Consider the following 72,089-nt stretch of genomic DNA (forward strand, 5'->3'; position numbering starts at 1 on the left):
GATAGTGCAACTTATTTGTGGCACTGCCGTTTAGGTCATATCGGTGTAAAACGCATGAAGAAACTCCATACTGATGGACTTCTGGAATCACTTGATTATGAATCACTTGGTACTTGCGAACCGTGCCTCATGGGCAAGATGGCTAAAACACCGTTCTCCGGAACTATGGAGAGAGCAACAAATTTGTTGGAAATCATAATACAGATGTATGTGGTCCGATGAATGTTGAGGCTCATGTCGGATATCGTTATTTTCTCACCTTCACAGATGATTTGAGCAGATATGGGTATATCTACTTAATGAAGCACAAGTCTAAAACATTTGAAAAGTTCAAAGAATTTCAGAGTGAAGTGGAAAATCATCATAACAAGAAAATAAAGTTTCTACGATCTGATCGTGGAGGAGAATATTTGAGTTACGAGTTTGGTTTACATTTGAAACAATGCAGAATAGTTTCGCAACTCACGCCACCCGGAACACCACAACGAAATGGTGTGTCCGAATGTCGTAATCGTACTTTACTTGATATGGTGCGACCTATGATGTCTCTTACCAATTTACCGCTATTGTTTTGGGGTTATGCTTTAGAGACGGCCGCATTCACGTTAAATAGCGCACCATCAAAATCCGTTGAGACGACGCCTTATGAACTGTGGTTTGGCAAGAAACCAAAGTTGTCGTTTCTTAAAGTTTGGGGCTGCGATGCTTATGTGAAGAAACTTCAACCAGATAAGCTCGAACCCAAATCGGAGAAATGTGTCTTCATAGGATATCCAAAAGAGACTGTTGGATACACCTTCTATCACAGATCCGAAGGCAAAACATACGTTGCTAAGAATGGATCCTTTCTAGAGAAGGAGTTTCTCTCGAAAGAAGTGAGTGGGAGGAAAGTAGAACTTGATGAGATAACTATATCTACTCCCTTATTGGAAAGTAGTTCATCACGAGAACCGGTTCCTGTGACGACTACACCAATTAGTGAGGAAACTAATGATATTGATCATGAAACTTCAGATCAAGTTTCTGCTAAACCTCGTAGGTCTACCAGAGTGAGATCCGCACCAGAGTGGTACGGTAATCCTATTCTGGAAGTCATGTTACTTGACCATGATGAACCTACGAACTATGAGGAAGCGATGATGAGCCCAGATTCCGCAAAATGGCTAGAGGCCATGAAATGTGAGATGGGATCCATGTATGAAAACAAAGTATGGACTTTGGTTGACTTGACCGATGATCGGCAAGCCATTGAGAATAAATGGATCTTTAAGAAGAAGACTAACGCTGATGGTAATGTAACTGTCTATAAAGCTCGACTTGTTGCGAAAGGTTTTCGACAAGTTCAAGGGGTTGACTACGATGAGACTTTCTCACCCGTAGCGATGCTTAAGTATGTCCGAATCATGTTAGCTATTGCTGCATTTCATGATTATGAAATTTGGCAAATGGATGTCAAGACTGCATTCTTGAATGGATTTCTAGAAGAAGAGTTGTATATGATGCACCCGGAAGGTTTTGTTGATCCAAAAGGTGCTAACAAAGTATGAAACCTCCAGCGTTCCATTTATGGACTGGTGCAAGCATCTCGGAGTTGGAATAAACGCTTTGATAGTGTGATCAAAGCATATGGTTTTATACAGACTTTTGGAGAAGCCTGTATTTACTAGAAAGTGAGTGGGAGCTCTGTAGCATTTCTAGTTTTATATGTAGATGACATATTATTAATTGGAAATGATATAGAATTTCTGGATAGCATAAAGGGATACTTGAATAAAAGTTTTTCAATGAAAGACCTCGGTGAAGCTGCTTACATATTGGGCATCAAGATCTATAGAGATAGATCAAGACGCTTAATAGGACTTTCACAAAGCACATACCTTGACAAAATTTTGAAAAAGTTCAAAATGGATCAGGCAAAGAAAGGATTCTTGCCTGTGCTACAAGGTGTGAAGTTGAGTCAAACTCAATGCCCGACCACAGCAGAAGATAGAGAGAAAATGAAAAATGTTCCCTATGCTTCAGCCATAGGCTCTATCATGTATGCAATGCTGTGTACTAGACCTGACCTATGCTTAGCAATAAGCTTGGCAGGAAGGTACCAAAGTAATCCAGGAGTGGATCACTGGACAGCGGTCAAGAACATCCTGAAATACCTGAAAAGGACTAAGGATATGTTTCTCGTATATGGAGGTGACAAAGAGCTAGTCGTAAATGGTTACGTCGATGCAAGCTTTGACACTGATCTGGACGATTCTAAATCGCAAACTGGATACGTGTTTTTATTAAACGGTGGAGCTGTAAGTTGGTGCAGTTCTAAACAAAGCATCGTGGCGGGATCTACATGTGAAGCAGAGTACATAGCTGCTTCTGAAGCAGCGAATGAAGGAGTCTAGATGAAGGAGTTCATTTCCGATCTAGGTGTCATACCTAGTGCATCGGGACCAATGAAGATCTTCTGTGACAATACTGGTGCAATTGCTTTGGCAAAGGAATCCAGATTTCACAAGAGGACCAAGCACATCAAGAGACGCTTCAATTCCATTCGGGACCAAGTCCAAGTGGGAGACATAGAGATTTGCAAGATACATACGGATCTGAATGTTGCAGACCCATTGACTAAGCCTCTCTCACGAGCAAAACATGATCAGCACCAAGACTCCATGGGTGTTAGAATCATTACTATGTAATCTAGATTATTGACTCTAGTGCAAGTGGGAGACTGAAGGAAATATGCCCTAGAGGCAATAATAAAGTTATTATTTATTTCCTCATATCATGATAAATGTTTATTATTCATGCTAGAATTGTATTAACCGGAAACATGATACATGTGTGAATACATAGACAAAACTATAGTCACTAGTATGCCTCTACTTGACTAGCTCATTAATCAAAGATGGTTATGTTTCCTAACCATAGACATGTGTTGTCATTTGATTAGTGGGATCACATCATTAGGAGAATGATGTGATTGACATGACCCATTCCGTTAGCCTAGCACTTGATTGTTTAGTATACTGCTATTGCTTTCTTCATGACTTATACAAAGTTCCTGCAACTATGAGATTGTGCAACTCCCGTATACCGGAAGAACACTTTGTGTGCTACCAAACGTCACAACGTAACTGGGTGATTATAAAGGTGCTCTACAGGTGTTTCCGAAGGTACATGTTGGGTTGGCATAATTCGAGATTAGGTTTTGTCACTCCGATTGTCGGAGAGGTATCTCTGGGCCCTCTCGGTAATACTCATCACCTAAGCCTTGCAAGCATGTAACTAATGAGTTAGTTATGAGATGATGTATTACGGAACGAGTAAAGAGACTTGCCGGTAACGAGATTGAACTAGGTATTGGATACCGACGATCAAATCTCGGGCAAGTAACATACCGATGACAAAGGGAACAAAGTATGTTGTTCTGCGGTTTGACCGATAAAAGATCTTCGTAGAATATGTAGGAACCAATATGGGCATCCAGGTCCCGCTATTGGTTATTGACCGAGAATGGTTCTAGGTCATGTCTACATAGTTCTCGAACCTGTAGGGTCCGCACGCTTAACGTTTCGATGACAGTTTTATTATGAGTTTATAAGTTTTGATGTACCGAAGTTTGTTCGGAGTCCCAGATGTGATCACGGACATGACGAGGAGTCTCAGAATAGTCGAGACATAAAGATTGATATATTGGAAGCCTATATTTGGATATCGGAATGGTTCCGGGTGAAATCGGCATTTTACCGGAGTACCGGGGGGTTAATGGGCCTACATGGGCCAAGAGGGAGAAGAGGGAAGGAGCCAGGAGGGTGCCGCGCGCCCCTGCCCCTCCTAGTCTGAATAGGACAAGGGAAGGGGGGCGGCGCCCCCACTTTCCTTCCCCTCTTCCTCCTCTTTCCCCCCTTCTCCTACTCCTACATGGAAAAGGGGAGTCCTACTCCCGGTGGGAGTAGGACTCCCTCCTTGGCGCGTCCTCTAGGCCGGCCGCCTCCTCCCCCTGGCTCCTTTATATACGGGGGCGGGGGGCACCCCATAGACACACAAGTTGATCTACGGATCGTTCCATAGCCGTGTGCGGTGCCCCCTTCCACCATATTCCACCTCGGTCATATCGTCGCGGAGTTTAGGCGAAGCCCTGCGCCGGTAGAACATCATCATCGTCACCACGCCGTCGTGCTGACGGAACTCATCTCCGGAGCTCGGCTGGATCGGAGGCCGGAGATCGTCATCGAGCTGAACGTGTGCTGAACTCGGAGGCTCCGTACGTTCGGTGCTTGGATCGGTCGGATCGTGAAGACGTACGACTACATCAACCGCGTTGTGCTAACACTTCCGCTTACGGTCTACAAGGGTACATGGACGAACACTCTCCCCTCTCGTTGCTATGCCATCACCATGATCTTGCGTGTGCGTAGGAATTTTTTTGAAATTACTACGTTCCCCAACAGATACAACCTGAGCAGTCTTGCCAGCTGACGTCTTCCTGTTCCTCCTCTGCCTCAGTGGCTCCTCATCGTCATCATCAGGGAGATCAATGATGATATTAGGTGGAGCTACAGAAAAGATTCAAAGTTAAAAATGAAGATCCTGTCGACCGAAAGCAAAACTACAGAGATCGTACCAGGGTTGGAAGTGACAGCATCCTCTATTTCTTGATCGTCATGTCTGATTGAGGTCTCAGAAGTAGCATCACTGCAATTTCAGAAATCAGTCGGTCAGCGAATGAGTCAACCAAGAGTGTACCCGTGTTAAACAACAAAACACAAGTTGGGCCATTACCCAGAAATAGTGGGAATCACCATCCTCATCTTCGGCAGGGCCTTCGTCGGTTTTGATGACGCCGCTCGGGGTTGCTTCGGTGCTTTCTCAGTTGGCGCCGGAGAGGTCGTCCGAGGACGTTTGGTCGACTACACAACAGGCACGACCCCCTTGCCGCGCTCGACTGCAGGGTCATGGACATGCTTGGATCGTCTTTCAGTACGGGGAGGCTGGACTTCCTCCTCCTCTTCCTCGTCAGAGCCAACGTCTTCTTCACCCTCCTCACCATCCGATTCCCACTCCTCCTGACTTTTGCCTCTGCTCCCTTCCTCCTCTTTGGTCTGTTCTTGCGCCCCGTTGGGCATCGAATACATCTCAGTAGTGATTTGGAAGACAACAAAACAAGACAAAAGTCAGTCGACCGAATGGTAGCAAAGCAGAATGAAGGAAAGAGAGTAACGGTCGGAGATACGTGGTCAGACCTTGTATGGTTCGTATGACTGGTCGAGTGGCGGGATCCTCCTGGCTCCACGGGGGTTATCTTTGTTCCCTGTGATGGAGGTCATCCACCTCTCCAGAGTGGCACCATCGACCTCCTCCGGGTGAACCTGAGTGGTGTCTTCGGTACCAGAGTACATCCACATCGGATGGCCTCGATACTGAAGTGGCTGAATGCGCCGTCGAAGGAAAACCTCCAGAAGATCCATGCCAGTCACCCCGCCACAGATGAGCTGAACTACGCGTTCTACCAACATCTTAACCTGAGCCTTCTCCTCCGGGACCACCTTTAGAGAGGATGGCTTGTTCACTCGGTCCATGGAGAAAGGAGGGAGTCCAGTCGACTACCCTGGCGTCGGCTGGTCTTGGCAGTAGAACCAGGTCGACTGCCACCCTCGAACTGACTCGGGAAGGGTCATGACTGGAAAGGCACTTTTACTCCTCATCTGAACCCCAAGACCCCCACACATCTGTATTACTTGGGTTTTCTCGTCATTCGGACTAGCCTTTTTCACCGTCTGGGAGCGACAGGTGAATATGTGTTTGAAAAGGCCCCAGTGCGGCCGACAACCCAAGAAGTTCTCACACAAGGACACGAAAGCGGCGAGATAGACAGTGGAGTTGGGCATGAAGTGGTGGAGTTGTGCCCCAAAGAAGTTCATAAATCCCCGAAAGAAAGGACTCGGCGGTAGAGAAAACCCGCGGTCAACGTGGGTAGCTAAGAGGACACACTCACCCTCCTGAGGCTGCGGCTGCCACTCCTTCCCCGGAAGCCTCGCTGACCCATGGGGGATCAGTCCTTTGTTGGCTAGGTCGTCGAGGTTCTTCTGGCTGATGGTCGAGTGGATCCAGTCTCCCTGGATCCAGCCTTGCGGCAGGCCGGCCCGCGACGAGGATCCAGCCCGACTGGTCGCCCTCCCCTTCGCCTTCGTCGTCGCCTTCTTCGCCCGCTTCAAAGCCGCCGTCTTCTCCTTCACCATCATCGCCGGTGAAGCAGGCACAGAGCAGCAGCGCTGAGAAGGTGGCGAGCGTAGCAGATGAATCTGAGGAAGAGGGAGGGGAAAATGAGGGCGCACTGTTCAAAAAACCCCTGTCCGGCGCCTTATATGAAGTCGCTTCCGAGTGGCTGACTGGTAGGCCCGGACGATCCTGTCAAATCCCGCAATAGTCGTGTGCGCGATACGTGGCGAAAAAGGTGGCGCAAAGATCGAGGCGTCCCTGCCTTATCCCATCCGAGTACCGCGGCCTCCATGCCCCGCATGCTTCCCGAAATTCGAATCCCGCTAAATCCGCAAACAGCAGAGCAACTTGTCAGACCGGCGATTTCTTCCGATCCGTCGTTCGGAAGTCTCCAAGCACAGAAAAGTCACTCGACAGATACAAAGAATAGATCAAGGCGACTGAAAAAGAAGTTGATGCCGCCACTTGAAGTCGCTGATCCGGAACAAGACATACTCATAGCATGAAAAATGGGTCGGAAGAATTTTCAACTCCTTCCTCACTCAAACCTTGATCCATTCGGGGGCTAATGATGAAGCCATGTACCTAGGGTAGGGTCATGGACCTGTCCAAGATACCCTCCCCAAGGACATCTCTAGAAGAAACTACCTTTCAGTCGACCTGGAAGGATTCCACTCGACAGACTCGAAGACACTCGACCATGAAGACTCACTCGACCACCAGGAGATCTAGGGTCACTCTGCACCCAAACGGTCTGTTATTAAGTAGTCTTTATGGCCATGATAGCACTCTAAACCCTACATAACTGAGAGCCGGAGGGGTCTGGCAGATACTATATAAGCCACCCCCCTCTTCAGTGTAAAGGGTTCGCACCCCTGTAACTCATACGCATATAATCCAATCGACCGCCTCCGGGCTCCAAGACGTAGGGCTGTTACTTCCTCCGAGAAGGGCCTGAACTCGTAAATCCTTTGCGTATACAACTACTCCATAGCTAGGATCTTGCCTCTCCATACCTACCCCCTATTCTACTGTCAGTCTTAGTACCACGACACGCGGCGCTTTAAAAAAGCGTTTACAGTGCTGAGATTGAGAAGTAGAGATAGAGAGTAGAGACTAGAGAGTAGAAGATAGTTCTCAACATAGATAAATAAAAGATAGATAATTCAATGACTCCTCGTCGTCCGACTCCTCCTCGGTGATACCCTCCTCCAACGTCTGAATGTAGGCGTGAAGATACCGATCATCGTCGGATTCCTAGGGCGACGCTGCTCCTAGCCTCATGTTGAATTGAGCGTCCGCTTTTCGCCTATGCTTGTACTTGCGATAGGCGACTCGCTCCGCCCTGCTCTTCTCCCTCTCCACCCTCCTTTGCACGTAGAACTTGTGCTCGTTGATGATGTCCTGTGGGAAGCGTTGGCGCCACAATGCTATGGCTTCCACATCCATCCTGGCGATGCCAAGACGGTGCTCCCGCCTCCGGTTGTTGCGACGATCCTCGTCGGTGATAAGCCGCGGCAGAGGCGCGAGCTCCTGCACCCACTCCCGCATCGACATGTTGGGGAAGTTCAATGTTCTATGAGGCCACCGGAGGTGCCACACTGCCGCGTCGTACGTGCGGGCAGACTCATTAGCGGTGTTAGACTTGCCGAGGCCGAGGCGCATCCCGCATAACTGGATCTCGGTGGAGAAGCCGCCGGAGGGGCGCGTGGACGCCACGGTATCCCCAAGTTTCCAGGCGATGCAGCGACATGGTGGCGTGGTGGTGGCGAGGCGAGAAAGAGCGAGGAGAGAGCGGTGGCGAGGCACAGAGAGGGGAGAGAGCGGTGGAAAGGCACAGATCGGTGGGAGGGTGTTGGATTTTATAAAGCGCAACGGACGCCGCGCGCCAAAACTAGCACACGCCCGGCCGCTTTTTCCCGCGCGCGCGATCCTTTCCCAATGTCCCTGCTATCTCTACTCTCTTCTCTCCTGTTATATTTATTTTATATTTAATATTTATCTCTACTTCTCTACTCTCTACATTTTTTTCTTTTAAAAACAGAGTTGGTGATGATGGTGTGTCTGCCGTCCTGCAATATAGGTTGTCCGATTTATATCCGACGGATACGAAGGAAACTATGGCAATTTTGTAGAAAGATACCCACACCCCTCTCCATATTTGCAAATAAGGCCTTCCCTCGTTCATCCTTTTCGCCCACAAGATAAACTACTCATACCAATGCATCTTGATGCGTGCAACACATGGGCATCTTTCTAGTTCTAAAAAACTTTCCATCATTTGCCACACTACTAGTTGCAGATGAAGAACCTACCGAGGGAGTCCTAGATTAGGGGGTATCCGGACGACCGGACTATATACTTTGGCCGGACTGTTGGATTGTGAAGATACAAGACTCAAGACTTGGTCCCGTGTCCGGATGGGACTCTCCTTTGCGTGGAAGACAAGCTTAGCGATCCGGATATTAGATTTCCTTCTTTGTAACCGACTCTGTGTAAACCCTAGCCCCCTCCGGTGTCTATATAAACCGGAGGGTTTAGTCCTTAGAGGCACAATCATAATCATCATAGGCTAGCTTCTAGGGTTTAGCCTCTACGATCTCGTGGTAGATCAACTCTTGTAATACTCATATCATCAATATCAATCAAGTAGGAAGTAGGGTTTTACCTCCACCGAGAGGGCCCGAACCTGGGTAAAACATCGTGTCCCTTGCCTCCTGTTACCATCTGCCTTAGACGCACAGATTGGGACCCCCTACCCGAGATCCACCGGTTTTGACACCGACATTGGTGCTTTCATTGAGAGTTCCTCTGTGTCGTCGCTGCAAGGCTCGATGGCTCCTTCAATCATCAACAACAACATGGTCCAGGGTGAGACTTTTCTCCCCGGACAGATCTTCATGTTCGGCGGCTTCGCACTGCAGGCCAATTCACTCAGCCATCTGGAGCAGATCGACGGCTACGCCCCTGGCCATCAGGTCAGGTTCGGAAACTTGAACTACACGGCCGATATCCGCGGAGACTTGATCTTCGACGGATTCGGGGCTACGCCAGGAGCGCCGAATGGTCTCGACAAGCACGGCTTAGACCTGCTGTCGGACAATACTCAGGATATCGCACCCGCAGGAGCTCTGGACCTAAATACGGGGCAGATTGCGTCGTTCGAGGACGGGTGGTTGGACCCCGCCCCGGAGGTCGCACACTCATCGGCGATAGAGCCGAGCACAGACTTCACCCCCAAGGAAGCCTGTAACACCGAACCCCCAGACTCGTGTCCGACTGTGGGTTCCAGTCCGCACACCCCCGAGCCTGCCGAATCTGGTTGGGCTCCGGTAATGGAGTTCACCACTGTGGATATCTTCCAGCGCTCGCCCTTTGGCGACATGCTGAACTCGTTAAAGTCTCTCTCTTTGACAGGAGACTCTTGGCCGAACTATGTCCGGCTCGAGTGGGAAGCAGGCGACGAGGGAACTCGTTGCCCACCCAACACCCACTTCATTGCCACGATCGATGATTTGACCGACATGCTTTACTTCGACTCTGAAGACATCGACGGTGTAGACGACGATGTAGGAGAAGAATAGGAACCACCGCCCACGGGGCGCTGGACAGCCACCTCCTCATATGATATATATATGGAGGACACTCCGAAAGAAACCAATGGAGACGAGGCAACGGAGGATAACCCCTCATGGAAGAAAGCAAAGAATGGGCGTCATCGACGCCGCTCCAAGCCCCGCCACAGCAATACCGGCACAGGAGACGAAAACAATCCGGATGGTGCCGAAGACGAATACAACCCCGATCAGCCTGCCTTTGAGCAGGCCGAACAAGAAGACGGGCAGGTCAACCCAGACGAACAGGCGACAGACGGATACCCGGAGGAGGAAAACTACATGCCCCCCTCCGAAGACGAGATTAGCCTCGGCGACGATGAATTCGGCGTGCCTGAGGACCCCGTAGAGCAGGAATGCTTCAAGCGCCGGCTTATGGCCACTGCGAGGAGCTTGAAAAAGAAGAAGCAGCAGCTCCAAGCTGATCAAGACCTTCTCACAGACAGATGGATTGAAGTCCTGGCAGCCGAGGAATATTGACTCAAGCGCCACACGGCTGACCGGCCACCTCGTGGCGGGATAAAACGGCGTATCAGCCCGAATACCAGCCTGCACCCCTACGCCAATACACTATGGCCCGGGGCAATAGGCAGGACCTGCAAGATATACTGGAAAACAAGGCAGGACAGCCAAGATCGACCTACGGATCACGGGGGCATGCCCCAACAAGTGAAGATGATCGTCACGCCGGATACACTATCAACAAGTCCGGCCGGGCCAAACATAGCCAACCAGACTCATTCGAACTGCGTATCCACATAGCCCGGCATAGAGGCGCCACACACCCCCTCTGCTTCACTGACAAAGTGATGGATCATGAATTCCCAGAAGGGTTTAAACCCGTAAACATTGAATCATATGATGGCACAACAGACCCCGCAGTATGGATCGAAGATTTCCTTCTCCACATTCACATGGCCCGCGGTGACGATCTGCATGCCATCAAGTATCTTCCCCTTAAGCTCAAAGGACCGGCCCGACACTTGCTAAATAGCCTACCGGCAAATTCCATCGGCAGTTGGCAAAACCTGGAGGACGCATTCCTCGGCAACTTCCAGGGCACATACGTGCGACCACCGGATGCTGATGACTTGAGTCACATTAGCCAACAGCCCGGAGAGTCAGCCAGGAAATTCTGGACTCGGTTCCTAACTAAAAAGAACCAAATTGTCGACTGTCCGGACGCCGAAGCCCTGTCAGCCTTTAAGCATAATATCCGCGATGAGTGGCTCGCCTGACACCTCGGCCAGGAAAAACCGAAGTCCATGGCGGCCCTCACGACACTCATGACCCGCTTTTGCGCGGGCGAGGATAGCTGGTTGGCTCGCAGTAGCACCACGCCAATAAATTCCGGCACTTCAGATGTCCGCGACAATAACGGAAAGCCACGGCGGAACAGACATAAGCGACGGAACAATGGCGACAACACTGAAGACACGGCAGTCAACGCCGGATTCAATGGCTCAAAATCCGGTCAGCGAAAAAAGCCATTCAAAAGAAACAATCAGGAACCGTCCAGTCTGGACCGCATACTTGATCGCTCGTGCCAAATTCACGGCACCCCGGATAAGCCAGTAAACCACACTAACAGAGACTGTTGGGTGTTCAAACAGGCAGGTAAAATAAATGCTGAGAACAAGGACAAGGGGCTGCATAGCGACGATGACGAGGAGCCCCGGCGTCCGAACACGGGGGGACAGAGGAAATTTCCTCCCCAGGTGAAAACAGTCAATATGATCTATGCCACCCACATTCCCAAACGGGAACGAAAGCGAGCACTACGGGACGTCTATGCGATGGAGCCAGTCGCCCCAAAGTTCAACCCATGGTCAACCTATCCGATCACCTTTGATCATAGGGACCACCCTACCAGCATCCGTCACGGCAGTTCAGCCGCATTGGTCCTAGACCCAATCATCAATGGATTCCACCTCACACGAGTCCTTATGGACGGCGGCAGCAGCCTGAACCTGCTTTATCAGGACAGAATGCGCAAAATGGGCATCGACCCTTCAAGGATCAAGCCCACCAAAACCACCTTCAAAGGTGTAATTCTAGGAGTAGAGGCCTGCTGTACGGGCTCCATAACACTGGAAGTGGTCTTCGGATCCCCGGATAACTTCCGAAGCGAAGAGTTAATCTTCGATATCGTCCCTTTCCGTAGTGGCTATCATGCACTGCTTGGACAAACCGCATTCGCTCGATTCAATGCGGTACCACACTATGCATACCTAAGGCTCAAGATGCCAGGACCTCGCGGGGTTATAACAGTCAATGGAAACGCGGACCACTCTCTCCGTAGAGAAGAGCATACTGCAGCCCTAGCGCCAAAAGTACAAAGCAGCCTTCTCCGGCAAATCACCAATCCGGCGACAACGACTCCAAACATCGTCAAGCGAGTTCGGAGTACCCTGCAACAGGATCGCCAGGCACGCTAAGAGCGCGACTAGCAGTCCGGCCTCCGCTCCAGCCCCATTCAGGCAGCATTCGTGCCGCACGCGCACAATTACGCACTCAAAATACCATGGGCATAGACGGAGGTGCAATAGTGACGCGGTCAACAGTGCGGCTCAGCCGCAACATACTTTAATAACCCCCTTTATCTTTTAGGACCCTACTTTCAGGCAGCCTCTTCAGAGAGCCGAATTATATGACTTATCACAGGAGGGAAAACCAAGGAGGCAAAAAGCTTCGCACACAAAGGGAATACCCAGGTGGTATCTGTTAATGATCGTTATACCTATTTTATATACCTGCATGCGGCCCGCCCTTGGATAGGACATGTCAAATGGTCCTATTTACTTCTGCTAAAGGCATTAATTGTAAACATACGCTTAGATGTATTATTTATCAATGGGAGATAATATATAGCGTCAGCTTATCATTCCTATCGACACATTTTTCCTATAAATGTTTATTTAATATTGAATCCGTACACCTTGGTACGTTCAGTTTGCCAGGGGCTTCTCATGGTGCCCCTTAATATGGCAAGATAAGTCCAAACACTTTCAACAGTGCAGCACCCCGAACTTATAGCATTATATGCATCAGCTCCGAATCATGTCTTGGGTCAATAGTTGGGTTTGCCCGGCTCCCTTGTTTTGGTACCTTACGTTCCGTTATATCGGCTAAGGTAGCGCAGGGAGAACTACTGCGATTGTGTCTCGGTTCTTTCGGACGAGCACCTTAGTAGAGAAAGCCGAAAACTGACTGTCATGATGCGGCGAGAGCTGGTCGCTGTTCGAGAGGTCCTAAAATCCTTAAAGACTTTTTCCGCTTTAGGCGAGGAGTCGGCCTCGTCCGATTTAGGCGTGTATAGCATCCCAATTCAGCCTTCGGAATTCTAAGGCTTCGCCGCAATTTAAAATCGTAGACTTCTATGGCTAAGTGAAAGTTATAAAGCCGCATAGTCCGATTGCCTTGTTCGCTGCGCCAAACACCTCCTTCAAGGACCAAAAATTTGGATAAAAGAGTGTTTTGGGTTTTCCACGAACACCCCAGTACTAGTTACGTGGGGGCGGAAGCCGATGACTGGCCTACTTTCAGAATTTTATAAACAGCCACACAGAAGGTAATATTTTAAATCAACAAAGCGCTATATAGTGCAAACAACTTCGTTTTTATATTACAAAAATGGCAGGAGTACATTCACTCAAAGATCGTGTCCTTGGTACACTCATCGGCCACGAGGCGAGCTCCCTTCATAACGCCATCATAATATTTTTTGGGATAGCGATGCACCTTGCCCTCCGGCGGTCCATCCTTCACCAACTTCTCCGCATCCAGTTTTCCCCAATGCACCTTCGCACGGGCAAAGGCTCGGCGGGCACCCTCAATGCAAACGGATCGCTTGATTACTTCAAGCCTCGGATAGCCATTTACCATCCGCTTTATAAGGCCAAAGTACCTGGCGGGTAGGGGCTCACCAGGCCACATCCGGACTATGAAATCTTTCATAGCCACTTTGGCCGCCCTGTGGAGTTCAACCAGTTGGTTCAATTGATCACTCAGAGGCATCGGGTGTTTGGCTCCAGCATACTGGGACCAGAACAGCTTCTCAGTTGAGCTCCCCTCTTCGGCACGGTAGAACTCCGCGGCATCCGATATGCTGCGTGGCAGATCTGCGAATGCCCCTGGAGAGCTCTGAATTTAGGTAAGTTAAAGAAATGTCTCCTCCACATGTTTGCTTTGCATAAAGAATGTCTTACCCGCCGCTATCTTCTTGGCCGCCTGGATTTCCTGTTGGGCCTTTTGGGCTTCGGCCTTGGCGTCTTTCATGCTCACAAGGGCCTTCGCAAGCTCAGACTCTTTCGTCTTGAAGTCATGCTCCAAGGACTCGAACTTCTTGCCGAGTTCCTGGAGCTCTTGCTATACCTCGCCCACCCTAGCATCTTGCTTTTCACGCTCAATGCACTCCGCGGCCGCCTTATCTTCGGCCTCGAATAGCGCTTTCTTCAGGGCCGCCACTTCGGTCGTGGCCCCTATTACAAAATCATGACATTTTTTGTTAGCGTCACCAATTTTTTCTCTTCTATATGATATGCGAATGGGGTATTACTCACCTTTGTTCTCTTCGAGCTGCCTCTTTGTGAGGCTGAGCTCCTCTTTGGCCTGCTCAAGGTCCCGTTTGAGTCCGAAGACCTCGGCCGTGCGGCGCCTGGCGCTAAGTCCGCGGTCCTTGGAGGTGGGGGGAGGAACCTCGCTGGCCTTGAACAACACCTTCCAGGCGTCTTTGTGCATCGTGTCAAAGAGCTCTCGCAGCGTCTGGTGTTGGGCCGTGTCAAACTCCCACAGGTTGAACGCCCGTCTCTGACACGGGAGAATCCGGTGGAATAGCATGACCTGGATCACATTGACTAGTTTGATACTCTTGGTTATCATGTTTTGGACGTAGTTCTGGAGACCGGTCAGCTCCGGAGGTGCGCCCCAGGCCAGGCCCTTCCTCTTCCAGGAAGTGAGCCACACAGGGATGCCGGATCGGAATTTGGGGGCCGCCACCCAGTTGGCGTCACGCGGCTCGGTGATATAGAACCACCCCAATTTCCACCCCTTCACGGTCTCTGTGAAGGAGCCTTCAAGCCAGGTGACATTGGGCATCTCGCCCACCATGGCTCCACCACACTCCGCCTGCTGGCCGACCACTATATTTGGCTTTACGTTGAAGATCTTCAGCCACAGGCCAAAATGGGGCCTGATGCGGAGAAATGCCTCGCACACGACGATAAACGCCGAGATGTTGAGGATGAAGTTAGGGGCCAGATCGTGAAAATCCAGCCCGTACTAGAAAATGAGCCCACGGACGAATGGGTGGAGGGGGAATCCCAGTCCATGGACGAAGTGGGCAAGGAACACGACCCTCTCGTGGGGTCCTGGAGTCAGAATGATCTGCCCTGCATCCGGCAGCCGGTGCACGATATCTGCGGCCAAGTATCCGGCCGCCCGGAGCTTCGTAATATGCTCCTCCTTGATGGTGGAAACCACCCACTTTCCTCCTGCTCCGGACATGTTTGGCTGTGCGGAGAAGGTGTGAACTAGGGCGCTGGAGCTCGAGGGGGCAAAAATGGATAAGCGAAGGAGGAAGAAGGCGTGGGTAAAAATGGGGAATCCTTATCCCTTTATAGAGGCGACGAAGATGGTGCGTCTCCCCACTTGCTCGTTGCCAATCGCTTATTTCCCAAGCGCCACGATTGATGGCACGGTTGGGTTACCCGTACCCGTATTGATGAGAATCCCGTGATAAGGAGACATGATCTCTGCTTCGACAAGACGTGTCGAGGAAACCGCCTCGCGATATGTGCGGTAGCTGGCTGTGGGAAGACGGTTCAATAATGACTCGACCATGGTGTCGTGTCACGTTATCTAAAGTTGTCAGCAGATTATATTTGTGGAATATCGTTCTCTCTACGGTGGAATGCGAAATTTGTTTTGCAGAGCCGGACACGATTTAAGTGTTCGAGGTTTACTTTGGAGTATTCGGAGATGGAACCCGCCTTGCAATGCCAAAGACAAACTGCGCACTGGACTCATCGTCATTGAAGCCTGGTTCAGGGGCTTCTGAGGGAGTCCTGGATTAGGGGGCATCCGGACGGCCGGACTATATACTTTGGCCGGACTGTAGGATCATGAAGATACAAGACTCAAGACTTCATCCCGTGTCCAGATGGAACTCTCCTTTGGGTGGAAGACAAGCTTGGCGATCCAGATATTAGATTTCCTTCTTTGTAACTGACTCTATGTAAACCATAGTCCCCTCCGGTGTCTATATAAACCAGAGGGTTTAGTCCTTAGAGGCACAATCATAATCATCATAGGCTAGCTTCTAGGGTTTAGCTTCTACGATCTCGTGGTAGATCAGCTCTTGTAATACTCATATCATCAATATCAATCAAGCAGGAAGTAGGGTTTTACCTCCAGCGAGAGGGCCCGAACCTGGGTAAAACATCGTGTCCCTTGCCTCCTGTTACGATCAGCCTTAGACGCACAGATCGGGACCCTCTACCCGAGATCCGCCGGTTTTGACACCGACACTTACCCAAGCACAATGCAATACAGGAGCAACGCACAATTAGAAGCTGATATTCTATTGGACAATGGAGGCTATAGCCAATTACTTTTACGGGAACAATGGCAACCAGGAAATTTGAAGGGTAGGTATGAACAAAATTGGAACTGCACATGTACTGCTAAGTGATTCAGTATACACATTACCAATCGAGGAGGAGAACAATGGTCGCGGCAGCCTCTGTGCATCATGGCCGGCAACAGGAGTCAGTTCATTGTCCATGACGGTGGTGCTTCTGCGCTTGGCGTCGGCTTCCGGGAAGCAGATCTGAGACCGCGGAAGACGGTGCCGGGAAAGAGGCTCCGTGTAGTACGACGACGGTGGACCAGCTACAATGCGGCATATGAGGTCGTTGATGAGACAGATGCGCTGCGGTGGACGAGTGCGTCGATGTAGAAGGGGAGGAGCACGAAGGCTATGGTGCCATGGAGAAGTCTATTTTGCGGCGGGGATAGAAAATGGGGAGTATTCAGGTGTACTACTCGTACGTCTATACTACTCTGGGTGCCGGGGTGGGGTCGACTGGGTAGAGTGAACTTGAAGTTACGAAAACAGCCCCCTACCAAGCGTCATCTGTAGGCCTGTTCCGAAGGCTATGGTGGTAACTTCCCACTGCTCGAATCAGGGTCGCGGGAGATTTTCCCGCCGACCTCAAAATTTTGTGACACTGAACTCCCCATGTGGCGTGCTGGGTGATTCGGCTAAGCAACTAGCGAGTAGTACTAGTAACTACTAGTACTCCCTCCATTTTTATTAACTCTGCATATTAGGTTTGACGGAAGTCAAACTTCCTAAAGTTTGACCAAGTTTATAGAAAAATATAAAAATTTGCCATAACAAATATGTAAGATGTGAAAGTACATTCAATAGTGAATCTAATGGTATTTATTTGTTATTGTATATGTTAATATTTTTTGTTATAAACTTTCTGAGAGTTTACAAAACTTGACTTTGACCAATGCTAACACGCGGACTTAAATAAAAACGGAGGGAGTACACATTTGTTTTCTTAGTTTGTAGTGAATTAATCATTTGTTGTAATTGTGAAATAAATATATTAGGCTACTGACTTCGAATGTAATGGTCTATACAATTCAATATTTACAAACATTGTCGAATTCCAAGATGTATACGAGGTCTATAGTACTTCAAAATATGCTCAAACTCACATAATCCTAGTCAAATGAGTATCTAAATGCTTTTCATAGTTATTACTTTGTACGGTGCAACAAAACCAACCATAACTCTACATCATCCATTATAAAAAGCAACATTTTGAACATATCCCAACGTGTGAATGAAACGTGTAGAGGCAGCTTGCGAAGATGGAGCAGATAGGGCGGGAAAGATTGTATATATGTGGACAAGAGAGTAGGAGACAAACCTAACGAGACACACACACACACACACACACACAGAGAGAGAGAGAGAGAGAGAGAGAGAGAGAGAGAGAGAGAGAGAGGAAGAAGTTAGGTCCGTGAGAAAGATGGAGACATGTAATATACGTGAGATGCGTGTGCATCCGGATTCTATACACGTGGAAGGAGAAGAGACAACAGGTTGATGAGAGAGCTGGAAAAACATGGACGAGAGGGGAAGGATCTCGTGGGTTGAGGGATTGATAATTTTGTGCGGGGGAGAGAGGGATTGATAATTTTGTGCAGGAGAGAGAGAGGGTGGGGGGGAGGAGTCAGTCAGCCATCGTCACATCATCCTGCTTCCAAATGGCCCCGCATTCTCTAGCGTAGTGTGGTCGCCGTCTTCGATCTCCTCAATGCCCTCTTTGAAGGTTGAGGTGTTGTGCATGCTGGGGTGCAGAGAAGCACAAGAGAGAGTGGTCGCCATATAACCTTGGATGGGGATGAATTGTGTGCTCGGGTAGTGTGTGTGTGTGTCAGGTATTGAGAGAAAACAAACCTATGGAGAGAAATGTCTGTGTATGTGACGGAAAGCTCTATGCTAAACAGGGTTTTCATGAAGAGATTGTGCGTGCGAGATAGAGAGCAATGTTCGGGCCTTGAGGTGGGCAGGGGCCGGGTGAGGGTGTCAAAATGTGCGCGTTGATGCATGTGTTACATGAGATCGTGCGAGGGACGGCCGAATTGAGAGATATGGTTGTTGTTTTATGGATGCTCCTCTCTCTCTCTATCTCTCTCTCACACACACACAAGTAAAATAGAAGACCATTCTCTCATGTATACACAACGTATCGGCATCTGTCTATGTCTCACTCATGCATGATCATTTGCACATTCACACCTCTCTATGTCTCTATCACATGCACACCGTCTCCACATTGCCCTTCCACCACAACACACATATGGACACATACACACGTTCTCTCTCAGTCACACACATAAAATCAGTATTAAAACAAACTAGGGCGCACCTAAAACGTCCAAATCCAAATAAACACAAACTGGAGCTAAATTCAAATATATGGAAGTATTGTAGCGTCAAGAACTTTTCCAGGAAAAAAAGTTGAGTAATATTCAGGGATTGCTTTCACACACACAAAAAGGTTTGGTGGATGTCCTTCGAGCGCGACACAGTGAAGCACCGTTCGTTCAACCGTGCGGCCGCGGTTTACGCGCTTGCACAGAATTCCGTATCGTGGCTGTGGTAACTAATATAAGAGCTGCCTCGGTCTAATGTTTACGTGTACTAGTACGGTTTTCTTTTAAGTTTGACCAACCCTATATAAAACTAAACTAAGCTCCCATATGCGCGCTCATCAATGTGCCGCCGCCGCCGTTGCGCATGCCGGTGCCCGCCTGCTCCGGCCAACAATTTCTTGCTCATCACCTCCGTGTCACCGCCATCCCTGTGCCATGAAGCCGAAGGCTCGCACGCTCATGTCCTCTATACTCCCTTATCACGATGCCGCTGTGCTGCCAAGCATGTGAGCAGCTGGTGGAGCCGCGTCTATGCACGCAGCATACAAAGAGGAGGATGAGCGCGTGCTCTAGCACGCCAGCGAGGAGGAACTAGCATGTCATTGTCATCTCCGCCCGCACGGAGGAGGCGCGCATGGTGGCTATCACGGCGGAAGCCGGTCGCGCCTGCGCCGAGCCTGCAAACCGGGTGCGGACGCGGAATCTACCTTCGAGACCTTGAATGCCACGTGGATCCTGCAATCTGAAGGAGCAATTTGGGCCAGTCGACTCTTTCGAGCTGTTGGATGAAACATGGATGGCTAGAAGGGCTTCTTCAACCTCCAAAATTGATGCACGGTTCATCTTCTCAGCCCGCCACACGCCTAACCGCCTGCCGCCGCTGCCCCGCTCTCCCCTGAACTGCCTGCCACCGCCATGCTCCCCCCACCACCGCCATCCGTTTAATCCTGGGAATGATCTATTTTTTCCGGCGAACTGCATTCCACACCCAACACTCATAAGATAGATCATGGGCACCCTGCCACCCTAATATAGACACTGGGATAGCTTCTCTGCCGTCTTCTTCCTTCGCTCTGTCGAATTTCTTTCACAAATTGAATGACCCAAATTATACTACTAGTAAGAACGTATTAACTACAGTAGGAACATGAAGATATGAGCAGCAGTACCAACTGCAAGAAGAACAGTAGTAAGACGTAGTACTAGTACTACTTTACGTACTAAAGAGTTCAAATAACGAGAAAGAACATAAAGTTCAAATAATGAGAAAGAACATAAACATAGTTCTGCTGGGGGCTCATCACAACACACCCATAAAAATAAACTAAGCAACTAGTCCGCTTGACACTGCAGTAGAACCAGCATGAGAGACGACACTGCCACCTTACTCGGAGTCCAAGTCCACGTCCTCGACTTCGTCCTCGTCCCTCTTCCTCTTCCTCTTCGCTGACGCTTCTTTGCTTTAACCGGACACTGGTCTCTGCTTCTTCATCCAACCCTTATAGATATTTAAACAAAGGTAGGCATCCATTGCTGCGTACAGGATGTGATCTTCATCTAATGTCTTCGACTCCCATGCATGATGAAACTCGTGGCGAGGTTTCTTCAGTTTAGCATATGAAGGATCAATCATGGCTGCTGCCAGGGTCAACATTGAAGGCTGAGAGGAGGACACCAGGCTTGCCTTCTGGAGATCGAAGGGCTGGCCTACAATGAGGCCTATCCGACCCAGGACATCCCTGCCGTTCCTAAAGTCTACAGTAACGAATTTCACTCTTTCATCCTTGAGGAAGTTCTTAAAATCCTGGCACTCAACGTCGGCATGGCATATGTGGTAGACCAAGCACACGTTATGTACACAAACCTGGATCACGGCGGGCTTCTTCTTCTATGCCTCTTTAGAATCTTCTCTCTTTCCAGGACTGTGGTGTACTCAACATCTAGCCTAACGACCCACTCATCCTTTGAACTGTTGAACATGCGTAGGAAGCGAGCAAGGCATGCTTTCACCATCGTGGATCCACGTGTGTAGATGATGATGAACTCATCACCGATGATGGCTCTAGCCTGGTACTCAGCGGCGACCATGGGGATTTGGAGGCCATGGATTTTGGAGGAGGGTTAGGAGAAGTTGAACTGGTGTAATGTGAAAGGACGGGATGACTGGGAGCGAACTGTTGTAAGGTACTGTACTAGTAGAAGACGGGGATGAGTAGGGTGTGCGAACGGCGTGGGGTTGTTGGCTTGCCCGGTGGATAAACGGCTGCAAGCCCCCAAAGAGTTCTCGAGTACTGTGCGGGACCCACTAGATGTCATGTCTACTAGACCCATATCGTAGGCCTGATGGTATAGCTTCTGCCTGCCCGCACGCCATGCCGGCGCGTGGATGTAACTTCACTTAATTCCATCAACCGCCACGCCTCCCACGACCTTCGCCTCCCTCGCGCGGTCGCGCCCTTTGAGACTTCGACCGACTATAAATGAGCAATTTTTTTGCCTACTCCACATGCATGATACTCCCTCTGGTCCTTTTTACTTACGTCAACCGTTTGCAAAGTGTTTGACCAAATTTATACTAAAAATATCAATATCTACAATACTGATTATAATGAGTATAAGAACTACGTTTTATAATGAGTATAAGAATATTGATTTGACATTGTGAATGTTGATACATTTTTCTATAAGTTTGGTCAAAGTAGAGGTACATTGACTTCAGACAAAACTTAAATGCACAATGCAGACTAGTTCCTCTGTCCAGGTGCGTTCCACGTCCTATCTAGTCATCACAACAAGGTTAGCTATTAGAGTACTACTACCTCCCTGCTAGTTTAAAGGGCTCGATTCAAAATTTTCACCTACTCTTAGCAAGATAGAGGCGGTGGAATAGTTTTTGTACTCTGCAAAAGTACTCAACTAATGCAACTAATGAACACTAGTTACTCTAACCCCTCTCTCTTCTTTAATGCTTTGCCACATCAGCATGTTTGCTATTCCCGTGTGCATGATACCAGCTAATATACCACCATTATGGCCAGCCTTAATCATCACATGCAATAATTTAGTGCACCTTGAAATATGAACACGTGTGGGGCGTGTATGTTTTTAATGACTTGAGACTATACCTAGCCCGACATGCAAGATGACATATTATGCACCGTTCCCCATACCTGCAGGAAGTCCATTTGTCTCCAAATCTTTTCCTCTCCATGTGTGAAAACAATATACCTGCCAGACTCTGCTTCTCCCTCCGGCGGTCCCACCGCTCCACCCCGTGTGGAAAAAATCTGCATGCATGACTCTCCTTCCCCCGCGCTCGTCCAATCCATTGTGACCAACAATATTTCCGCCCCTTCCCTCCCCCGTAATTTACTCCAACAAATATGCCCACGTAGCTGTTACGTTAATCACGCAACATATCTTACAGACGCTGCTTCAGTTACTTAACTGTAGGTGCATTGGTCACTGACATATGGGCCCAACAGGGGTCTGGCCCACATGTCAGTGACGCAACTGGACTTGCAGTTAAGTCAGTGTAGCTCACTCCATATCTTACGTAGGTGTGCCATTGCTCGCTATAAATACTGCGCCTCCCACGGCCTTCAGAAGAACGCTCATGTTCATCGCTATATCTTCCCCCTCCATCTCACGTCGACCACCATGGCATCGCCCCTCCCAAGCCCTAGGCACCCCTCACTGCACCACGCGGACGGTCACGCGTCGTTGTTCCATTCCTCGCCGCCACTAGTCGAGGAGGACGCGTCGGTGTTCCACGCCTCGCCGCGACGCGTCGAGGTGGACGCGTCGGCGTTCCCAATCTCGCCAGCACGTGCATCGGAGGATGCGCCGGCTCCCCACTACAAGGAGAATGCCGCGCCGCCCGCCGAGCCCCCCCAGCCTTGAGGAGCTTTGGAAAGAAATGGATGTCGCCTTGTCGGAGGCTTTGCCTCCGGCAGAGCACGCCAAGATAGAGGCGGAGAAGAAGGCCGAGGAAGAGAAGCACGCCGCGGGGCAAGCTGCCTGGCAGGTCTATGTCGCGTCCGAGAGAGTCAGGCAATTGGCTCTTTGGCAGAAGGCTCATGCGAGGGCCGTGAGGGTGGCGGAGGACGCCTGTGCCAAAGCCCTGAGTGCAGTCGGGCCCAAGCGCCTCATCTACGCTTTGCGGTATGTGGACCGGGTGCATGCTTTCAGCAAGGAGGAGTACCTGTTGGTGCTGGATCACCACACCGGTGAGATCACGCTCGCCCGCCGGCAAGCCGCCAATCAGCACCTCACGAGTTGTGAGGCTGAGGAAGAGGCGTCGTGTCGGCATGCTGGAAAACGTCCGCGCACCAGGGCACTCATGGCGCGCCGCAAGCGCTCCTGCGAGGGCCGTGGCTTTTAGTAGGAGTATAATTTAGTTTCGTAAGGTGATCTCATTAGTTTTGGGACGCAAAGGATAAATCCCGAACGTACGGGAATTATTAGCGTCTTTAATTAAGTATGTAAAAAGAAAAGTTTGGAAACCTTGTGTATCCGTACGCATTTTGTAAGTACATGCATATAGCACAAACTTTTCTATATACTACCGCACTACACATCTCTCTCTATATATGCTTACAGACTGTGCTACTCCCTCCGTCTAGGTGAATAAGTCATCTTTGGTTGTGCACCGTGACCAAGAAGGAGTGAAGACTTGTACACCTAGACAGAGGGAGTACTACTATTACATATGTACATGCAAATGCACGTTTTAACATTACGATGCGGTTTTTGTAAAAGTAGAAAAATAGACTAGTCAAGCTTGTGAAATGATTCAATGCAAAACAAACGCAAAAATGCTCGTTTGATTGTTTACTTTTAGCTTCCTTCTCTGTGGTTATTTCTCTATCGTACTTTGTACGGAGTATCTCACTGGTCGGAAAGGCATGCAAATTCCCAAACCACTTCGTACACCCTGTATCAATTTTTTTGCCTAACAAGTTGTGCCGTGCAATTGGAATTTCAACTTGAGTACTACTACTAGTAGGAGTACCAGGGGCTAGTTCGTTTAGGGTTCTAGATTAGTAATCCCATTACTACTACCTCCATCCTGGTTTATTGGTCCCCATTGTAATCTATGTCAAATTTTGATCATAAATTTAACTAATGAAATGTTTGTGCATGTCACATGCACTAACATTTCATCAGTTAAATTTTTGGTCAAAATTTACCACAAATTACAATGGTGACGAATAAACCAGGACGGAGGTAGTACTAGTAGTAGTTTAGAAGCCCAAATAAATGAGTGAGGCGCCTTAATGTTACTCTCCACTATGACTAGTCTTATGGGAAAAGCTAGGGAAGAGACAGCTTATTTTTTAAGCTGCAAAAAGAACTGGCCCTAGGAGTAGTAGCTAGGTATACTAGGAGTAGTAGCTAGGTATCGACTGTGCGAGATGAACCGGAAAAAGTAAATGCAGAGAGATGAAATGCAAAATGCGGAGGGATATGATGGTTGCTTGTCCGTTTATTTTACCAGGCCACTTATTACTGGAAGTGGCTGGGTTTTGTGATATGACGGCTTTACTGCCGCACCACGAGCGGGGTGAGACTCCCGTGCAGCGCCGCCCTCTACACTTGTACTACATCGGTCGTGGTTTATTAGTCCCCCATTGAATTTGACTGAAGATTTAACTGACAAAATGTTAGTGCATGTCAACAAAAACTATATCGTTGGATTCATATTTGAACATAGTTTTCAATGATATAATTTTAGGTCACATGCATCAACATTTATCGTACTATATATAATGTTAGTTCAATTTTTGGTCGCTAATCTATAGTAAGGTGCCCATGCGTTGCACGGAAGAGTGAAATGCATTGATCAGGGAGTTGTTTATTTTGACAAAGGATGTGGGGGTCATCTCATGTGTAACGGGTATCGATAGGTTTCTTCATATATTATTTCATCTCTAGAGCTCACAAACATCCAAGTGAAATAGATAAAAAAGTATATTTTACAAACAAAAGCGTTCAACTGTTCAACCTGCACCGAAAACTTGTGAAGAAATAACACTTATTGTGCTTTGCAAGAAATGATCTTTAAGAATTAGTTTTTGAGTATCAATTGTTATACATGTTGGCTACAGATGACATGACACTTTCTTATAGTCAACCGTTTGCTATACTATTAAGTATTAACCATGCCCTTATACACCTAGATGGAGGGATTAAATCAGGATGACTTGGAAGGGGGCAGAGGAGATGTAAGAAATGGTTCATCATAAGTCTTTCACCAGTACTGTAGTAAAAATTCATACATGGAAGATTGTAGACTAAACCATAAATGGATACACTTTTATTCATGCGCGATACTCCAATAGAGCAACATCATGCATGGAAGTCTCCACATGCTTAGACAACGGATTACATTGGTAGAAGACTAATGCTAAACATTTAACTTGGTAATGCATAAGTCCAGGTGAACCTCCTTGGAATCCCTGTGCACCGCGTTGCGGGGTGAATCATACCATGCGTCTTCCATATCCACATCAGCGGGAAGGTCCCAGCTCTGCACAGTCCTAGTCAGCATGATGTAGCTGGTGACGTCACCCGCATACCTCTGAGGGGTAGTAACAATGAGCACGCGCCCCTACATCGGCCTCGTGTCAGTGTCAGCGTTAGCGGCGTCGCCCCTGACGCACACTACAGAGACGGGGCAGCGGCCTAAGCGGGCTGCTATGTCTTGAGCTTGCGTTGGTTTTCCTCGAAGAGGAGAGGGTGATGCAGCAATAGTAGCGTAAGTATTTCTCTCAGTTTTTGAGAACCAAGGTATCAATCCAGTAGGAGGCTCCTCAAAAGTCCCACGCACCTAAACAAACAAACAAAGAACTCGCAACCGACGCAATAAAGGGGTTGTCAATCCCTTCACGGCCACTTGCGAAAGTGAGATCTAATAAAGATAGTAAGATAAGATAAATATATTTTTGGTATTTTATAATATAGATGCAAAAAGTAAAGATGCAAATAAAAGTAGATTGGAAGCAAATATGATAAGAGATAGACCCGGGGGCCATAGGTTTCACTAGTGGCTTCTCTCAAGATAGCATAAGTATTACGGTGGGTGAACAAATTACTGTCGAGTAATTGATAGAAAAGCAAATAATTATGAGATTATCTAGGCATGATCATGTATATAGGCATCACGTCCACAACAAGTAGACCGACTCCTGCCTGCATCTACTACTATTACTCCACACATCGACCGACTCCTGCATGCATCTAGAGTATTAAGTTCATAAGAATAGAGTAACGCATTAAGCAAGATGACATGATGTAGAGGGATAAACTCAAGCAATATGATATAAACCCCATCTTGTTATCCTCGATGGCAACAATACAATACGTGCCTTGCAACCTTTTCTGTCACTGCGTAAGGACACCGCAAGATTGAACCCAAAGGTAAGCACTTCTCCCATGGCAAGAAAGATCAATCTAGTAGGCCAAACCAAACTGATAATTCGAAGAGACTTGCAAAGATAACTCAATCATACATAAAAGAATTCAGAGAAGATTCAAATATTATTCATAGATAAACTTGATCATAAACCCACAATTCATCAGATCTCGACAAACACACCGCAAAAAGAGTTTACATCGAATAGATCTCCACAAGAGAGGGGGAGAACATTGTATTGAGATCCAAAAAGAGAGAAGAAGCCATCTATCTAATAACTATGGACCCGTGGGTCTGTGGTAAACTACTCACAACTCATCGGAGGGGCAATGGTGTTGATGTAGAAGCCCTCCGTGGTCGATTCCCCCTCCGGCAAAGTGCCGGCGAAGGCTCCAAGATGAGATCTCACGGATACAGAAGGTTACGGTGGTGGAAATTGTGTTTCGTCCTGCTCCTGGATGTTTTCGAGGTACGTAGGTATATATAGGAGGAAGAAGTACGTCGGTGGACGCCTGAGGGGCCCACGAGACAGGGGGCACGCCCTATAGGGGAGGGGGGCGCCCTCCTATCTTGTGAGAGCCTCGGCTGCTTCTTGACTTGCACTCCAAGTCCTCTGGATCACGTTCGTTCAAAAAATCACGCTCCCGAAGGTTTCATTCCGTTTGGACTCTGTTTGATATTCCTTTTCTTTGAAATACTGAAATAGGCAAAAAAACAACAATATGGGCTGGGCCTCCGGTTAGTAGGTTAGTCCCAAAAATGATATAAATGTGTAAAATAAAGCCCGTAAACATCCAAAAGGGGTAATATAATATCATGGAACAATCAAAAATTATAGATACGTTGGAGACGTATCAAGCATCCCCAAGCTTAATTCCTGCTCGTCCTCGAGTAGGTAAATGATAAAAAGAGAATTTTTGGTGCGGAATGCTACCTAGCACAATTCATAATGTAATTTTATTTATTGTGGCATGAATGTTCAGATCCAAATGATTCAAAATAAAAGTTCATATTGATATAAGAAATAGTAACACTTCAAGCATACTAATCAAAGTAATCATGTCTTCTCAAAATAACATGGCAAAAGAAAGTTCATCCCTATAAAATCATATAGTTAGGCTATGTTTCATTTTCGTCACACAAAGATGTTCCCAACTTCTATACCCCCGATGACAAGCCAAGCAATTGTTTCATACTTAAATAATCTCAAACTTTTTCAACCTTCATGCAATACTTGAGCGTGAGCCATGGATATAGCACTATGGGTGGAATAGAATATGATGATGGGGATTGTGTAGAGAAGAAAAAAAGGAGAAAGTCTCACATTGACGAGGATAATCAACGGGCTATGGAAATGCCCATCAATTGATGTCAACATGAGGAGTAGGGATTGCCATGCAACGGATGCACTAGAGCTATAAATGAATGCTCAAAAAAAGAAAACTAGTGGGTGTGCATCCAACTTGCTTGCTCACGAAGATCTAGGGCATTTGAGGAAGCCTATCGTAGGAATATACAAGCCAAGTTCTATAATGAAAAATTCCCACTAGTATGAAAAATACAACTTATAAGACTCACTATATGAAAAACATGGTGCTACTTTGAAGCACAATATATGAGACTCACTAGATGAAGAACAAGGTGCAACTTTGAAGCACAAGTGTGGAAAAAGAGATAGTAACATTGCCCTTTTTATTTTTTTTTTCCTTTTTGGGCCTTTCTTTTTCTTTTTCTTTTGGCCTTTTTTTCTTTTCTTTGGGCAGTGTTCTAATAATGATGATCATCACACTTCTATTGATTACAACATATGGACTACAACTCGAAACTAGAACAAGATATGACTCTATATGAATGCCTCTAGCGGAGTTCCGGGATGGTGCAATGAATCAAGAGTGACATTTATGAAAAATAATGCATGGTGGCTTTGCCACAAATACGATGTCAACTACATGATCATGCAATGGCAATATGACAAAAGTAAAGTATGTCATGATGATGATGAACGGAACGGTGGAAAGTTGCATGGCAATATATCTCGGAATGGCTATGGAAATGCCATAATATGTATGGTGGCTGTTTTGAGGGAGATATAAGGAGGTTTATGTGTGATAGAGCGTAACGTATCACGGGGTTTGGATGCACCGGCGAAGTTTGCACCAACTCTCAAGGTGAGAAAGTGCAATGCACGGTACCAAAGAGGCTAGCAATGGCGGAAAGGTACATTAGTCAAAAGAACTCATATACTTATTGCAAAAATTTAGAAGTCATCAAAAATATAAGTACTACGCGCATGCTCCTAGGGGGATGGATTGGTAGGAAAAGACCATCGCTCGTCCCCGACCGCCACTCATAAGGATGCACAAGCCAAGTACACTTCATGTTTCAAATTTGTTACACAACTTTAACCATACGTGCATGCTACGGGACTTTCTAACTTTAACTCAAGGATTCTTTAAATTCATAGTCACCAAACTAGCTTTACTTTAATATCACTACCTCCATATCTCAAAAAAATTATCAAGTATCAAATTTATCATAGCATCCAATTCACTTCCTATGATAGTTTTTATTATACCCAACTTGGATGCCTACCATTCTAGGACCAACTTTAAAACCATAGCAAATACCATGCTGTTCTAAAAGACTCCCAAAATAATATAAGTGAAGCATGAGAGACTAGAAATTTCTACAAAAATAAGTCACCACCGTGCACTAAAAGATATAAGTGAAGCACAAGAGAAAAAACTATCAAGCTCAAAAGATATAAATGAAGCACATAGAGTATTCTAGCAAATTCTAATCAAATAGGATTCTCACAAAAGGTGTGTACAGCAAGGATGATTGTGGTAAACTAAAAAGCAAAGAGTAATATAATACACGACGCATCAAGCAAAGCACATATCATGTGGCAAATAAAAATATAGCTCCAAGTAAAGTTACCAATGAACGAAGACGAAAGAGGGGATGCCTTGCCGGGGCATCCCCAAGCTTAGGCTTTTGGATATCCTTGAATATCTTGGTGTGCCTTGGGCATCCCCAAGCTTAGGCTCTTTCCACCCTTTATTCCATAGTCCATAAAAGCTTTACCCAAAACTTGAAAACTTCACAACACAAAACTCAACAGGAAATCTTATAAGCTCCGTTAGTGAAAGAAAACAAAACCACCACATAAGTTACTGTAATGAACTCATTATTCATTTATTTTGGTGTTAAACCTACTGTATTCCAACTTCTCTATGGTTTATAAACTATTTTACTAGCCATAGATGCATCAAAATAAGCAAACAACACACGAAAAACAGAATCTGTCAAAAACAGAACAGTCTGTAGCAATCTGTAACTAACGCAAACTTCTGGAACTCTAAAAATCCTACAAAAATAGGAAGTCCTGGACAATTTGTTTATTGATCATCATAAAAAAGAATCAACGCAGAAGCACATTCCTGTGATTTAACAAAATTATATTCGTGCGTGCAAAGTTTCTGTTTTTCAGCAGAATCAAATCAACTAACATCATAGGTTATCCTATAGGTTCTACTTGGCACAAACACTAATTAAAAGATAAAAACACATCTAAACAGAAGGTAAATGCAAGATTTATTACTAAACAGGAGCAAAAACAAAAAACATAAAGAAAATTGGGTTGCCTCCCAACTAGCGCTATCGTTTAACGCCCCTAGCTAGGCATAAAAGCAAAGATAGATCTAACGAGTGCCATCTTTGGCACTAAATTCATAAGTAGCCTGCATGATAGATTCATAAGGTAATTTGAATTTCTTTCTTGGAAAGTGCTCCATGCCTTTCTTTAATGGAAATTGGAATCTAATATTCCCTTCCTTCATACCAATAATCGCGCCAATCGTTCTTAGGAAAGGTCTACCAAGAATAATAGGGCAAGAAAGGTTGCAATCTATATCAAGAACGATAAAATCCACGAGCACCAAATTTCTATTTGCAACAATGAAAACATCATTGATCCTTCCCATTGGCTTTTTAATGGTGGAATCCGCAAGGTGCAAATTTAAAGAGCAATCATCAAGATCATGGAAACCTAGAATATCACATAAAGTTTTTGGAATCGTGGAAACACTAGCACCCAAATCACACAAAACAAAACACTCATGATCTTTAATTCTAATCTTTGTAGTAGGTTCCCATTCATCATTAAGTTTTCTAGGTATAGAAACTTCCAAATTAAGTTTTTCATCATAAGATTGCATCAAGGCATCAACGATATGTTTGGTAAAAGCTTTATTTTGACTATAAGCATGAGGAGAATTAACAATGGATTGCAACAAGGAAATACAACCTTCTAAAGAACAATTATCATAATCAAAATCCTTGAAATCCGAGATAGTGGGTTCAATGCTTTTTAAAGTTGTGACCTCTCCAATCCCACTTTTACCAAATTTAGCATAAAGATCTAAAAACTCGGAATTCTTGGGACGCCTTCTAGGTAAAGTTGACTCATCATCAGTCCCATAATTATCAAGATTCATATTGCAAAACATAGATCTAATAGGATACGCATCAATAACTTTAATATCCTCATCATTATTTTCATGGAAACTAGAAGAACACGCTTTTATAAAGCTATCTTTTTTAGCACGCAATTTAGCGGTTCTTTCCTTGCACTCGTCAATGGAAATTCTCATTGCTTTGAGAGACTCATTGATATCATGCTTAGGAGGAGAAGATCTAAGTTTAAGAGAATCAACATCAAGCGAAAGTCTATCAACGTTCGTAGCCAAATCATCAACTTTGAGCAATTTTTCTTCAAGCAAAGCATTAAAATTCTTTTGAGAAATCATAAATTCTTTCCACACTATTCTCAAAATCAGAGGGCATCTGATTAAAATTACCACAAGAATTATTGTAGGAATTTCCATAATTATTATAGGAATTACTAGGGAACGGTCTAGCATTAAAGTTTCCTCTATAAGCATTGTTTCCAAAACTTTTCCTACCAACAAAATTCACGTCCATAGATTCATTATTATTCTCAATCAAAGAAGACAAAGGCATGTCATTGGGATCAAGAGGAGTATTTTTAGTAGCAAACAATTTCATAAGTTCATCCATCTTTCCACTCAAAACATTGACTTCTTCTATAGCATGCACTTTTTTACTAGAAGATCTTTCGGTGTGCCATTGAGAATAATTAGCCATAATATTATCAAGAAGTTTTATAGCATATCCTAACGTGATTTCCATAAACGTGCCTCCTGCGGCCGAATCTAAGAGATTTCTAGAAGCAAAGTTCAAACCGGCATAAAATTTTTGTATGATCATCCATAAATTCAAACCATGAGTAGGGCAATTGCGAGGTATCAATTTCATTCTTTCCCAAGATTGGGCAACATGCTCATGATCAAGTTGTTTAAAATTCATAATATCATTCCTAAGAGTGATGATCTTAGCGGGAGGAAAATACTTAGAGATAAAAGCATCTTTGCACTTGTTCCAAGAATCAATACTATTTTTAGGCAAAGACGAAAACCAAACTTTAGCACGATCTCTAAGAGAAAACGGAAATAACTTCAATTTGACAATATTGTTATCCGTATCTTTCTTCTTTTGCATATCACACAAAGGCAAATAGCAAGGGTGAAGTGGGGGAGAGGAAAACGAGAGGCAAATAGCTAATAATGTGAATGCGAGGGAGATGGGTTTGTGATGGGTACTTGGTATGTCTTGACTTGAGCGATGACCTCCCCTTCAATGGTGCCAGAAATCCTTCTTGCTACGTCTTGAGCTTGCGTTGGTTTTCCTCAAAGAGGAGAGGGTGATGCAGCAATAGTAGCGTAAGTAGTTCCCTCAGTTTTTGAGAACCAAGGTATCAATCCAGTAGGAGGCTCCTCAAAAGTCCCACGCACCTACACAAACAAACAAAGAACTCGCAACCAACGCAATAAAGGGGTTGTCAATCCCTTCACGGCCACTTGCGAAAGTGAGATCTAATAAATATAGTAAGATAAGATAAATATATTTTTGGTATTTTATAAAATAGATGCAAAATGTAAAGATGCAAATAAAAGTAGATTGGAAGCAAATATGATAAGAGATAGACCCGGGGGCCATAGGTTTCACTAGTGGCTTCTCTCAAGATAGCATAAGTATTACGGTGGGTGAACAAATCACTGTCGAGCAATTGATAGAAAAGCGAATAATTATGAGATTATCTAGGCATGATCATGTATATAGGCATCATGTCCGCAACAAGTAGACCGACTCCTGCCTGCATCTAGAGTATTAAGTTCATAAGAATAGAGTAACGCATTAAGCAAGATGACATGATGTAGAGGGATAAACTCAAGGAATATGATATAAATCCCATCTTGTGATCCTCGATGGCAACAATACAATACGTGCCTTGCAACCCTTTCTGTCACTGGGTAAGGACACCGCAAGATTGAACCCAAAGCTAAGCACTTCTCCCATGGCAAGAAAGATCAATCTAGTAGGCCAAACCAAACTGATAATTCGAAGAGACTTGCAAAGATAACTCAATCATACATAAAAGAATTCAGAGAAGATTCAAATATTTTTCATAGATAAACTTTATCATAAACCCACAATTCATCGGATCTCGACAAACACACCGCAAAAAGAGTTTACATCGAATAGATCTCCAAAAGAGAGGGGGAGAACATTGTATTGAGATCCAAAAAGAGAGAAAAAGCCATCTAGCTAATAACTATGGACCAGTGGGTCTGTGGTAAACTACTCACAACTCATCGGAGGGGCAAGGGTGTTGATGTAGAAGCCCTCCGTGGTCGATTCCCCCTTTGGCAGAGTGCTGGCAAAGGCTCTAAGATGAGATCTCGCGGATACAGAAGGTTACGGTGGTGGAAATTGTGTTTTGTCCCGCTCCTGGATGTTTTCGGGGTACGTAGGTATATATAGGAGGAAGAAGTACGTCGGTGGATGCCCGAGGGGCCCACGAGACAGGGGGCGCGCCCTATAGGGGGGCGCGCCCTATAGGGGGGCGCGCCCTCCTATCTTGTGGGAGCCTCGGCTGCTTCTTGACTTGCACTCCAAGTCCTCTGGATCACGTTCGTTCCAAAAATCACGCTCCCAAAGGTTTCATTCCGTTTGGACTCTGTTTGATATTCCTTTTCTTCAAAATATTGAAATAGGCAAAAAAACAGCAATATGGGCGGTGCCTCTGGTTAGTAGGTTAGTCCCAAAAATGATATAAATGTGTAAAATAAAGCCCATAAACATCCAAAAGGGGTAATATAATAGCATGGAACAATCAAAAAATTATAGATACATTTGGAGACGTATCACGGGCCTCGCCGGTGCCCATGATCAAGAGGAAGACGATGCCGTCCTCCTCCGAGACTAGTAGGCGGCGGTGATCCTCCATCGACTCTGACACGGTGAATGGGTAGCACGTCTCGTACTTGATGTTCTTCGGCAAGGGCCAGTAGTGACCGCCGCACGCATCCGTGAGCTGATGCACGATGTCCGCCGGCGAGCCCCAAAACGGCATCGGGCACTCATAGCAGTAGATGAAGGGCTCTTTGGAGGCAACGACCAGGACGTCCATGAAATGGGAGTGGCTGTAGGGGACGTTGCGCCAGTTGAATATATGAGCAAGTTACTACGAGATTTAATCCGAATAAGCACAAAATAAATCATGACAGCTATAACATAGATTAAACTAATCATGTGGACTAGCATAGTAGATGAACAAATAGAATCTAGGATACAGAGTAGAAACATGAATTCTACCATGATTTCGAGCAGGAAGGACAGAAACACATACGGTGCAACGGGAGCAGCACCGTTGGCGTTGAGGTTGTCGCCCATGTCGTTGAGGAAGAGGTTGCCGAGGTCAGGGAAGAAGTCGTCGTCCGTGAAGTCGTCGCTGCCAGCAGTAGCGAGAGTGCGCTCCCCAAATTTCAACCGCTCCCACCGAATGGAGCGCAGGAGGGAGTGGCTGTTGGGGACGTTCCGGCCGCCGAATGGTGTGCAGGAGTAGCACATGAAGCAGTAGATGGTGCTCGTCCCTAAGTCTCTATCTCTACTGTATCTCTATCTCTACTACTCTTCTTTGTTTTTATAACAAATCGAATAGTACTACGTCGTCCGCTGCACGCCCGGCTGAACACGCCTCCTCGCCTCCATCATCACCAACTGAGTCTTTAATAGGAGTAGGAGTAGAGAAAAAACCGAGTTGGTGATGATGGTGTGCCGTGGAATGCACGAGCATCTTGCTAATTTTTTTGCATATAATTCCAAACACCACGTAGACATGGTCTTTGACCATTTTACAACTATATTAGTATCACTGTTAGTGGTCAGCCGGTGAAAATTATAGCCCCGGGCGTTTTAACCTTTTTTTTAGTAATGATATCTGGTGATTGTTCGCCATGAGCTCAATCCTGGCGAATCCCACGTAACTGTCAGATTTCCATCCGACAATGGCCTATTTTTAAGCCATAGTATTTGACAAAACCGCCACCCTTACACACGTACTATAACCGCGTCGCGGGCATTTGCAACTGCCATGTCTCCTAGCGAACGTTTGCTGGGGATTGGAGTTAGCACCGATGGTGGTTCGTAGTCGTTCCATGCTCGGGTGTTGAAGTTTGTAACTATTTTAGATTAGAATATACTACTCCTCCAGTGCTAGTAGTAGAGCAGAGTCTACTACTCTACTCAAGCAGGTTAGGGCATAGTAGTAGGTACTGTAGGGAGTACCAGTACTGTGATCACTCAAGCAAGTTGTCTGGCATCGATATGACCCTACGCTGCTGGTATGTGTCTCAAAAGTCAAGCGGAGTGTTGTAGTCATCATCACCTGTCCACTTCCCGCAGCACATATTCGCTTCTCCATCTTTGTCCGCACATAATCCTGTCCAATCTTCCATCCCCGCTAAGGCGCCTCCCCCCTCGTTCGAAACCCAAGCACTAACAATGGCAGAACCGAGCAGCGTCCGCTGAAAGAGTGGCTGGAATTCGCTCCCCACAGAGATAATTAAGCTCATTGTTTCGCGTGTGGACACTCTCAGTACCATGCCGCTTGCCGCGTGCTCGTTGGGGCTGTACCGTTTACTCAAAGCCCGCAGGCCGGAGCTTTTTAAGCCACCTCCTTGCTTGCTGATGCCGCCTGATCTTCAAAAACGGAAGTCACGCAGCATAACGATCGTAGGGTGGCGAGCATCAACCCCCTTGACTGCGATCCGATATGTACTGGGTCGGCATGAACACATCTTGGATGGTGCTCGTCGACGGTCGCGGCAGCTGGATGCTCGTGGAGGTCTACACCTGGCGATTGATCCCCCTTCCTTTGACTAACACTGCACTGCTTTGTCACCGCGGCCCAGAATACTCGGAATCTTACAGTAGCCAACATGATACCAAGTTTTATTTGCTCAAGGTTGTAATCTGCCAAGTGCCCACAAGATCTACGAATTAAAAGACTTCAGGCTAATTGCGTTCTTCAACCGCGGTCTCGCCTATCTAACAGGTCACTGCGGTAAGTGGATAAATCTGCACATCCATCACAGGATCATACATCCTCCATGGTTCTCTGATGCCATTGAACACAAGGGCTTCATTTACGCCGTCAACTCCTTCTATGGCTGGACGTATTGCTGGCCTACTCCAGTCATCGCTACAAATGGCTGTTGTAACAGTATGTTACTTTCCTATGATATCATGATGGCTTGCTTATATTACTGTCAACATTTACTAAAAAATATTCATGCTCATAACATGTTGTTCTTAAGATTGACTACATTAAGAGCCCTTTTTTATTTGACTCCAACTTGATATGATGTTGTAGGCCTCCTGGTGTCCCTACCCTTCCTAATCCCAGAACCTTTCAAAGAAAAGAGGCATGGCAGTTGCAGGTGGTTCCTGGCTCGATCAGAATCGTTCGCATGTACCAGACGTGTTGTTTCGTGGAATACAATCACAGTCACTGCAAGGTCTTTGAGCAGGATGCCAGCTTCTCTGGGCCTACAGGAATTTTTGACTGGAGGCTGGTAAGTAGCCTTGGTACACGCTCTCTGTTTGTCAGACTGAATTATCCAATTAACCAGGAGATAACCGACGGCAAGGATCATGATGACAATGCGGTTTCGTTCATCAGGCAAAACTGTGTGTACACAGCGTACCATGCGTCTCTGCAGGCACCATACCCTGATATGTGCCGCCACGCTCTGCAACCCAAAGTAGGAGAGAGGGTCGGAAGTTTCAGACCTCGACCTACTGGCTGGAGTTTCCCCCGTCAGGCACCCATCTGGTTCAAGCCGTCAGCCAATCTCCACAGCTTAATAAATAGTTACGCCTAACTAAGCCAGTTAGTTAGATGCGTACACTTGTGCAGTAGGATCTTTATTTAGTTTGATACATACACTTATTCTTTTTTGGTAGCCCTTTTGTAATGATGGCTGATGTTTGGTTTGGAAGAGAGAGTTGCGTATTTACTCTTTTGGCCTGCTTACTGCTTCTGTTGCACCCCAGCCTTGGTTGCTGCTGCTGTTGTTTTCAATGTAGAATCAGTAGTATATTTCGTCTGTTGGTTGAATAAATGTGTTGTTAGAACGACAAACACAATGTTTTGGAAGTCGTTGCACGGTCCGATCCTTTAGTGTCCCGTACCGTACGAATCACATACTATTTTTGGTACGGAACACATTTTCCACTTGTTGATAACATGCAGCCCACTGATGAAGGCCCAATAGAGGGGCCCATAATTAACTGGAAGGGAGGCTCTCACATGAATCCGGCCGAGGTACATGCTCATGGTCCCCTAAACTTAAGTAAGTAAATAAATAAATAAAGCTAAATGCTCATGCGCCAGTTCTTTAAATTCATGATTTAACAGGAGGATATTATTTGCTATGATAGTGTCGGTACATTCAGTCGATATTATTCTTAGGCAAAGATAGAGACCAGTCTTCTTTCTCCCAGCATTTTCTTCCTGCAACCAGCGGACCCATGCAAATCGTAGTCAACGTCGTAAATAGTTCCGATCCATTTTTATTTTTCAATAAGAATGTCCAACCCAGCCCAGCACATTGGCGACAACACTTTATACTCCGCCTTGGTGCGCTCGCCGCGGCGCCGCCGTCCGGCCCTGTCAACATAGTTTTTTTTTCAAAACGGTCCCTGTCAACATACTGAATCGGGAGAGGACTGTAGTTGTGAGTATGACAGTATGGACACACCAGGTCCACTCCCGAACACAAGCAAGTGCCTCTTTTACTACTCAGATGCACCCCTTGTTTTTTTACTCTAATCCACCCTGCTGATATCTGGGACCCACATCATTTTCAACGTATAGTCAATTAACGACATAATGGCACAACTTTTTTCTTTGAGTAGTAATTCGGAGGATTAGGCTATAAACTGGGTTGTGCGGTCTCTGTGGCCCGTCTAACAACATGACCAACCCAGCAGTTTTTTCTTTGGGAAAATAGGTAGCCCAGTATTTCTTTTTGAAGAATACCCAAGCTAGGCCTATTTGTTTTCTTCAACTTACTAGGCTGCAAATCTTTCAAGACGAGGAGGGATGCATTCCGGCCTAGCCAAAGAGTATGGTCAATGTTTGTTAAAAGTAATATCAAAGGGGTTGAAAATTCCAAAAAAAATAGCAAACGGGATATTAGTTTTTTTTTGTTTTTTTCTTCACTGATATTTTATACTATTTTATTGGATTTAACATGACATAGTACTAATTTATTTTTAAATTTGTTTTAGTACGGATACTATTTTTTGGATTAAGAATGTTTTGTTTCCCAGAAAAAAATTGCAAATTTTCAAAATTTTGCACATATTTAGTTAATTTTTTTAACCCTGGTACTGACCAGAAAATGGGCAGCAATTCTAAAAATAGAAAATGGGTTGCAATAAATTCCATATGAATTAGAAAATGAGTAAAAATTGTAAAAATAATAGCAAATGGGATGTACACGCCACAGATTTCGTGGCTGACTTGTTTACGCAAGGCTTTGTGAGTCAACACACACGATTCTAGCAGCAGTGACTGTTGGATGTCCATCCAACAGCCGACGTGCTTCTTCAATCTCTGATCATCCTGCTGCAGCTGCCTAAACTAGCGCCGACGAGACTGCCTGCTCCCTCCTCTTGTTGCCCGCTGTAATGCCGCGCAGGCTTCACCGGCCCACCCTACTCCCTCCGCTGGCCTTGCCGCACGCAATCAAGTGCCTCCTTATTACGCGAAAAAATGATTCCTCCCACTGACATCTGGGGCGCACTGGTTGGGAGGCTAACCTATGGGCCTACTAAGTTGACACGTACGCAGGGCTTGTCAACTTAGTCAATAAACGATTCTACCAGAAGTAACCATTGGATTTGAATTGAACGGTCATGCTGCTTCTTCAATCGCTGCTCTTCTTGCACCAGCCGCCCAAATCAGCGCTGGCCAGACTGCCTGCTCCTGCCTCCAGTGGCCTGCTGTGCTGCTGTTGAGGCCTCACCGCCCCCTACTACTCCCACCTCTAGCTAGGCCCTGCGACGACGGCAGCCTCGCACCGCAGCAGAACCAGTGAACCCTCGTACTCCTCTCCGTGTGGGCATCCACTGCAGCGTCTTCCCCGGCTCCGCGTCGTCCCCTTCCTAGGCCTCGCCGTCGTCCACTGCCCTGGTGCTCTTGGCGTGGCGTGGTCAACATGGTCAAGGAATGACTTCCATCGGAAGAGTACTGTACGTGGAGAGGCTGACAACTGGGTCCATGGCTGCACGCAAGGAAATGCCTCTTGATTATGCGCAAAATAATGATTCCTCCACTTGGCAGCAAGGACCCACTGGAAGGGCCTCTATATTTCGCGAAAAAAACGTTCCCCCCGCTGTCAGGTCGGACCCACCAGCTATATCTTCGCACGCAAGGAAGTGCCTCCTTATTATGCACAAAAAAATAAACATCCCCTGCTAGCTGGGACCCACCATAGTGGGAGGCTGACTTGTGGGCCAACTAAGATGGGAGGGACAGAGGGTTTGTCAACTTAGTCAATATGAACGATTCTAGATCCAGTGACCATACGATGTCCATCCAACGGCCGTAGTGCTTCTTCAACCTCTGGTGTTCTTGCTCCAGCCTCCCAAACCAGCGTCGGTCGTGTCGCGTGCTCCTGCCTCCCGTGGCCAGCTGTGATGCCTTGGAGGCCTCACCGCCCCCTACTACTCCCACCGCTGGCCAGGCCATTCCTCTACTCACCCGCACCCCCTGCTATTCTGCGGCGATGGCAGCCTCACATCGCAGCCAAACCAGTGAACCCTCGTACTCCTCTCCGCGTGGGCATCCACTACTGCGTCTTCCCCAGCTCTGCGTCATCCCCTTCCTAGGCCTCTCCGTCATCCACCGCCCTGGTGCTCTCGGCACAACATGGTCAACATGGTCAAGGAACGACTTCTATCGGAAGAGTACTGTACGTTGATAGGCTGACAGCTGGGTCCACGGCAACCGCAAGGAATTGGCTCCTTATTACGTGCAAAATAATTATTCCTCCACCTGACAGCAGGGACCCACCAGACAGGCCACTGTATTTCATGAAAAAAACATTTCCCTCTGACTGCTGGGACCCACCAGCTACATCTTCGCACGCAAGGAAGTGCGCCCGAGCAAAAAAAAACAATTCGCCCCCTGGCTGCTGGGACCCACCAGCTACATCTTCGCACACAAGGAATTGCCTGACAGTCGGGACCCACCTGGTCGAAGCGTACATAGCATTGTCATTCTGGTCGCGAACGTGTATGTACATACTGGTCGATGTAGAGGCGCGCACGTGTCGGAGTAGAGGCGCGCACCAAGCATACACACGTACGTATAACGGCCAGGGTGCAAGAAAGTAAATACAACCATGTACGTACATACGGGCGGGGTCTCGAATGCCTACTCACGCATACGTACGGCCAGGGCTCGTGTACATGGCTGGGTCGGAACGGAGAAACTGTGTCGTCATCGTGTTCATGGGGAGGCAACCGGCAGGGCCAGAACGGAATGTGTCGTCGTGTTCATAGGGAGGGCTTGGACGGAACAGCTGATGGAAAGGAGGCCTGGCACACTGTAGAACGAAGGAAACAGCCTTGTGTTCGACTGGCCATGGTCGAAACGGGATCCTGTTCATCGGGAGGGGTCTGGCATACCGCAAAACGGAGGAAACAAACTTCTGTTGGACCTGCTACGGTCAAAATGAGGTCCTATTGATCGGGAGGGGTGTGGCGTACCACAAAGCGGAGGAAACGAACTTGTGTTGGAGTGCTACGGTCGAAATGGGGGTCCTGTTCATCGGGAGGGGTGTGGCGTATCACAAAATGGGACTTCACGGGATACTGTTCATCTCCACCGTTGAGCTCCTCCAGCCTCCATGGGCTACTGTTCATCCACCGTCGACCTCCTCCAGCCTCCACCCGCGACTGTTCATCCACGGCTCCTGTTCATCTAGCCTCCATCGTGCGCTACTCCACCGGCTACTGTTCAGCTAGCCCTCTCCACGGGCTACTGTTCAACCACCCATCCACGGGCTACTGTTCATCCAGCCCTCCACGGGGTCGTCCTGTTCATCTAGCCCTCCACGCGGTCCTGTTCATCCAGCCCCAACCGGCTCGATCGGGGTCCTATTCATCCAGAGGCAACACCACGGGGTCCTGTTCATCCACCCTCACCAGGAACTATTTATCCAAACCCCCCAGCAACGCTCACTGTTCATCCATGGGCCACATCGATCGGCTTCAGTTAGCAGCAGTAGCGAAGGAATCACTCGGGTTCAGTAACGTAGCTACTGCGATCGCTCGGGTTCATTTAGAGCCCAACGCCTCGCTCGGGTTCAGTTAGAGCCCAATGCCTCGCACACACGTGTGTACGTGTATGAGAGAAATGCACGTCGCTCGGCCCCCGACCACCCACCGTAACCGGGAACTCCCCGAAATTTTCCTCGCCCTCGCTTCTACCACGGTTTTCTCCGTCATGGACGGCCCAAAGAATGTCATGCAGCTGCATCTCCGTCCCGCCCAGGATGAAAAGCCCATTTTCTGTCATCATTTTTTGTCATAGAAGTAGGATCCCACCACATCTATGATGATACCAGGTTTTGTCACAATTATCGTCATAGAAGTGTCATAAGTATGACATCAATTTTTTTCGTTCGGCCCAAAATGTCACGGATGTGTCTTTTCTTTGTAGTGTTATCATGGGAAAGTTTCATCCCAATGACAAGGACCAAGCAAAGCTTGACGAGTGGTTTCATTCCCCCGTCCTAGATCAGCTTGGGGAGCTTAGCTTTAATGATGGGCATATGCGCTCGCTGCGAACGTCTGCGCTCCGCCTCACGCCCATCCTGCGCCTCGCCAAGTTCATGAACTACTATTCCCCCCTTAATGACACGTCCGCTCTTTTTCTACCACGACTAAAGCACCTCGAGCTCGTCGCCGTATGCATCCCAAAGGATGACATGGAGTGCCTACTCCGCGGCTGTACTGCACTCGAGTACCTTTGATACGTCTCCAACGTATCTATAATTTTTGATTGTTCCATGCTATTATATTATCTGTTTTGGATGTTTTATATGCACTAATATGCTATTTTATGCTCCCTCTATCCCAAAATAAGTGACTCAACTTTGTACTAACTTTGCACTAAAGCTAGTATAAAGTTAAGTCACTTATTTTGGGACGGAGGGAGTATTATTTTTGGGACTAACATATTAACCTAGAGCCCAGTGCCAATTTTTGTTTTTTCCTTGTTTTTGAGTTTTACAGAAAAGGAATACCAAACGGTGTCCAAACGAGTTGAAAATTTACGGTGATTTTTTATGGACTAGAAGAGACCCACAGAGCATTGGAGTTGGGCCAGAAGAGTCCCGAGGCGACCACAAGCCTAGGGGGCGCGCCCTTGGCTTGTGGGCTCCTCGGGAACCCCCTAACTTGATTCTGACACAATTTTTCTTATAAATATAGAAACATCCAAAAAGAACCATAGATCAGAAGTTCCACTGCCACAAGCCTCTGTAGCCACGAAAACCCAATCGGGGGCCCGTTCCGGCACCCTGCCGGAGGAGGAAACCATCACCGAAGGCCATCTTCATCATCCTAGCGGTTTCCATGATGAGGAGGGAGTAGTTCACCCTTGGAGCTGACGGTATGTACTAGTAGCTATGTGTTTGATCTCTCTCCCTCTCTCCCTCTCTCTCTCTCTCGTGTTCTTGATTTGGCACGATATTGATGTATCGCAAGCTTTGTTATTATAGTTGGATCATATAGTGTTCTTCCCCCTGTACATTCTTGTGATGAATTGAGTCTTGCTCTCTGAGGTTTCATTGTGTTGGATTGAGTATCGGATTTGAGAATTCTTGATGTATGTCTTGCGATGGGATGTTTGTGGTGACAATGGGATGTTCTATTGATTCACTTGATGTATGTTTTGGCAGTCAATTCACGGATTCCCGAGGTGACATTGGGGTAATCTATGCATAGGGGTTGATGCACGTTTTTGTCCTACGTTCTCCGATAGAAACTTTGGAGTGACTCTTTGTTGCACGTTGAGGGATTGTTATGTGATCCACTTATGTTATCATTGTTGAGAGAATTTGCACTTGTGAAAGTATGAACCCTAGGCCTTGTTTTTAAGCATTGCAATAGAGTTTTTGCTCACTTTTTGTTACTCGTTACCTTGCTATTTTTGTATTTTTAGATTACAAAAACCTATATCTACTATCCATATTACACTTGTATCACTATCTCTTCACCGAACTAGTGCACCTATACAATTTACCATTGTATTGGGTGTGTTGCGGACACAAGAGACTCTTTGTTATTTGATTACAGGGTTGTTTGAGAGAGACCATCTTCATCCTACGCCTCCCATGGATTGATAAACCATAGGTCATCCACTTGAGGGAAATTCACTGCTGTCCTACAAAATTCTACACTTGGAGGCCAAACAACGTCTACAAGAAGAAAGGTTGCGTAGTAGACATCAAGCTCTTTTCTGGCACCGTTGCCGGAGAGGTGAGTGCTTGAAGGTATATCTTTAGATATTACAATGGAATCTTTTAGTTTCTTGTTTTATCACTAGTTTATTTTATAAAAGAAAATTAGAACAAAAAATGGAATTGAGGTTGCCTCATATAATTCATGTTTATAATGTCTTCCGTGAAAATGATGGAAAGGAAAATTGTGCCAAAGTGTTAGAAGAAGAAGTCAATAAAATGTTTGGCACTAAATATTTGAATGATGAGCATGATTGCAATGTTGTTAGTATGAATTCTTTGAATATCCATGATGTTAATGATATGCAAAGCCATAAGCTTGGGGATGCTATGTTCGATGAAGATGATATTTTTTGTCCCCTAAGTTTTGATGAGCAAATTTATTATGATGATAGCATGCCTCCTATTTATGAGGATTATATTGATGAAAGTGGGTTTGGAAGAGTGTCAACTCTAGGTAATGATCCCACTATTTTGGAGGGTGTTGAATCTTGCAATATTTATGAAAGTGGATATGGAGAGGTCATGACTTTATTTAGTGATGAATCCACTATTTTGGAAGAGGCTTCAATTGATTATGAGAACAAAGTTGCTATCTATGATGATTATTGTGATGACATGTATGCTATAAATAATAATGATAACCATGAAACTTGTCATTGTGATTTTAATTTTCAATTGGATTATGCCTCACATGATAGCTATTTTGTTGATTTGCTTCCACTACTATGAATGAGAAGAATTTTGCTTATGTGGAGAGTAATAAAATTTGTATGGTTGTGGATCATGAAAATAATGCTTTATGTGACAATTATATTGTTGAATTCATTCATGATGCTACGAAAAAAATTTATTAGAGAGGAACATATGTTTTTTACATATTGCAATGAAGTTTCCTCTCTATGTGTTGAAAGTTTTGAAGTCATGCTTGTTTTGCCTTCCTATGCTAGTTGATTCTTGTTCCCATAAATTTTTTGCTCAAAAAATCCCTATGGATAGGAAGTGGGTTAGACTTAAATGTTCTAGTCATATGCTTCATGATGCTCCCATTATGTTTCAATTCTTATGCTTTACGTGAGCATCATTGAAATCATCATGCCTAGCTAGAAAGGCATTAAAGAAAAGCGCTTATTGGGAGACAACCCAACATTTACCCCTACTGTTTTTGTGTGTCCACATGATTAAGCTACTATACTAATCATGTTTTATAGCTTTTGTTTCAATAAGTGCCAAGTAAAGCCTTTTTGATGATCTTTGGTGATAGTTGATTTGATCCTGCTAAAAAACAGAAACTTTTGCGCTCATCACCAGAATTTTAGAAATTCAAAGAAGCGTGATTTTAATATGAATTTCTTACACAAGATTGATATACAAATTTCCTATATTGTCCTAAGTTTTTAGAATTTTTGGAGTAACATAAGTATGGTTGTTGTTCAGATCATTACAGACTGTTCTGTTTTAAGATTTTTTTTCTGAAACTATGATGATTTTTATAGAAAATTCAAAAACTATACGGCCCTATGCATAAAAATCGAAACTATGACCCCGTCGGACTTCTGTTGGCCGAAGAGGGACTTTTCGGCCTACCGTTGGCCGAAGTGGGCTCTTCAGCCTCCCGTTGGCCGAAGATTACCCAGCTGGGCCGAATATAGTATCTTCGGCTTTCCGTTGGCCGAAGAGCACTTTTCGGCTTCCTGTTGGCCGAAAAGTGTCAGGGGCACAAAACGTAATTAAGATGGCCTCAAATGAAAAAGTTATCAACATGAAAAATCTTCGTCTCGTCGAAACGGTTGATTTTGATATAAAAATCGTCTTAATCCAAGGTCGTATGCAACCTATAGAGCCAAAACAAGGTCAAGGGCAGAAGCTACAGAGTTACTTCGGACAGACCGAATGGATGTCAGAAAATTTGTCACGGGACATCCGGTGCACTCGGTGAGACCGTATGGAATATAGAAGAGTACGCAAGTTTGGTCACGTTCACTCTGTGAGACCGAACCAAACCACTCGGAGGCTCCGAATGGATCCGAAAATTTACCAAAGATTCCTGTCCGAGTTAAAGTGGATTTTTGATCCGAAAAATTGTTTGTCTGCACCTGGAGGACTGTTTGCGTACCGCGCTTTCGGCTGGGTCTCCTTTGACGTGAGCTACGGTGCATCACCCCAGCGTCGAGGGTACACGGTGACATTTTTGTGTGCATCACCCCTGACGTCGAGGGTGCACGGTGACGGGCCTGAGAGGTGACCATTGCCTCTACTTTTATGGTGGATGACGCCACCGCCGAAAGTTTTCGTCTCAATTCCTGCCATTGCAACAGAGACATTTCTTTAATGCCGGCATATGTCTTCCCGGTGCAGATGAACAATGCCCACATCGATTTATGAGGCGGCTGGACTTCCCGTGCAATAAAAGGACTAAAATTCTATCCAAAAATCTTTGGAGATTTTTCGGATCCTCCGAGTGGTTTGGTTCGGTCTCACCGAGTGAACGTGACCAAACTTGTGTACTCTTCTATATTCCACACGGTCTCACCGAGTGCATAAGGTGTCTCGTGACAAATTTTCTGACATCCATTCGGTCTGTCCGAAGTAACTCTGCAGCTTCTGCCCCTGACCTTGTTTTGACTCTACAGGTTGCATACAACGCAGGATTAAGACGATTTTTATATCAAAATCAACCGTTTCGATGAGACGAAGATTTTTCATGTTCATAACTTTTTCATTTGACGCCATCTTAATTATGTTTTGTGCCCCTGACACTTTTCGGCCAACGGAAAGCCGAAAAGTGCTCTTCGGCCGCTCAAGAGCCCACTTCGGCCAACGGTAGGCCGAAAAGTCCCTCTTCGGCCAACAGAAGGCCGACGGGGCCATAGTTTTGATTTTTATGCATTAGGGCATATAGTTTCTGAATTTGCTATAAAAATCATCATAGTTTCAAAAAAAATCCTGTTTTAATAGATTCTGTTTTCAATGCATAGTTTGCTTGTTTTCTAGTTTCTATGGCTTATATTGTCAATATAAGTTGTAGAAATTATATGGTACAGTAGGCATTATGTGGGAACAATTTTGAATCTTGTATTGACAGTACCAAGTGAATGATTTGTTTTACTATACTAACCCATCTCACAAAGTTACGTTAAGTTTTATGTGATTGAAGTTTTCAAGTGTTGGGTGAGATATCAATATGAGGAGAATAGGGAGTGGAAAGACCCTAAGATTGGGGATGCCCAAGGCACCCCAAGGTAATATTCAAGGAAGATCGAAGCAACTAAGCTTGGGGATGCCCCGGAAGGCATCCCCTTTTTCGTCTCCAACATTATTGGTAACCTCACTTGGAGCTATATTTTTATTCGTCACATGATATACGTTTTGCTTAGAGCGTCATTTGCTTTTATTATGATTTGCATGCTGTTATTTAGAGTAATGTTTTGCATCTTTTTTTCAATAAAAAGGTGAAGTGTAGCTTTTACCATGCTTATTTTGCAAGTCTATATGTTGTTGTTTAGAAAACAAAAAGTTTTCTATCATTGTCTGAATATTAGTGAATAGTCAGAACATGATAAAATTCTGAAATTTTTACACAATGAGTAACAACAAATTTTCTACAATGTGGTAACTTTCAATATTTTTGGATTTAGGGAAGTATAATTCCACTTGCATTCTTTACAGATTGTTCTGTTTAGACATATTGCTGTTATGTTTGCATTGTTTACATATGTTTGCTTGATTAATTATTCTATTTGAGTATAGGAGTGTTAAATAGGCACGTCAATAGGCCACATAGTAGCAACGTTTATTGTACCCCCCTTTGTTGATATAATGTTTTTATATTACCACAACCTATTTAATGGATAACATGTTTTAATATTAATTTTAGTACATTAGTGGGACCGGCTCGTTAGCATGTACTATTCACCTTCACTTACTAGTGGGTTCTATGTATGCTCTCTCTCTCCTCCCCTTCTACGTTTAGACGCACGGGCAAACACGAAGAACGTGCGGGCGATGTTGTTGTTGACCATATCTGGACGCGTTCACAAGTTACGACACAGTTTCACATACTAGTAGTATTATACATGTAACAAGTTTAAGAACAAAAGTGACTGTGACGGACAAGTTAGCTAGTTGTAGTACTATTTATCTACTACTCCGTAATAATTAAATGCATGGATAAATAGATGTATCACCTAGTGCTCCGCTACCTCTTGAGCTTGCGTTGTTTTTCCCTTGAAGAGGAAAGGGTGATGCAGCAAAGTAGAGTAAGTATTTCCCTCAGTTTGAGAACCAAGGTATCAATCCTATAGGAGACAACGCACAAGTCACCGAATACCTGCACAAACAATCAACAACTTGCACCAAACGCAATAAAGGGGTTGTCAATCCCTTCACGCTTAGTTGCAAAAGTGAGATCTGATAGAGATAGATAAATGGTAAAGTAAATATTTTTGGTATTTTTGGTTTATAAATCGGAAAGTAAAAGATTGCAAAAAGTAGATCGGAAACTAGTATGATGGAAAATAGACTTAATATGATGGAAAAGAGACCCGGGGGCCATAGGTTTCACTAGGGGCTTCTCTCAAGATAGCAAATAATACGGTGGGTGAACAAATTACTGCTGAGCAATTGATAGAAGAGCGCATAATTATGACAATATCTAAGGCAATGATCATGAACATAGGCATCACGTCCATGTCAAGTAGACCAAAACGATTCTGCATCTACTACTATTACTCCACACATCGACCGACTCCTGTCTGCATCTAGAGTATTAAGTTCATGAAGAACAGAGTAACGCATTAAGTAAGATGACATGATGTAGAGGAATTAACTCAAGCAATATGATGAAAACCCCATCTTTTTATCCTCGATGGAAATAATATAATACGTGCCTTGCTGCCCCTACTGTTACTGAGAACGGACACAGCAAGGTTGAACCCAAAGCTAAGTGACGATGCCATGGACCTAGGGTAGGGTCATAGGTCTGACCTATACGCCCTACCCAAGGTCACTACCCTAGAATCAAGGACATTTAAAGTATAACAAGAGATACCAACCGAAGTAACCATGGAGTGCAATCCACTCGACCAATTACCTCACTCAGATATTCCAATTCCATTTGACCAAGGTGAAGTCACTCGACCAAACAAGAAACCACTTGGAGTACAGAAGACTTAGAGTCACTCAGGATGGCAACGGTCAGGCGTTCACTCCGTAGTCTTAAAGTTCATTAATGGCTCTTTATTGCTGGCGTTACGAGTAATGCCCTATCTTAATGTACACTGAACCCTGTAACGGGGGACGACTGGGGTACTAGCGCACTCTATATAAGCCACTGCCCTCCTCTAGCACAAGGGTTCGCACCCTTTGTAACACACAACCATATTCCAGTCGACCGCCTCAGGGCACCGAGACGTAGGGCTTTGCCTACTCCGAGAGGGGCCTGAACTCGTAAACTCATGTGTACAGCCTCGCCATAGCTTCAGACTTAGTACCACGACAGTTGGCGCCCACCGTGGGGCAAAGCGTCTTGGCAATTTCCGGCGAGGTTGCATTTTTTCCGATCTTCATAAGCATGGTTTCCGGCGGTGGTATGGTCGTGGGCCATGAGTTCTGACTCGGCGCGCTCACTACACCGACGATTCCGCCTGGCTCCAAGAAGCCCCCCTCGATGTTGAGGCTCTTCCGATCCGCGGGGCATCGCACTTCCGCGTAAGTGCCTGCGGCGTTCTTCTACGACAGCCGTCGACTCCATATCAGTCAGTCCTCGCATCATCCACTCACTCTGCTGGACGCCGCCACAAGCGATCTGGTCGGTCTTGGCTCCAGCGGTGGGTAAAGCATGCGGTGGCCCGTTAGACGGCCACCCCTCAAGTCGCAGCGATCAAGCCCGACGAATTTCTCTGCGGTCCAGTCAACCGGATACTCTTTCCGAGCGTGGGAGCAGCGACCCCGTGGCAGAAGTTCTCATGGTCGACTCCCGTCGCAGCCCACCCAGGTTTCGCGGCAACAACGACAACGGTGACGGTGATGGACCGTCGTATGACTATGATGAGTACGAGCCCCAACCTCTCAATTCGCAGTAGAGGGAAGAGTTCCACGGCCGCAACATGGAGGCGCTTAAGACCCCCATCATGGGGGAGACCGCCGAGGCTCAGGCCTTGGATGCTGCGCGCCTGGCCACGTTGGCCAAGCGCGCGCATTTGGAGAACCTCCAACATTCTCTCGACGAACTTGCTCGTTGACTGATCCCCAAATCCAGTCGACGACAACGACAATTGTTTCCGCCTGAACCCCAGGTATACTGCACTCCGGTCCAGAATCTTACAGCTTCTGCACATATAGCAGAGTCTATTCAGCAATCCCATTCAGAAGCTGGAAGAGGCTTGGAGCAGATCCGAGCACTGCTCCGAGCAGCAGGAGAGCAAACTCCACCGTTTCTCAGTCGCGCAACAGGATTGTCAGGACCCCGACTCAATGCCACACCGATCTAGCATGTAACACCTCAGATCACTTTGCGGCCTCATGCACGGTATCCCCACGGGCTTCGCCTTACCAGGCCCAGGACCATTTGCGCCTTTTGGCACACGCATATGATAGTGTCGCTAGCATCCATATGAAAAGGAGCCCGGGCTGACATGGCTAGTCGTGAAGCCAAAGTGGCACTAACTTATAGGGACAGGCATACATGACTCAACAACGAACGTGTCGGTCATCAGCAAGTGAATCCGGGCTGTAGCAGTTGGGCTAGCAGGACTCCGGAGAGTCCGGGCAGTAGCAGGCTAACAGGACTCCGGTAGACACCGCGTGACATTTCCCCGAAGGGACAGACACGGGAACAAAGAAGGACACATGCCGGCCAGCCTAAGTGTTCCAGAGCAATAGGAAGCTACCAAGGCTCAGTGGAAGCACTAGGAGACATTTCCCGGTAAGAGAGGCTACCAAGGATAAACAACTAGATAGTCAGATCCCACACATACCAAGCATTTCAATCATACACACAATATGCTCGATATGTGCAAATACAACATGGCATCACAACAAAACTCTACAACTCAAGTACTTTATTTAAAGGCTCCAGAGATCCATACATATCATTCACACAGATATGGGTCACACGACCCAGCATTCAAGTCATAAAAACATACAAGCCATAAGCGGAAGCAACATGTCTGAGTACATACATCTAGAAAATAAAAGAGGCTTGAGGAAGCCTAGCTATCCTACATGGGTCCACCATGTGCTCAGGATCACCACCTGGGCCTCAGCCTACTCTTCGACATCAAGGTCTACGAAGAACCCATCAGAAGGGGTTGCAACATCTTTTGTAAAACGTAAATTAAGAAAACATGATTACAAAGGTACTCAACAAGACTTACATCAGATCCTACATACATGCACATTATCAAGAAAGGATGGTGGGGTTATTGCAGCAAGCCAGCTTTGACTCTTGGCTAAGCTATCTTACGAGACACCAACTTTTAATTGTTTTGCGCACTCGAGTCCACTCCATACCACTTCAATACACCACCGAGGATCCACCTCCGTCTTCCTACGGAAGGTCCATCCTTGGCACTCACACTTATCTTGAGGCTTTTAGTAGTTTCCATTTACTTGTCTATGAACTGTATAGGCAACCAAATAGTCCTTCACCGCAGACGCGGCTATTCGAATAGATGATGTTAACCCTGCAGGGGTGTACTTCTTCATACATGTTTCCACCACTTAGCGTCTGCACGCGACATGTGTTCAGCAGACTTCAAGCGAAAGCCGACGTGGGTGTAGACCACGACCTACCTAAACACTTAAGTCTCTAGTCTAGGTTTATCACCTATTCAGGTTCCATCCGCAGGGAGTCCGGCCGAGGATTCCACATACGGCGCCGAACGATGTGTGCAGGGTTCTCGAGATACCAAACGGGCATCTGGTACACCATCCCATGTACCTACCGCATCACAGCCCACCCCGAGGGCTAGCGCTGTCCACGGCCTCCAGTATACTACAAACACCAGAAACTACTTGCAACTCCTAGACAGAGGACTAGGGTGGTTAAGAAGTCGAGCGGGGTCATATTTCAGGGCCCAATGCATGGTAGTAGTTGAATCTTAAATGACACATACAGATCTCAGTGCTTAGGGACGGTTCCGATGAAACGACCAACCATGTACTCCTACATGGCCTCTCATCGATACATTTACCAAATTGTGTTCAACACATCACTCTCATTACCGACATGATCATTTCACTCTAGCCCATCACCCGGATGAACCAGACCTGACACAACTCTAAGCATAGCAGGCATAGCAAGGTAGGAAACACATACATATGGCTCAATCAACTCCTACACATGCTAGTGGGTTTCATCTAGTTACTGTGGCAATGACAGGTCATGCAGAGGAAATTAGTTCAACTACCGTAGCACACAACAGTTTGAAACGCATTGTCGTAAATGCAATAAAAGAGAGCAGAAGCGAGAACATGGGATTGTATCGATATGATCAATTAGTTGGTTGCTTGCCTTGCGGGTCCGTAGTCTGATACTGGTCTTCGTACAGGTTCTCGCGATATTCTTCCGTGGTAGGACCTACCGCAGAGAGCTCCGATATACAATCAATACCAAACAATGTGCAACAATATGATGCATGCATGAGACATGGCAACATGAGTGTATTGGGCTAATGCAACTATGATCAGATGAGTTTGAGCAATTTTGAACCAAAGATTCAAATTCCGAACTCATATATGATCTTAAATAGTGCTTTATCATGTTTTGCACTAAACATCAAGTTAACTTGTTTAAACATGCAAGAAACTAATACAAATGGATAGATTGGATTTTGTTGATCATTTTTCATATATAACACTTTGCATTTGGAGTTACAGATTAATTTTTATGATTTTTTGAAGTTAGCACTATTTTCTAAAATTTCCTGAATAAGAATAAATCCAGAAAAGTGAGTTACCGCATGAGCATTGCGCCAGCAGGTCAACAGGGGCGTCTAGGTCAAAGCTGACCAGTGGGACCCACTGGTCAGTGTCTCTGTTAAATAACTAAGTTAATTAGAATTAGCTTAATACTAATCTAGGTTTGACCAAATGGCAGGGCCCACATGTCAGTGACCCAGGGGAGTCAAACCCCTTGTCAAACTACGCTGACTCACCGGTGTTTAGCCGCCGGCGATGTCCAGACGTGGCGGAGGTGCGAGTTTTGCCCTCCAGCGACCAAATGGACGGCGGGGGCCATCTACGTGAAGCTGGGAGTGAGCCGCGTTGAGTGGTGGTGGTGGTTGAGCTCTAGGTCGCCGGAAACGACGCCGACGACGAGCTTTGCGGCTGCCGGAGTTCGGACAAGGTTGAATTCGTTGTTGTGGTGGTCTTGGAGGCTCGAGGCCAGCTCCTATGTGGTCTACGTGGTGCGGTGAACTTGTTGGACAAGGTGGGATGGCAGTTGGGTGGCCGGAGCTACATTGGCGACGAGCTCAGGTGGCGGCACGTATGGTGAATCTCGTTGCGGTCGACGCAGTGGACGATAGCGAGAACGGGAAGGATGGGAAGGGGCAGAAGCTCATGGCGGTCACGATGAGCTAGGCAGCACGGTCGGGGACGAGCTGCAGCAGCGGTGATGGCGAAGTGGATCTCCGGCGACGGCGGAGTCGGACGAGGTCGGTGAAGTGTCTTCGAGGCGAACGAGTGCTCGGGGCTCAGTCTGCTCGATGGAGAGCAGGATGGTGGAGCTGCTGGACATGGAGAGGTGGCGCAGAGACGATGGTGGCCACGTCTATGACGGCGAGGCAGTTGCGGCTGCGTCGGCCATGGCGGAGGGGAGTGAGGGAGAGGCGTTGGGGGAGAATGGAGATGTCTAGGCGGTCAAGGGGCGACATGGAGGTCGACCAGCGCATCCAGGTGCTGAGCGGCAAGCAGGTGGCATCGTGGCGAGCTCGCGCTCGTCGGCGTCACCTCCATGCCTGCGTGGCGGCGTCGAAGCAGGTGGCTCGCATGGGCCAGCATAGTGCTAGGCCGCTAGGTGGGCTGGGTGGTGGAACGCTGATAAGTGAGCTTTTCCTTTTATTTATGTTTTTCTTTTCTTCTATACGGTTTGGCATTTCTAAAAATAGCTAAACACTTTCAAAAATCACCAAACTGCTCATGCCCACTGTTTAGAATATATCCAACATGGAACATTTCAGTTTGGGATTATTTTGACATTTAAAATATTTACTAGCATTTAAATGCCCAAATCAATTAACTTATGATTTAATCCAGTGACCTTAGGATGACCTAGAAAATTGCACACCATTTTTGTCAGAAGTTTAAGACCAAGGCAAAGATGATGAACATTGTAGAAGGGCATTTCAGGTTCATTGAAAATAGTTTTAGTAAACCCTAGTTGGTTTCAGGGGGTGCTGGAGGTACTGTCATCCCCATTTCCAAGTTTTTGATGAGGATAAACATGATGCAAGCACTCTAATGCATGAACTAGCTAGGGTGTGACAACTCACCCCCACTCAGAAAAACTCTCGTCCCGAGATTTAGGATCCTCCGAGAAGAAGGTGGGGTACTCAAGTCAAAGATGATCCTCCCTTTCCCAAGTGGCTTCTTTCTCGGAATGGTGTGACCATTGAACCTTGAGAAACTTGATGTTATGGCGTCGAGTGGTACACTCGGCTTGATCAAGGATACGGACGGGGTACTCTCGATATGTGAGATTATCTTGGAGATCAAGCGTCTCGTGGTCCACTCCACGGATAGGATCCGAGAAGCAACGCCTGAGTTGAGAAACATGGAAGATGTCATGGACTCCGAAGAGGTGCGGAGGTAGTTCCAATTGGTAGGCTACTTCTCCTCGTTTGGCTAGAATGCGAAAGGGTCCAATGTAGCGAGGAGTGCCTTTGATACCGAAGCGATGGGTTCCCTTCAGAGGAGTAACCCGAAGATAAGCCTTCTCGTCAACTTCAAAAGTCACAGCCTTATGTTTTCGATCATATTGCCTCTTTTGACGAGATTGGGCTGTTTTCAACTTTTCACGAACAATGCGAACTTGCTCTTCTGCCTCCTGGATCATATCCGGGCCAAAGAATTGTATTTCCCAGGTTTCTGATCAGTAAAGAGGTGTTCGACACCTTCGTCCATAGAGAACTTCAAAAGGAGTTTTGCCCAAGCTAGATTGATAGCTATTGTTATAAGCAAATTCGGCAAATGGAAGGCATTTATCCCAATCCATTCCGAATGAGATAACAGAAGATTGAAGCATGTGTTCTAGAATTTAATTGATGCGTTCTACTTGACCACTTGACTGAGGGTGGAAAGCGGTGCTAAAGGAGAGACGAGTTCCCATAGCATTTTGGAAACTTCCCCAAAATCGAGAGGTGAAGAGACTTCCACGATCCGAGTTGATTTCCAATGGAACACCATGGATAGACACTATTTGGGAGATATACAAGTCTGCTAGCATACTAGCGGTTATACTCTCGCGAACAGGCAAGAAATGGACTACTTTGGAAAGACGATCGATAACGACCAAGATAGCGTTATTCCCTCTTTTGGTCCTAGGAAAACTGGTGATGAAATCCATACCAATTTTATCCCATTCCCATTCAGGAATAGCTAAAGGTTGAAGGGTTCCAGCAGGCCGTTGATTCTCTGCTTTAACACGACGACAAACGTCACAATTAGCAACAAATTGAGCAATGTCTCTTTTCATCCTAGTCCACCAGAACCTCTGGCATAGGTCCTGATACATTTTGGTACTACCAGGATGAATGGTGAGAGGAGATTCATGAGCCTCCTTAAGGATCAACTACCATAGATGCTGGTTCTTAGGAACCACTAGACGATTCTCAAAGTACACAACACCCTTATCATTTATAGATAAACATTTAGCATCTCTGCTAGCGATGTTCTCCTTGATCCGGGATATCCCTTTATCTCGCTTTTGGGAAGCTAAGATTTGATCCATAAGAGTAGGTTTCGCCACCAAGGTGGAAAGGAATCCTTGAGGAACAATGTGAAGGTTAAGCTTCCGAAATTCCTCATGGAGAAGTGGTTGACTTTGTTGTAACATCAGATTGTTACAATACGATTTACGCCTTAGTGCATCAGCCATGACGTTGGCTTTTCCTAGGGTCTAAGTTATTCCTAAGTCGAAATATGTGATCAACTTGACCTAACATCTTTGCCTGAGAATTCAATCCGGTTGGGTGAATATATACTTTAGACTTTCGTGATCGGTGAAGATTTTGCAACGATTACCGAGAAGGTTATGTCGCCAGGTTTTGAGTGCATGGACTACAGCTGCAAGCTCTAGATCATGTGTAGTATAATTTTCCTCATGTGGGTGTAATTGCCGTGAAGCATAGGCAATCACATGACGATCTTGCATGAGAATGCAACCCAGTCCTTGTTGCGAGGTGTCGCAATAGATAACAAAGTCTTTGGAGAAATCTGGTGGTACCAGTACGGGAGCAGATGTCAGGCGTCTTTTTAGTTCTTGAAAACTGTGCTCAGATTGTGGGGTCCACTCGAACTTTTTATCTTTCTTGAGGAGTTCAGTTAGAGGTTTAGCAAATTTGGAGAAGTTCTCGACAAAGCAGCGACAGTAGCTCGCTAAGCCAAGGAAACTCCTAACTTGCTTCACTGATTCAGGTGGAGTCCAATTAAGAATGGCTTGAACTTGCTCGGGATTGACAGCAATACCCTAAATAGGTCACTTCTGGCAACCAAAATTCACATTTAGAGAATATGGCATAAAGGCGATGCTCTCGAAGTTTCATCAACACAAGCCTTAGATGCTCGGCATGTTCTTCCTCATTATTCGAGTAGATGAGTATATCATCAAGGTATACCACAACGAATTTATCCAGATACTCCATGAAGATTGAGTTCATTAACCCGGAGAAAGTGGTTGGGGCATTGGTTAAACCGAAGGATATGACGGTGTACTCGTATTGGCCATAACGAGTAACAAAGGCCGTTTTGGGAATGTCCCCGTTCTTGGTTTTGATTTGATGGTAGCCCAACCTCAAATCCATCTTAGAAAATATTGAGGATCCAGCAAGCTGATCATACAGGTCGTTGATCCTGGGGAGCGGATACTTGTACTTTATTCTGACCAAGTTGACGGGTCGATAATCTACAACCATCTGATTTGTACCATCCTTCTTCTTGACGAAGAGGATGGGACAAGCCCATGGAGAAGAACTTGGGCGGATGAAACCCTTTTTCAAGGACTCATCGAGTTGTTTCTTAAGCTCGGCTAGTTCTAGTGGTGCCATCTTATAAGGTCTCCTAGATATTGGGACAGTTCCTGGGATAAGATCTATCACGAACTTGACATCCCTGTCAGGTGGAACACGTGCCAGTTCTTCTGGAAAGACATCCGGAAGTCACGGACTACCAGAACGTCTTCGAGGTCTGGCAAAGGACTAGCATTAAGAGAGTATAGTTGTCGCTTTGCTACTCGGGTCAGGACATTGACTACCTTGCCCGATGGGTGTGTAAGTTGAACAGTCCTAGAGAAGCAATCGATCTTAGCATGATGGGCTGACATCCAGTCCATACCCAAGATGATGTTAATGTCTGAGGATTTGAGAGCTATCAAATACGCAAGGAAAACAAGTCTATCAACATGAATTTCATTCCCATGGCTCACTCTAGAAATTTGCCATTTGGATCCTGGGGTTTGAATTACCATGGAGGTGGGCATATCACAAAATGTGGTGTTATGCAAACGAGCATAGCTCTCAGATATAAATGAACGAGATGCTCCAGTATCGAAAAGAACAGATGTCGGATGGCAGTTAACAAGGAGCATACCAAGAACGACGTTGGGATCATCTTGAGCCTCTTTAGCTGAGACACAGTTCACATGGCCACGTGCAACGGTGGCCGGCTTGGCATAGTACACCTTCTGTCGTGGGAAGCTGATCCACGGACACCTATGGGGCCGGCGGACCGAGCCCCTTTCGGTTCGGCGGGGAGCGGAGATCGCACGAAGAGCAGATCGAGGCGAAGCACACGAGTGGTTTACCCAGCTTCGGAGCTCTCCGGAGAGATAATACTCCTACTGCTGCATGTCTGAATGTATTGAGTTCTTGCTCGGGAGCGCTGAGTGCTACAGTACACACTAGCTGCTAACGAGACCGAGCGTGAGTGTTTTCTGCCTTCGAACCCCCCTCTACGTTGCGCATGGGCCTCCTTTTATATGCTCAAGGGGTCACCGACAGGTGGCAACGTAGACAAGGGTAAAAATGGAAAATAATTGCGGTTGGTACAACTACTTGTACAGTGTATCATACCTAACCCTGACGGCAGGGGACAAATGCATTAAATGCCCGTCTGCGTCGCCCAAACAGTGCAGAAAAGGACCGTCAGGGACGCCACCTCTTGCCACGATGGCAATCTTGTCAGCGTCGCTTGCCACCTTGCACCGCTGGCTGCACAGCCTCTCGCCATGCGCGCCTGGAAAGGTCCCAGGGCGACACGTTGGTGGATGTGCTGGAGCGTGGGTATAGAGTGGTAGCTTGCCGTGGCAAGCGCCTTGCCACGGTCGTTGTCTTGTCGCGTCCGGAAGCTTGTCGCTCACCGGGCCTTTCCGGGACGCGTGGCGCGTCGCGGCAAGTTCCTTGAGGTGCCTTGGTTGGCAGCTTGCCGGGGCCTTGTCTCCTTGGCTTGAATACTTTGTTCTTGAATGGCTCCAAAGGAACCACGGAGGACCTTGGCGGTCACCCGGCAAGCCTTGCCGCGGGGTGCTACGACTGCCCGTGCACAAGTTCGGGATACTAGGGTACCCCTACTCTAGTACACCGACAGGAGCCCCCGGGCCTGGGCCACACATGGTGCCGAGCGCTGTTGGGCCAGGCCCAAAACAGGGCACGGGCACGCGCGGCCTGGGTTACGCCGTATCTTACTCCGTATCCACCGCGCCCTCCCCGAACGGCACGCGTTGAATTCGGCGTCGTGGGAGAGATCGTCGGCGGTTTCTTTATTCGGAAAGGCAGAACGTCCGCCCCCTCCCTCTTTATAAGCAGGGGAAACAGGGGTAGTTCGCCCATCTCGCCAGTTGCTAATCCAATCTCAGAAATCTCCGCCGCTCCCCCCTTTCTTCCCAAAGCTGAAAGAGAGCAGCGCTCCGCCCCCCGACGCCACTAGCACGACCAACGCCGTCGATCTCTCCCACCACCTCCACCATGGCTCCGAAAGCCGGCAAGGGGAAGGCCGTGAAGTCGACCGAGGCGCAGCGGCTCGTGGCGCTGCGAAAGGAGCGGACAACCTTCCCCCCAAGCTCACCGCGAAGGAGCTGAGGGAGTACTACTACCTCTTCTGGTCGACGGAGACGCGAGCGCATCCGTGCATGAAGGTACTCTTCGCCGCCGCTTCGGAACGGGCTCCGAATGGATATCCCTTCTTCGCGTTGTTCTTCTACTGCGGGCTCTGCCCGCCTTTCTCTGAATTTTTCTGCGACATTATGAACACCTACGGGTTCTACCTCCTTGACTTCACCCCCAATGCCGTTCTGACCATGGCAGTTTTTGCACATCTCTGCGAAAACTTTGTCGGAGTCCATCCAAATGTAGCTCTTTTCCGCCACTTCTTTATGCCCCGAGTTGAGAGAGGAGAGCCTTTATCCGGCGGAATCGCCTGGATCTCAAGAGCTGGCAAGAAGGAAGCTTATCTGGAGGAAGAGCTCCGCGGCAAGTGGGAGGAATGGAGAGCAGACTGGTGCTGGATTGTCGAGGAGAACCCGCAGCCATTTACCGCCCAGCGCCAAGCACCAGTAGAGCGCGGCAACGATTGGAGCAGTGTGGCCCCGGAAGACGATAGGCTGAAGATTGCCGTCACCCGGATCCTACGTCTCAGGCTTACCGGGCTTACTGTAGGCGCCATTGGCGCAGATTTTCTTCGCCGCCACATCGCCCCCCTGCAGGAGAGGAGGAGACCCGCCTGGGAGTTCGGGGGTGCGGCGGACATCATGAGGCTGCGCCCGGGCCTCAACTTCAACTTCACTATCCTGGAACTGGACACGATGCTCAAGGAACTGTTCAAACACGACCCTCAACATCCCGAATGGTTCAGGTTGCCGAAGGGTGTCGTTCCGCTGTGCAACAACTCCTCGCTCGACCGCATCCGTGCAATGATGCCACTGTGCGATTCGCATGGAATTGTCCCAACTTGGCAAGAGCCTGCAGACGACGTCGTGCAAGAGTTCTTTGACGTCTTGGTAGAAGTGTTGGTCCGTTCTGATGAGCAGAAAAGCCTCACCCGCGACACCACCGATGCGGAGATGCAGCGCATCGCCACTAGAGCGGAAGAGGCGGCGGCAGCCGCTGCCGTGGGCGAGTTTGGATTCACAGTGGAGGAGGCAGAGGCAGCAGAGGCAACAAGCCTTACCGAGCGAGATGAGCTTGCCGGCGAGGGAGAGCTTGCCGGGCCTGAAGTCGAGTCGGGCGATCCCGCCGAGGGTGCGAGCGGCCCGTTGGAGACCAACTCCTCTTCCTCCTCGTCTTCAGACAGCCCGCCGCAAGCAGAGCCCCCAGCTCCACCAAGAAGGCATCTCCGCAAGGTTGGGGACGTGGCGGGGCGGTGGACGAGTCAACAGCCGCCGCGCTGCGCGGCACGCTCTACCGTGGCAAGCACCGTTGCCACGGAAGCACCTCACGCCGCTGCGGCAACTGGAGCGGGGTCCTCCCGGACCACCGCTTCTGCTCCTGCCGCTGCCCCCGCCAAGCGGTCAAGGGAACCCACTCCTCCGCCTCGTCGCGCCGCAGGTGGGCCGGACTTCGACCTCTCCGCGCTCACCTCCGACGAGGAAGAAGAAGACTAAGATTCTTGCTGTACTTGTAGTTCTTCAATTCTTGATGTTTTGTCTTGTATCTGATTTGCTTTACTCCGTACCCATTCCTTTTCAGGACTCTGGCCCAGAGAACGGCGAAGAGAGCCAAGGTCCCGGTGATAGTCATCGAGGACGAGCCCACCGCGACAGCAGGGGATGTGTCCCAGACCACCTTGCCGGACCCAGCAACTATTTCCCAAAGCAGCTCCTAGCGCAGCCCCCAGCGTAAGTATATGGTTTACTTCCCGCTGTTAGGCGCGCATGGGTGCCCTTTCTTTGCTGACATATGACTATTGGTTTGTGTAGGAGCAGAGCAGCCTCACCAGGGGCGCTCGGAAGCCGCCCCCGACATGACATCTGCTTCGACTACACCGCCAACGGAGGATTCCCCGGCAAGGGAGCGTTCTCCGGCAAGGGAGAAGTCTCCGGCAAGGGACAGTACCAGCGACCCCCTGGTGGCGGAGACCGTGACCGTAGAACCCAGTACAGGTAATCCTCTTGCTTGAAAACTTCCCTTGGGTTCTTCTTCTTCTGATTTTCTTATTGGATATTTGCTTGACTTTTCTCCCTCTTCCGGCCTTCAGATCCACCTGTCACGGAGCCGATGGAGACCGAGGTTGCCAGCGAGGAGAACGCGCGCGGCAATACTGACGACGCCGCTGCCACCGAAGAAGCAGCTGACGCTGATGATCCCGCTGGCGAAGAGGCCGCCAAAGCTGCCGCCGCAGAAGCCGGCGAGGGGTCCGGTGATCGCACTGACGGCCCCGAGGCCGCAGGAACGTCAGGCGCTACACCGACCGCCGATCCCCCCGCTGCTGCCGCAGCGTCAGGCTCCGAAGAGCCCCAGCCCGGCGCCTATTTGAAGGCCGGCGATGGCGTCTTCATCAAGCTCCCCTGGGAGTCAAGCTCCAGGGCGCCGGTTGAAGAAGAAACCTTTGATGGAGATGTGCTTGCCTCCGCTGGGCTGACGCTGGTCAATGCACCGAGCAGTAGCAGCGGCGAGTCCGAGGAGGAGCAGCTACTGCGGAAGCTGGTGTCACTCTACCGCGCTCGACAGGCCAAGCTGGAATCCCAAGAAGCGCTTGTCGCGAAGGCGGGAGTGGACATCGAGAAGCACGCGGAGGAGCTCCGTAGTCGCAACCAGGAAGCTCTCCGGTCCTTGGCAGAGGAGCGGGCGCAACTCGTCGAGGCGCGGAAAGCCTTCCTCCTTGAGAAGGCCGAAGCTAAAGAGCAACAGCGGCTTGCCGCCGAGGAGCTGTTTGCGCGGGAGGGTGAGTTGGCGCAGCGAAAGGTCAACCTTGACAGCCACGAGGAGGAGCTTGCCGCGCGCGAGCAAACATTCGGCGGGGCTCTCAAGGAAGCAGAAGATGCTGCCGCAGCTACCGAGGCCGTCAAGAAGGAGCTGGATACGAAGGTGGCGTAGCTGGAGGCCGATCTCAAGACGAGCGGTGAAAAGCTTGCCGTGCTCAAGCATGACCTCGAGAAGGACGCCTACACCCTCGGCGAGCTGCAAGGTAGTCTCGCCGAGAAGGGCAAGGAGCTTAGCACCGCCAAGGACTCCAACGCAGATCTTGAGTTGAAGTTGACTACTTTGACCAAGACGGTGGACGGCGCCAGGGAGCAGGAGGTGGCCTTGAAGAAGCAGATCAAGGCCGACGAGTCCCTGCTGGCGAGTGCTGCTGCCACCCAGAATACTTTTAGGGAGAATGTGGAGCACTGGACGGAGGGTCTCGTGGATGTTTCCGCATCCATCGACAGGGAGCTGGCGCAGCTGGGGATGGAGGATTTCGGGTATCCCTCCGATGAGAACCTCCAACCCAGCGCCAAGCTCACCTTGTTCTTCAAAGGCGTGGCGACAGCCCTCCAGCGACTCCGGGAGAAGATACCAAAGCAGCTGGCCGACGAGTCGCGCAAGATCTGCGCGGGAGCTCTTCAAAAGGTGTTGGTGAAGGTGGCCTTCCGCAACCCAGGCCTCAACCTCACCAATGTCCTCAAGAGCCTGCCGCCGGAAGCTGATCTGGAAGCGCTCAAGACCCTTGTCGCACCCATTGTGGACAAGGTGAGCGAGATCAAGAGGGTTGATGGCAATCGCGTAGATTAGGCCGCCCGTTTTCTCCTTTTCTTGTCGCTGCTGGTCATGTTACGAGAACAATCTATTAGAGCTGCGACAAGCTATCTTGTAATATAACTTTATTTTGGGTATCGATTGCTATGTTATTTCCTTTACTTGATCCCCTCCTTTGTATGTTTTTGCCCTACGCTTTTAGGGAACTTGTCGGCGCAGGCACCTTAGCCGCGAGCGCTGAGTGCGGGACGTCAGCAGCCTGCTGGCGGTGCCGCCACCGACAAGAAACCTTGTCGCAACTAGTCGCAGCTCACTTAAGTTGTTGAGCAGACTCTAAACAAAGTAAGGGTGCAACTAGCTACGAGTTGGTTCCTTTGCGCACATGTTTTCCATACAAAGCACGGTCGTTCGAGGAAGATAATTAAAATTTTAAAACTGATTGCTCAAACTTTGGCAACTTAGCTTTTCTGTCGTTTGCTTCCCGGTAAGGCAAAACTTTCTTGAACGACGCCTGGTCCACACCATTATCTTCTCCTTTCCCCCCGGCAAACAATCGACCTGAAGAACTTAACTGCTGACTGTGCTGTCACCTTCCTCACTGCTTCCACTTCCGGCCACTTTGTGAACTTGTCGATTGCAACGTACAAGTACTCAAAGCCTCCGACAGCTTGGGGAAAGGGGCCGAGGATATCGATCCCCCAGACCAAAAATGGCCAGGATAAAGGGATTGTCTGGAGAGCTTGAGCTGGCTGGTGTATCTGCTTGGAATGGAACTGGCACGCTTCACACTTGGTTACTTGTGCAGTTGCATCTTGGAGGGCTGTCGGCCAAAAGAAACCTTGCCGGAATGCTTTGCCGGCAAGTGCTCTTGCGCCAATGTGGTGACCACATATGCCTCCATGTACCTCCGCCAACAGCTTTTGTCCATCTTCCCGGTAAATACACTTCAATTTCACACCGTTGAGTCTTCTTCTGTATATTGTGTTGTTGACAAACTGGTACATACTTGACTGTCGGGCTACTCTTTCCGCTTCTTCTTGCTCTTCGGGAAGTTCTCCTGTCTGAAGGAAACGGACAATCTGCTATGGCCATGCTGGAGCTTGCGGCTCGACAACAAGGACTAAAGGCACATCTGCTGCTGCGGGAACATCCGCTTCTACGGCGAGAACCTGCGGCTCAGCCGGAGCCTGACGTTCCCCGGCAAGCTTGCCGGAGCAAAACTTGTCGGGAGCGTCTGCTTTAACAGAACAAACCCTAGGGCTTGCCGGAGCAGACCGCTCCTCAGCGCCCTTGGTGTTGATCTTGGGGACCTTCTTGGCGGCGGCTTCGGGGAGCTCTGCCGGAAAATAGTCACCAGAAATCAACTTCCTCTTCTTGCTCTGTCCAGTTGATGGCGTTACAGACGGTTGAGTCAGTTTGAGCACAAAGATCCCTGGTTCCACAGGTAACTTAAGTGCGGCGCACTTTGACAGGCCATCGGCAATGTCGTTCTGAGCTCTTGGAACATGTTCAATTTGTAGGCCGTCAAAGTGCTCTTCTAACTTTCTCACTTCATCAACGTAAGCTTCCATCAACGGACTCTGATAATTCTTGTTCACTTGGCGGACGACAAGCTGCGAGTCACCCCTGACAATGAGCTTCTTGATCCCAAGGTCTGCTGCGATCCTGAGACCGGGAAGCAAACCTTCATACTCTGCGGTATTGTTTGTTGCTTGCTCCTTGGGAAAGTGCATCTGGACTACGTACTTGAGGTGCTCTCCGGTGGGCGCGACAAGTAGCACGCCCGCACCGGCGCCTTGCAGCGAGAAGGCACCATCAAAGTACATCAGCCACTCTTTGCTTGCTTCCTTGACGGGGATGCTCGTTTCTGGAATTTCTTCATCTGGTGTTGGCGTCCACTCTGCTATGAATTCTGCCAATGCTCTGCTCCGGATAGTTGAAGTGCTCTCAAACTTGAGGCCAAAGCTTGACAGTTCTAGTTCCCACTTGACAATCCTGCCTGTTGCTTCTGGATTCTGCAATATCCTCTTCAGCGGAAAACGAGTGACAACTGTGATCTCATGTGCTTGGAAGTAATGGCGCAGCTTTCTCGAGGCCATGAGAAGGCCGAAAAGCAATTTTTGCACACCAAAATACCTTGACCTAGCCCCCTGCAGAAGGGAACTGACAAAGTAAACTGGGCGCTGCACCATCCTCTTCTGCATCTCCTCACGCGCCTGCGCAGATCCATCTTTGTCGGGACCAGAGCTTGTCGGTGAAGCACCCTGCTTGTCGCTGGATGCATCTGCCGTGGTTGCGGGCTCATCATCCGCCTCCCTTTCCGCTACTAACGCAACACTAACCACTTCATTGGTTGCCGCTATATACAGCAGCAACTTCTCTTGTGGCTTAGGTGCGACAAGTGTTGGAGTGGAGGACAGGTATCTCTTTAAGTCCTGCAGCGCAGCCTCCGCTTCCGGAGTCCATTTCATTGGACCCGCCTTTTTCAACATTTTGAAAAAGGGCAGGGCGCGCTCAGCAGACCTAGAGATAAACCTGCTGAGAGCAGCCACGCAACCGGCAAGTCTTCCTACATCCTTGACGCGCTTTGGTGCTTCAATCTGCTCAATGGCCTTGATCTTTTCGGGATTGGCTTCGATTCCCCGCTGAGACACGAAGAACCCGAGAAGCTTGCCGGAGGGGACTCCAAACACACACTTCTCGGGGTTAAGCTTGAGGTTGATCTTGCGCAGATTTGCAAAGGTTTCGTCTAAATCCTGAATCAGAGTTGCCTTGTCCTTGCTCTTGACAACTATGTCATCCATGTAGGCTTCCACATTTCTGTGCATTTGTGGCTCAAAAGCGTCATGGACTACCCTTGCAAATGTTGAACCAGCATTCTTTAAACCGAAAGGCATCCGTATGAAACAGTATGTGCCACATGGAGTGATGAATGCGATCTTCTCCTCATCCTCTTCTGCCATGAAGATCTGATGGTATCCTGAGTATGCGTGAAGAAATGAAAGCAAGTCACATCCGGCCATGGAGTCAACAATCTGGTCAATGTGCGGTAAGGGAAATGGGTCTTTGGGACACGCTTTATTAACATCGGTAAAGTCGATACAAACCCTCCATTTCCCGTTTGCCTTGCGCACGACCACAGGATTGGCCAACCACGTAGGATGGAGCACTCCTCTGACAAGGCCTGCTGCTTCCAACTTCTTGATTTCTTCTGCGATGAATTCTTGGCGCTCCACTGCTTGCTTCCTGACCTTCTGCTTGACGGGCCGCGCATGAGGACAGAAGGCAAGATGGTGCTCGATTACTTTCCTGGGAACACCGGGGATGTCAGATGGTTGCCACGCAAACACATCGACGTTCGCCCGCAGGAAAGCAACGAGCGCGCTTTCCTATTTAGGGTCGAGAGTGGCACTGATGGTGAAGGTACCACCAGTGCCGTCCTCCTTGGCGGGCACCTTCTTGGTCTCTGGCGGAGCCGCCATTGTCTTTTTATGCTTGCCGGTGGAGCTCGATGGTGTGTCCTCGACGGTAGCGCAGCACTCCGAAGAGGTGCGCTTGCCGGAGTGGGCATCAGAACTCTTGCTGGACTTGGTCTTCTTCTCCCCCCCGGGAGCTTCAACGGCAAGTGACTTGCGATCTGTTGCGGCTGCTGCTTCCCGGTAGATCTTGTCGGCACAGATAAGAGCATCCTTCTTGTCGCCAGGGACAGAGATGACACTTATCGGGCCTGGCATCTTCAGCATGTTGTATGCATAGTGAGAGGCCGCCATGAATTTGGCGAGCGCTGGACGGCCGAGTATCCCATTGTAAGGCAATGGAAAGTCAGCAACGTCAAAAGTGACCCTCTCAGTCCTGAAGTTCAACTCGCTGCCAAATGTCACCGGAAACGTGATCTTTCCCTTCGGCTTGCTCCTTCCCGGATTGATTCCTTGGAATGTGCCGGTCTCTTCGAGCTCGCTGTCAGGGATCTGGAGTTTCTGGAGTACCGCGGAGGAGATCAGGTTCAAGCTGGCCCCGCCGTCAACTAGCATCTTAGTGACCTTGAGGTTGCGGATAGTTGGTGAAACCAACATCGGCAAGCACCCGACCGCAGTTGTGCGATTAGGGTGGTCCTCAATATCAAAGATGATAGGCGTGCTGGACCATTTCAGAGGCTTGCGTGACTCGACGGGTGGTTCTGCCGCATTGACTTCCCGCACCCATTGCTTGAGCTGGCGGTGTGAAGTATGCAGAGAAGCATCGCCGTCAACGCATAGGACCTCTGTGGCTTTCTGGAACTCCTGCTCACCGGTCTCGTCATCATCCATATCTTCATCGTCGTCGTCATCTTCATCCTTGTCGCGGCTGCGGGGAGGTCTATCTCCTTTCCGCTGCTTGGCCTTGCCGCGGCGTCCTCCTCGGCCAGGGTGTTTCTTGCCGGATCCTCGAGTACCTTCTTGGGCTTTCTCCTTGTCGCGTCGCTCGTATTCAGCCTTTTGCTGCTCGACAAGCTGCTTGACCTTCTTGCAGCTCTGGAGTTCATGGCCCTTGGTGCGGTGGATCTTGCAGTACTGCTTGTTGGTGACGTCCTGTTTGTCAGCGACCGCCACAGCCTGGCAGTTGGTAGCTCCGGCTTTATTGGCGTCACCTCCGTTGCCGGACTGCTCAACGACTAGCACCTCTTTGCCTTTCTTCTTTCTGTTGTTCCGCCGCCGGTTTTTCTTTGCCGGGGCAGCATCCTCGCTATCAGATCCTCCTGCTTCTGTATTCTCTCCGGGGAGTTTCCTCCCTTCCTCAGCACGTGCACACTTGTCGGCCAGGGCATATAGCTCACTGACGTCTCTGATCTTGCACATCGCCATCTCCTCCCACATCCTGCGGTTTCGCACGTTCTGATGGAACGCGCTGATGACCGCGGCGGGGTGGACATCTGGGATGTTGTGCTGTACACGGCTGAATCTCTGAATGTACTTGCGCAGGGGCTCTCCTTCCTTGTGGGCGAGCAGATGAGGGTCGCTCTCTTGGCCATGAGGTTTGTGGCCGCTTGTAAAGGCGCCGACAAATTGATGGCATAGATCTGCCCAGGAGGATATGGAGTTGTCCGGCAAGTGCATGAGCCAGGACCTGACATTGGGCTTGAGCACCAGCGGGAAGTAGTTGGCAAGGATCTTGTCGTCCCGCCCCCCGGCAGCTTGCACCGTGATGGTGTAGATGCTTAGGAACTCCGACGGATGCGACTTGCCATCGTACTTCTCTGGTACGTCTGGCTTGAAATTCTTCGTGCTGGGCCACTGGACTTGCCGCAGCTCACGAGTGAACGCAGGGCAACCTACCACGTACGGCAAGTCGCCTGGTTCCCCTGGCATATGCATGTCGACAGAGGGCCCAGCGCGCTGGTCCGATTGACGCCGCGCTTCTCTTCGACGCTCGATGCGAGTACGAGCATCTTCTTGCTGTCATTCGTGAAGAACTTGGCGCTGATCGCGACGAGCTCGTGGATCTGATGATGCGGTGGAGTCGCTGTCTAGGTGGATCCGACGAGTCGGCGATCTTGGCCTTCGGGGTGGAGAGTGCACGGTGGTTGCACCCCCACCGGTTTTGTCGCCATCGGCTCGTGCCTGGCAGTCTTGCCGCGGCTGCGATGTACTCGGCTGCCGTGGGGTGTCGCCGTTGGCGAAGCCGATGAGACTCTGAATGGTGGCCCTCCATTCGTCGATCTTGTCCGCCGCTGGAGGATAATCCAGGAGCAGTTGAGCTCGTGCCAAAGCTTCTGCTGGAGTGGTGGGTGGCAGTGGCGAACGGTGCGAGTAGCAGGATATGCTCGGACTTCTAACTATGTTAGAAGGAGCAGTATCCTGTCCAGGCGACCGTGTCCCGCTCGTGCTGGTCTTGAGCACCCCGAGATCCACCAGCTCGATCTTGGTCCAACGAACATATGGCACCGCGAGTACCATGACGCTGTCGGTCCCGCGCCTCCTGAGATGGGCGCGGTGCATGTACGGACGCTAAAGTCTGCGCAGCCTTGTCCTTGGACCTGGCAGCACCGTGAGGTCCCTCGTCGACGCCTGTTCTTCCGCCGGCGTCTACCCCACCACCCGTTTGCTCCGGTGGTGGTGGGATCGATGTGGACGGAGCAGCCACCTCCGAAGCCTTCTTCTTCGGTGGCATGTCGATGAAGAAGATGAAGATCTAGCTCGTGTGAGCGCCGGATCAGGTTCACACAACCTCGACGCCCCCTACCTGGCGTGCCATAGATGTCGTGGGGAGCTGATCCACGGACACCTATGGGGCCGGCGGACCGAGCCCCTTTCGGTTCGGCGGTGAGCGGAGATCGCGCGAAGAGCAGATCGAGGCGAAGCACACGAGCGGTTTACCCAGCTTCGGAGCTCTCCGGAGAGATAATACTCCTACTGCTGCATGTCTGAATGTATTGAGTTCTTGCTCGGGAGCGCTGAGTGCTACAGTACACACTAGCTGCTAACGAGACCGAGCGTGAGTGTTTTCTGCCTTCGAACCGCCCTCTACGTTGCGCATGGGCCTCCTTTTATATGCTCAAGGGGTCACCGACAAGTGGCAACGTAGACAAGGGTAAAAATGGAAAAGAATTGCGGTTGGTACAACTACTTGTACAGTGTATCATACCTAACCCTGACGGCAGGGGACAAAGGCATTAAATGCCCATCTGCGTCGCCCAAACAGTGCAGAAAAGGACCGTCAGGGACGCCAGCGCTTGCCATTATGGCAATCTTGTCAGCGTCGCTTGCCACCTCGCACCGCTGGCTGCACAACCTCTCGCCACGCGCGCCTGGAAAGGTCCCAGGGCGACACGTTGGTGGATGTGCTGGAGCGTGGGTACAGAGTGGTAGCTTGCCGCGGCAAGCGCCTTGCCGCGGTCGTTGTCTTGTCGCGTCCGGAAGCTTGTCGCTCACCGGGCCTTGCTGGGACACGTGGCGCGTTGCGGCAAGTTCCTTGAGGTGCCTTGGTTGGCCTTCCCGTCAAGCTCCTCTTGCCGGGGCCTTGTCTCCTTGGCTTGAATACTTTGTTCTTGAATGGATCCAAAGGAACCACGAAGGACCTTGGCGGTCACCCGGCAAGCCTTGCCGCGGGGTGCTGCGACTGCCCGTGCACAAGTTCGGGATACTAGGGTACCCCTACTCTAGTACACCGACACCTTCCCTGTTGCCTTGCCACGGCTAACAGCCTTTTCGGACTGGTTGGGGTTGGCGTTGATCTGGGGACACTCTCGCATATAGTGACCCGGTTCTCCACACTTGAAGCATGTCATTGTGCTGGTACGTGGGGGAGTAATGTTGGTTGATCCACCATAAGACTTGGCCGATGCATACTGCTGGGTTGGACGAGGCGCCTGATAGGATGGCCTCGGTGTGAACCTAGGTGGCAGAGCGGTGTTAGGCACCCACACCCGGCGCTTCTGAGAGCCAGAACCGGATGAGGAACCAGTGTCACGGCCGTGCTTGCGTGTTGCTTCAAAATCAGTCTGACCTGTCTCAGCACTGATGGCCTTCTTCACTAACTTCTGGAAGGATGTGCACTCATGCAAATGGAGATCACGGCGAAGCTTGAGGCTAAGTCCCTTGCGGAACCCTGCCTACTTCTTGGCATCGGTGGAGACTTCCTCAGTTGCATAATGTGCTAGGTTTCCAAACTCTCTGCTGTATGCATCCACAATGAGTCTACCCTAGGTGAAACTGCAGAACTCCTCCCTATTATGATCCATAAGACCTTGTAGAATGTGACGTCCATGGAAAGCCTCACTAAACTTTGCCCAAGTGGTGACCTAGCCAGCTGGGCGCATGGCCTCATAGTTCTCCCACCAGTGGCTGGCGGGGCCTTCAAGATGATAGGCAACATATTTGACCTTGTCAGCTTCGGCTACATGTGCAGAGTGTAGCCTGTGGGAAATGTTGCGGAGCCGATAATCAGCGTCGAGGGGCTCGACGGAGTGATGGAAGGTGGGTGGCTGCAACTTGATGAAGTCACTAAGAGACACCAAGTCGTTCCTCTGGTGCAGTGTTGTGTTCTGCTTGATGCGTTCCAGCAAACGGTTGGTCTCCCGTTTGTTCCTTTCGGCCTCCAGCATGACCTCAGCCAAGGAAGGAGGATGAGGCAGATTCGCATCTCTAGCCCCACTGCCTTTAGCTTGCTCCGGGGCAGCAGGGTTGTTGCGGGTGTTGACCATCCCAGGAAAACAAGACAACGATTTACACAAGGATGAAAAATTCTGACATAGAAGTGCAGAATGTAATGGATGACTCCGAAAGCAAGATGTTCATCCATACGACATGGAAATACAAAAACTGCCATATTATTCCATCGGTCATACACACCATACACGGTTTAGTACAAGACCAAACTGAAGTACAACTGCGGTGAAAGGAAGATTACATCTCATCGGAGGCATCCCAAGCTCCTATACATTATTTTTCTACACCTCCAGAATCTAGTACAAACTACGTCGTATTCCACAAGACACGGAGGACTGTGGAAATACAACTACTACAAACTACTAGTGTTGTAATCTAGCTTAGTCATCTCCAGCTCCGTGTAGTCCTCATAGAGATCCCCCGCATAGCCTGGAAGCGGGACGTGTGGATCCGGAAACTCACGATCACGTCGGGACTGTGGACCATACGGGCTCGGATAAGGCCTCGGCCCCATGAAGGGTGGAAGACGGCGCCCACGCGAAGTTGTGATACCTCCAACATCTGCATAATCCATGCGATCTGGAAGACGTGTGCGGACAGGGTACAAGTCACACATATCCAGGTAACCGGTCTGCATGGTTGGTGAGAGCCGTGTCAAGGTAGCCAGTGGTCCTGGCGGGTGTTGTGCAACTCCATGCGTAAGGCACGGTTCTCTCGGTCTCTCTCCTCCAACACCTCAGTAGTAGTGCGAAGAAGTGGCTCCTCGTGAACAACATCGACATAAAACCCAGTGTAATAGCCCTCTTGGCCATGCATGCCACCTGCAGATAGCGAAACTAAGAATCATTCAGCGATGCATACCCAGCTTGGATGATGGAGATCATAGAGTAGGCAAGCGTCCTGCACGGACATCTCCACGGTGATACCAAGCCCATAGGACCAGTGCAGAGGCTCGGTAGAACCGGGATAAGATGGGAAGATCCTCAAAATGCAAATAAACAGACTCTTATAGAAGTCGTGGAACTGCTCCTCGATGGTATATTCAGGATACCATCTATAGCCGGTCTTAGTCATCAGTCGTACTAACATGGCCATATGCCCGGGCACGTCAATGCCGCGGGTCAGTCGAACCACCTGGTGAACAGTGTGAGAAGACATCTGTAACACCAATAATTCAAAGACATTAGAATTTCTAGCAGAAATTGGACAGCATAACGGCTGTAAATGCTCAAAAAGGATTTTGAGACACTTTGCAAAAGATTGCATAGACACTCAACAACATCATATCAAGGTTCTGGGTCCAACTTAACAACATACTAAGGTGGTAGAACAAAACTGGGGCTTGTAACCATCAATCCTATAAGTTACTACAGATTAGTAACATGTGAACCTGATAGAGAGAAGAGATCCTGGTTCTTAACCCTCGGTGGAAAGAATGGACTGACTCAGATCAGAATGTCATGAGGTAAAGGATTAAAAAGAGCCTTACGTTCCATCCCACAATTAATTCCCCTACATATAACTAAAGCATTTCTAGACTCGACATCGACCAATTTGGCTTGAAGAACCTACAGGCATTCCGGCTCTGATGCCAACGCTGTCAGGACCCCGACTCAAAGCCACACCAATCTAGCATGTAACACCTCATATCACTTTGCGACCTCACGCATGGTATCCCCACGGGTGTCGCCTTACCAGGCCCGGGACCGTTTGCGCCTTTTGGCACACATATATGATAGTGTCGCTAGCATCCATATGACAAGGAGCCCGGGCTGACATGGCTAGTCATGAACCCAAAATGGCACTAACTTACAAGGACAGGAATACATGACCCAGCAACGAATATGTCGGTCATCATCAAGTGACTCTAGGCTGTAATAGCTGGGCTA

This window comes from Triticum dicoccoides, chromosome 3B, assembly GCF_002162155.2.
Source record: "Triticum dicoccoides isolate Atlit2015 ecotype Zavitan chromosome 3B, WEW_v2.0, whole genome shotgun sequence".
Lineage (NCBI taxonomy): Eukaryota > Viridiplantae > Streptophyta > Magnoliopsida > Poales > Poaceae > Triticum > Triticum dicoccoides.